Source organism: Anomaloglossus baeobatrachus, chromosome 4 (assembly GCF_048569485.1).
Source record: "Anomaloglossus baeobatrachus isolate aAnoBae1 chromosome 4, aAnoBae1.hap1, whole genome shotgun sequence".
Taxonomy (NCBI): Eukaryota; Metazoa; Chordata; class Amphibia; order Anura; family Aromobatidae; genus Anomaloglossus; species Anomaloglossus baeobatrachus.
In genome coordinates, this window is record NC_134356.1 from 532,968,488 (window position 1) to 533,035,116 (window position 66,629).

Genomic DNA, 66,629 nt, shown 5'->3' on the forward strand with positions numbered 1-66,629 from the left:
TGATTGACAGTTCTGGCTTTACAGGAGCCAGAGGAGTGCAGAGATAGATGAAAAACAAGAACCATGTTTTTTCAAAAATAAAGTCCTAGCAAGGATTTTCAGCATTTTCGAAGCAAGGCTTAAGTATAAGCCTTATCCTAAAAATAAGCCCTAGTCATGGATCAATAATGAAATGTGCATGCAGCTAAAAATGTTAAAGAATACGCAGGACACTTCATTATAGAAAGTAGATATCCCCAAAAGGAAGACAAAAAGACCCCAAATCATAACACACACACACAGCGAGACCAATCGCTTCTGGCCGGCAGAGAATCTTGGGATGCAGTGCAGTGGAATACATATAGGACCTGCAGTGGAATGTATCAATGCGTTCCGTTGTATTGCAATCCGTATCGTTGGATGTGGTGTGTGATCTGATGTGTGTGAGCTTATCGGCCAGAAGAATCCAAGGACTGCATGGAATATACCTGCTGGGAGAGTCTGCCAAAGTCTTCTCCTGGAAAGGAGGAGGCAGGTGGGAGTTTTTTTTTCTTTTTTTGGGGGAGGGGGGGGAATAAACATACCCCCAATTGTGTTTCCCCAAGAATAAGAGCTACCCAAAAATAAGCCCTAGCACTTTTTTCAAGGGAAAAAAAAAAACATATCAGTGTCTTAGTTTTGGAAAAACGCAGGAGTGTTTGGCTCCACCAGGGTGGTCTCGGCAGTTATTTGTGTTGACAGACTTCCTTTTCCAACTTCACACGTCTGACTTTCACAGTCTCTGTACAAACTACAAAGCCCAGACCAGATGCAGGTCACTGGACCTGAACTCAACAGCCTCTTTGTTTGCCTATGGAGCTGTTTTTTGGTCTAGAGACAGGCAGCCAGTAATGTAATTTACAGTGTTTGTATTGGTGTGCTGCAATGGTGGCAATTTACTTTCATAGTTATCTGCATAGTTAATTTTTGAATGCACAAATAAGACCATATATTCATAGGGAACAAACTGACTAATACAACTATAAATTAAACAATCTTTATTTCATTATATTCAGTTCCATTAAATCCAAAAAGTAACAAAAAACGTTTTGATTGCAGTGAACCGCCATACATCGTATCATAGAAAGAAAATAACAAAATGCAAGAAAAAGTCACTGGTTTTAAGATAAAGTATGTGTATAGAAAATTGCATTGCAAGTTGCAAATCGCATTTCTAGATGTGACGGCGCCCTGTTGTGTAAAGCTGCAGTCAGTTCTTGGCCATTAGCTGGACCTTAAACACAAAGTGTTGGCAACCTTGGGCTGACTAACAGAAAACTACTACTATCAGGCCTGGTCAAGAGCCATCTGTGCAGTCAGACAAACATTTTAGGGCAGCATTTAAAGTTGTAAAATAAATCCACCATGAATGTTTCACCAATATTAGGAGCAAGCCAAACTAACTGAAGAATACAGTGAAATCTCTACGATGTGCACACACCATCTCTTCCCTGCTTATTAAGGCAAGTGTTTGGGGACGAGGACGCAACACAAGCAGATTGGTAAGATCATCGACAGTCAAAAGTTTTAAAAAATTGTTGATAAAAATATCCACAGATATTTTGGGAGCTGGATTAGAAAAAGTTGGTGTACATTCCTCGAGCAGGTTAATAGGTGATGAAAAAAAGATCATTTATCGCTGTGTTGACTTGTGTAGACCACGAAGTCAGCACTTCAACAGAAACTATATTCTGTAGATATATGGCTTGCTCCAAAAGGCTTCTGTTCCTTTATGTTCATATTTGATTGTAAAAAGTTTGTTTTCCTGATTAGTTCTTACAAAAAAACATTGTGCATGCAATATAAATGTTAAAGGCGAAAGTACAAGATACGGCTGCACATAGTATATGTTGTGAAGCCAAAGAACTAGAAGTGAGTCCTTCACATCAAGGGAGCTTTGATGGGGTCATATGACTAGTAAAAGCCAAGTTGATTGGTCAGAGCGCTAGAACGGCTCAGTATTTTAGGAATGGTAACCGCAATAAATGCTGCCCTATTGAAAAAGGATTGTGATTCGAGTCAACCAGCAAACAAAGGAAAAAGTGTACTTTACAGTTAGAACTTTTCTAGGACTTTTTGTACCCAATGTACCCACACGGACAGAATTGTGGGCCAAATGGATACCTGAGAAACAGATCACTAGCAATGACTGACCACATTCTGCTATGTTACTGGTTTCCGCTGACTTTTCAGCTAAGCTTAGCATAAAATGGGCCGATTTTCCTATGAAAGCACTGGATACAATGCACGTAAAGTCCAACAATTGTGCTTTCACACACAATACATCAAGAGACAAAACTCGAAGCAAAAGGCTAAGAACATTTTGAGGAGCTTAAGAAAGTAGTACAGACATTTGTTGGGGAAGGAATCGCATATTTAGCGGCAGTGTTGCAATTAGATGCATCAGTCAATGGCGCCAGGACCTGAAAGACCTGACAAAACCCATTGAAAAGAATCTTTACAACCCATTTTAAAACACCGAACATTAAAAAAATGTCTCCCAAAACCGAGATAAACAGAAGATAAAACAAACAACATGATATAATGTAAGAAGATAACTGGCAACACATTTTGTCACTATTGTATATTGTAACGTATACACTACGTGACATAGGGTGGCACCTATTTCAGAAACAAAAAAAACCTTTGTTACTAAGGCGGAGTTCACATCTGCATTGGAGGCTTTGTTTGTAGATGGCGTCATATTTAATGACAGAATGAAGAGTTGTGTCGAGCTATTTTTCCCACCGTAATGGACATAAGTTTATGGGGTCTCTTGGGTGTGGGTGGGTCAATCATGTGAATGGAGGTGGCATGCTATCATTTTCAGTTTTGTGTCAGATATGACAATGCAGGTGTGAACTCAAGCGACTGCCGGTTTCACAAATCTCACAATCACGGTCTAAGTAAGGACCGGACATAGGCATATGTGGAGGCGGACGACTTTGCACCAGTAAACTCCAGATCGGTCCAGATATTGTTTCCTGTGCGTGGAGTGTGAAAACAGCCTTAGAGCAGAAAATGATCACGGAAAGTGGACCTTTCGCCAGATGTTTCATGTTGAACTGGAAACATGATGCAATAATGGCTTCAGAGTGGAATAAAACACTTTTTGGGGGGGGGGGGGGGGGTTTAAGAATTAGCCTATTTTTTGCAACAGTATTAGCAATTAAAGTATTAAGCACCTAAAGAGGAAAACAAAGTTAAGTCCAAGGTGTTGCCAGAGACTTTTCACTGGGGGAGTGTACATCTGCCTTTATAATGCAGCCCAATCAAAAGCAGGCAGCAACAAAAAGCACAAGCCCCACGCTAGGTTAGAGCAGGTGTGAGTTGTAATGACAAACAGCTCTGATCTCTTGGTCTAACCTCCTGCATGATTAGAACACTAAGGGTACCGTCTCACTAAGGGTGAGCAAAGCACTTTGCTTAGTTACCCGATATTTACCCTGGCTGTGTGCAGGGAGCCAGCGCTAAGCGGTGTACGCTGGTAACCAAGGTAAATATCGGGTAACCAAGCAAAGCGCTTTGCTTAGTTACCCGATATTTACCTTGGTTACCAGCGTACACAGTCGGTGCTCGTTGGTCTCCCACAGTCAAACACACCGATGTGTGCTGCACAGCGGGAGACCAACGAGCAAAAAGTGAACCAGAACAGTGTGTAACAATCAGCAATTTCACAGCAGGGGCCAGGTCGCTGCTTAGTATCTCACACACAGCGAGATCGCTGATGAGGTTACTGGTACATCGCAAAACCCGTGACTCAGCGAGATCGCTAGCGAGATCGCTGCTATGTGAGAAGTAACCCTAACACCTTTCAGCTAATGTCCCTGTGGGGAAATGGGCAGCAGAGATGGGTTTCACTTACCTGACAAACCCTTCTGTCAGCTCTCCTCCTCTCATAGGACTGTCAGCTCTGGTGTACTGCCCCTTCATCCCACACTGCCTGTCTATAGATGCGTCACTAATCACAGTGTCAGACACTGCAATGATCCGGCTGTCAACTCACTACCACTGGAGCTGCTGCAACCGCCTGACTTACTGTATCCTTCCCCATTACCTTGTTAACTATAATCCTGCAAAGGCAGTGCAGGCTGTCTACATGTCACACAGGAGTAGCCCAGAACACACTGCTCCTGTGTGAGCTGTAATGACAGCCTGCCCCGATCTCACTGCAGCGATTACGCTTTGCTTGAGCATAGCAGACATGAGTGTGCATACATTTCACAAACTGAAAAACCTTCTCTAAGCGATGGTGGGGGGTATGTTCTCTCTTTTGTGTGTTGCTGCCTGCTTATGATTATCAGCATCATAGAGAGGGGAAGAAGTACAAGCCCCTAGTGAAACTGGTACAAAAATAAGAAATGTCAGTCAAAGTGGGTGTTAACGCAATATGTGCCAAATACTTTAATTTCTCCACAACAGAGAAATAAAGACAAAAAACAAAAACACCCACACATTTTATTCCACTCTTCAGCCACTCTTACATTGTTTGTCCAGCTCAACATGAAACATTTGGCGAGTGGTCTTCTTTAATTGTAGAATGCTAGTAACACTAGCTTTGACCAAAATTTCCTATAATGAGAGCACAAAACCAAAAAAGTAACATCCTAGAGGTAAATGTTAATACGAAAAGGCAAAACAAAGGTTGTTATTTCTGATATTTGTGGAATATATACAACATTCTAGCCATGTTATTATTCACATTTCAGAAAGCATTGGAAGACCCCGCACAACTCTTACTCCACGCAGTCATTGCCCAATGCTTTGCACAAAACATGATGGCAATAAATCAGCAACAAACATTCCAAAGAGGAAAAAAAAAAAAAAAAAAAAAACAAACTTTACAAATAGGAAATCTGATACAGAACAGCTCAGATCGTAGTTCGATATCACCAACATACGGTGGCGGCAGCCATTATATGGAATCAACATGGATTTGCTAAACACCAATGACATCACTTTGGCATGAGAAACATAATGCAATGATTTTATCTGAGAAAATAAGTACCTCCACTCCAGTAGTATTTGCTAGCAGACTGATGACCAACTAGAGTATACATGTTATAACTAGATCGTACGTGACCTGGCGATATACTCATCATATGCACACCTACATTGATAACTATTGTCATCTACTATTTTCTGAGCATCTATCAACCAAACAAAGCGGCCTCCAAGGAGGTACATGGGCAACCGGGAGCTTCCTATCAGAGTGGCTCAATGACAGAGCTATTTATCCAGAAGGGGAACATATTGCGAAAAGGCCCCTCAGCAAGACTAGAACTAGGATAGAAGCACAAGCCAGGCATATTAAGCAGTTACGGTGGATTTTGCTGAAATTCCATACAAAATCATACAAAATGCTTTAAAATGCCCAAAGAACAAGGCAATGCTGGTGTTTCTGTGGATGCAATGTTAGAAAGAAACCAGCATACATCTGGAGCAGAGGCTGGACCTCCCAGACCTTCGTATGTCTGCGTCATCAGGTTCGGCCATTGTGACGCGTAGCATTTATACTGTAATTTCCTCGACTTCTGTGATCGGTACTTACCCAGCTGTAACATGAAACACTTTGGTGTGTGGCAGTAGTTATATCCCTGAGTGTTACACAAAAAACAAAAAAAACTTGCATGCAAAATAATGACAAATTGGTACTGCACAATATTAAGGCCAAAAAAGTGACTGAGCGCCAAAATTTAGGGTAGTGCACAACAAACGAGGATACATATGACAAACTCAGCATCACGAAGACAATAACTCAGTATAGACCTTACCTGAAGAAAACCACACAAGGTGTACGCTCATTATAGTAGGCCCATCACAAGCGGGTCCTTTTATGTTTGCAATGTTCTGGATGCTCAGAAGATAAAAATTATTTTAAAATGCTTTTATAACAATATAAAATAAAAATGTGCCCTGCAGCTCGTGTTCTGATGCTCAACCGGTCCCCACTTCCCAGTACCATCACAACACACCAGAAATGGCTGGAAATACCCAGGTCACTGCTGCCGTTTCATTTTTCACCCATTTCCAGTGTCCTCAGTAAGCTCTGCCATGGACATGTACACAGATTTGGAAAGAAAAAATGAGAGCCTCTTTATAGATGGGATCAGCAAGTAAAGATCTGACGGGCCCAGGATATACAACAGGAGCTGCAGGGGCAATAGGGAATGTGGGTATTACATGTTGGTACTTTGTCCCCCTCATGCACATTGTTCTGGTCATTGTAGCATTATATATACACAAGGTAGAAGCATGGCTTTTGTTCTTCTTATATTGTCAGTCTCCAAAGCAGACTGTATAGCAAGAATGAAATCAAAATGAGATTTAAGGCAAAACTAAACAATAATAAATGGTATGTCCCACTGCACATTACTACAATGTTCTACTTACTGCCGTCTACATCAAAGGTGCAGACACAACTTTCGTACAAACCCTCCTCCCCCCCACCAAGACACATATTAAAGTGCTAATTTAAAAGGGAGCAAAGTGCACAATCTTAGAAGGGGGGGGGGTTTCAATGGCTAATAGAGAATTTGTCTTTCAATCCTGGTATTAAAGGGGTATTCCAATCTCCAAGATCCTATCCCAATATATAGTAGGCGTAATAATATCAGAAAATACCTCCAATTAGAAATGTTATATAGTTCTAATATAGCCACATCTCTTACCTCATGTGCATGGCATTGCAGTTTGGGTATCCATGTTATGACCACTCGTATAGTGACAGTTGGTTGGTCATAACCATGGATACCTAAGCCGCAATGCCCTGCACATGAGGTAAGAGAGCCATGGTTATAATCAGGATAACTATGCTACATTTCTAATTGGGGGTATTTGCTAATATTATTACTATACCTACTACATATTAGGATCTTGGAGATGGTAATAACCCTTTAATCTAAAATTACTGCTTGTAACATGAAATCAAAATCAGACATGTTAAATAACACAAACCAGCAAAGTGCTAATTGTCTTCATATCCCTCTATAGTTTGCGATGGTAGCATTGGCATTTATCATACTGGAGCTTCCAGCTCACAATGTGCTAGGGAGAAACTTAAGTGCTTTTTTCAGTGCCCAGATTCAGAAACAACTGTAGCAGCCTTACTAACCAAGCGCCGTGCTCTTTAGATACATAACTATCGGTAAGAAACAATCTGGCTAGATGTTCACTTCCGAAAAGATGTAAGAAGCCTACGACATAGAAAAAACAGCATCTTCTACATTCAACAAATAACATAGAAGAAGATCCACATATTGGACTGATCCCTTACAGAGCTGATGGGAGATTTCTTGGAACTCTGTAGACTAAAACATTAAGAAAATATACCACAAATATGTACAGAAATTATCTACTATACATTGATAGCGGAGGATCAAGGCATAGAAAACACAAATATGGGAAGAAGATCTCAGTTTCCAAGCCCTGTGAGTAAAGACCCTGTTTTCCTGTAAAGTGCTGATCAGAGAGGAAAGACTGCAAAGAAGTTCTCACATCATGTACTGCAACTTATACCAAATGATGGCCCTCAGCTAGAGCTTTGAGGAGTTCATTTATGGCCAGCTGAAGCCTTGTAGGATCCTGTACAGCTGCTGAAACAGGGGCCAACTGCTTTATGGTTTGGATTTTTACGGAGCAGTTCACAAAGCTAAACATGGTCCCTTTAAATAAGATGTCAATAGTTTGTTGAAATCTAAGTTCAAAACTTTGATAAAAATAAAACTAATCATAACCAAAAGTGCAGTCTGAAAGATTGAAGAACCCAAGGAGGACAAGTGGGATTTTACTACACTACACAATACCCTTACTTGTCCCCTCGATTCAATGCTTAAAGCGCTCTGCCAGCGAGTAAGAGAAATGGCAAAGCGACGCTCATGAGACCGCACACATCACTCCAGCCGGACTTGGCCAAGATGTAATGTCCTTCAGGGTTTGGTGTAAATTCAGCCTTTTGCCAAAAGCTGCAGCATCCATGCCCAAAGGTTTCATTCACCTAGGTGACTTATAAAAGGGAAAACCAGGGTCACCCGAGAGTGTGAAGGACACCCACATTGCTTACTTGTGCAAGTGGAGAAAACTGAATGGCGTTCAATAACTCTCATACCGACGCTGAATTTTCACATTTTGCCAAGGGACAAATATGAATGGAGCAAATTCTGCATAACAATGATGTGGAGAATGATGATTTTCAGAGTTGTTAAAGGCCACAAATCAGTTTAGCAGGCTAGGTCCAAGGGCCACCACGTCTGTGGCCACGCTGCAGGAACTAGGATTTCCCCATATTGGAATGACGGGAACACAAGAAATTATCCTATGAAAAGATCCTGGTGAAATTACACATTACATAATTTCCCCTCCATATTGTAATATAATTATGTCACCAATTTGAATTCTAGCGGTAACTAGACCCCGGGTGAGAGTTACCCATGTCTGTACACCAGTGTTCATTACAACATTGGTTTTGTCACTTTTTTAAAACTCTGAGCAGGGTTAGCAAGAGAGGCATGGACAACCAAGGCCCTACACATTTACTGGGATTTGTGCTAAACACTTATAGCGTTAAATAGTTGGTGTAGATTTTACTTTGCAAATGTGTGGGGTTACGTGTTCTTTTATTTTTTAAAGGGCTACTTATTTTAAGACTATTTACGTCCAGATAAAATCTTCCCTAAAGTGCACAATTACTTACCATACATAATATAATCAGACAGTAATTCTAGATATAATCCAGAAGACAGCTTGTCATCAGTGAGCCAGACATTGTATGCGTCAATTATTCATAGGTCTCTATTACCCCCCCTCTCCCCAAAAAAAGCCTAATTGAGCGATATGTGGCAGTAACTGCTGTATAGGATGGTACGGTTGAGTACACTATTCTACACAAAGGCAGCCAGTCGCGATGAGCGAACTGATTCACAGGAGCCTGGTCCAGTGGCCATGTCAGTATTCTGTGGATTTCGGATGGGAGCCCTGCATACCCCCTCTTACTCGCCCATATTCCCAGCGCCACTTTATTACTTAAAGGCTACATGTGACATCATTGTTGCGGCCTGATGCACGCATGACATCACACAACGCCTAGTAATCAGAAAAGATGCAGAGGCTATCAGTAGATAGTAGGTGGTTCACAGGACTCCCATCCGGCAGCTTCAGAATACTGATGTGGCCACTAGACCTCGGTCCTGGCTCTTCAATATGCTCATCTCTAGTATCCAGCAAAATGAGCAGATAATGTAAGGAATGTTATTTTTTCCTACCTGAGAGCCTATGGGTGACTGATGCCACCATATACTTATATAGTAGCATTCATTGGAGGTATATGTCAGGAAATCCTCCCTACATACACCTTTTCATACAATACAAAGCCAGTGTGAATGCACCCTAACAGAGCGTTTCTAAATACAATAGAAAAGTATGTGCCTCTATAAACAACAGACTCCATCGGTCTGGTAAGATTAGTTGGCCCCATAATGTGTCCAGTCTAGCTTCATAGCGCACATACTGTACATACAAGTGATAATAAACTAATGACTCACATAGATGTCAACTTGACTTCCAAAAATTGGAATGTATGTTTAGCCTTGAGAATCTCAATTCAGATGGTGTATCTGTGGTAGACAAATATCTACTTTAGCTACTATTTGACAAGATATTGATAGAAATACAATGGCCTTGCTGTACCAAACAGCAATAAATATAATATAATATATATATACTACATAAAGCACTGCAGCAACTATCCAGAATGGGAATGCAGGAGCTCTGTAGGCTTACAGTGGAGTCACGGCCTCTTCCCTTGTAGTTTTACTGCAAAGATAATCTGGGTAGACCCATGTAATGACGGACAGTCGCAAAAAAAAAAAAAAAAAAATACAGTAACTGTTAGTAAGGAATTATAAATGCATAAAAAACGATGGATCTGTAGACCAGTCTTTGGGATGATGACTGAAGTGCTCAGTTTAACTAGTTTCCGGCTGTGCTGGTTCCTTGTCGGAGCACTTGGATTTATTTTTCTCCCACTGACAGATGGCATTGGAGTACTGCACCAGAAGTTTATCCATCCAAGTCAGGGGCTCTGGGAAGAGTACTGCACCTTCAAAGAAGCCAAGATGTCCCCCGTGAAGAGGCAAAACGACCATGACTGTTTCCTTATTGGCTAAAAAGTAAATCAGGCACAAAGAATAAAAAAACAGGACGTTAATTGAACAAATACAGATTAGATGGAAACTATATCAAAACTAAAAAAAAAAAAAAAAAAGCTACTTTTATATACATTCTCCATTAATGTGATCACTGCAACAAGTTACTTACTTGCCAGAGTTTTTGGAATTGACAGCAGGCTTTCATGGACTAGAGGATCATCCGTTGAGTTAACCAACATGAGTGGCACTTGAATCTAGAGATTTACATAGACGAAGATCAGTCATGCAAAAAAATAAATGATCTCCCTTAACCCCAATCTCAGACAAACGCAATAATATGTGAAGGCAAACAACATACATTGTGCAGATACCGGACACAGCTTTCTTCTTCATAGTACTCCTTAAGAGACTTATAGCCATGGAACCTTCTGAAAGAAGAAAAACGAGAGATAATGAAATCACGTCAGGGACAGCAAAACCTACTTCAGCTCCACAACTCACAACCACATACAAAAGACAATTATCCTCCCAGGATTGATATGTACTGAGAACCAGATTTATAACATGTCTATGTGGCATATACAAAATGTATCGCTATAAGAGAGGAGCAAATTGATTTGCAGGACCCTGGTCCAGCAGCCAGGTCAGTAGCCCTGAGAACCAGCCTTCCACTCCACCCCCGGCTGTTTGTTAGCCAGCCTGGCGAGACGCATACAAGAGGTGGCATCAGGTCAGTTAATCAAAGGAGAAGACACATAGGAGGCAGTCCGCAGCTCCAATCCAGCAGCCATTGAATACCGACCTGGTTGCTGGACATGGGTCCTGAAAATCAATTTGATCATCTCGAACTACTATTATTGCTAATTTCATATCATAAGTTTTCATTGGAGGCAAGTATAGTGGTAGCTTGGATTAAGAGTAACCTGGTTTGAGAGCGTTTTGCAAGACAAGTAAAGATTTTTTACAAATTTGAAACTTTAAGGCTATGTTCACACACTGCGTTTTTTACCTGCGTTTTTGGTCCGTTTTTGCTGCAGAAATTTCTTGAGAAATTCTTGTAACCTTTCTGCAGACATTCCCCAGCCAAACCTATGGCAAAAAAAATTAGCTGTGCGCACACTGCGTTTTTTTCTTAAGAAAATCTACTGAAAAAATTTTCTTAAGAAAAAGAATGAGCATGTCACTTCTTTTCTGCAGCTAACTGCGTTTTTTGCCATAGATATTTGGCACAATAACGCAGGGAGCAACCAACGGTAAAAACGCACCGAAAACGCACCGAAAACGCACCGAAAACGCACCGAAAACGCGGCAAAAACGCAGGTGCGTTTTTGGTGCGTTTTTTAACACAGGTGCACTAATCCTTCACTCTTAAGAAATTTCTTAAGAAAAATCATTTTTCTAGTGTGAACATAGCCTAAGAGCAATGATTTGTAAGAAGAGCAAATCCTCACCGTGCACACTTCCGGTTCTGTCCTTTCACTGCGCTCTGACCTGGTCTGGAGGTAACTTTCTATACATATGTACTGTATACAGTGCACCATTGTACAGTACAGTATATACTATATAACATGTTTATCAATTTGCATTTGTGGATATAATATTGTACTTTCTGCTAACTAATACAGCACATTGCTTGTACTGTACCTCCCGCACACCAACAATTCTATTGTAAGCTACTGTACAGTTTAATTTGCTTTATATGTTCTTTACAGTATGTTGTATTAGTGTACGGTAATATTTTTTATCAATACAGGACATATTACTGTAATAAGTTTGTATAAATAAAAGTAAATATTTTTGGATTGTGGAACAAATTGTCTGCGTTTCAATTATTTTCTATAGGAAAATTCATTTTGATATAAGGCTATGTGCACACGTTGCGTTTTTTTCAGTGCAGAAAAAACGCACCCTCTGACAGAGGGGACAATTGTAAACAATGAGTTTTGGAAAAAACATATCGAAAACGCATGCGTTTTTCATGCGTTTTCTTCAGGTGTCTTTTTGACCACATGATCCAGTGACACGGCGTCTAGTACACAGTGCCAGCCTTCCTGCAGAGATAGTGTTGTCCACGGGAGAACGCAGCTTCCCATGCCCACGATTTGGGTTCAGGCTGCTGTGGACTTTAGCTCTATTCTACGTGCAGAGAACACTCTTGTCTCTGCAGCATAAATTGACATGCTGAGGCTCGGGAAGCTGCACCACAGGTTGTTTTATGCTGCGGAGAAAATAAGCACAGTGGGCACAGGATTTCTAAAATTCCTTCCACTGTGCTTCTACTGCACAACGCAGCGTTATGGACGCAGGGAAAACACTGCGCCCAAAACGCTGCAAACCCTGATTGTGGGCACACAGCCAAAAATGCGTCAATGCATGTCAAACATATATATAACGTCCCACCCCCCTGAATATGCTAAGCTGGCGCCCTTTAGTGCCTTTCATTTGGCACTAAAGGGTGCGTAGCCTTGTATTTAGCCCCAAAAAAAAAAAAAATTAAAATAAATGACGTGGGGTCCCCCCTATTTTTGATAGCCAGTTAGGGTAAAGCAGACAGCTGTAGCCTGCAAACCACAGCTGACAGCTTCATCTTGTCTGGTGATCAATTTGGCGGGCTCCCCAAGCTGTTTTTTCTTTATTTATAAATAAATTAAAAAAAAACAAAAACAAAACAAAAACGTGGGGTCCCCCCAAATTAGATCACCAGCCAAGGTGAAGCTGACAGCTGGGGTCTGGTATTCTCAGGATGGGAAGAGCCATGGTTATTGGACTCTTCCCAGCCTAAAAATAGCAGGCCGCAGCCGCCCCAGAATTGGCGCATCCATTAGATGCACCAATCCTGGCACTTCGCCCCAACTCATCCCGTTGCCCTGATGCGGTGGCAAACGGGGTAATATATGGGGTTGATACCAGATGTGTAATGTCACCTGGCATCAAGCCCAGCAATTAGTGATGTCATGGTGTCTATCAGATACCCGACATAACTAATTGACAGTAATAGCAAAAAAAAATTAACAAAAAAAAAATTTTATTTGAAAAAACACTGCCCAAAATATTCCCTCTTTCACCAATTTATTGAAAAGAAACAAATCGGGTCCCAGTAATCCATTTTTGACCTCCCACGACTCTGGACCTTCTAGAATATGGGGGGCACGCTCAGGGAACGTGTCCCTTATTTTCTAGGAGTGCAGACCCTCCATTTGGGGAGAGTGGGTGAAAAGAATATGCACCCACTCTCCCCGGGTCACAGCTGCAGACTGCGAGCAGCAGCCAGCGTTTCTGAAGGCAGGAAGGTGAGCTGTCAGCTGCTCTGCACGTGTGACTGGCGTGCACTGTGAAGGAGGAGGGGGCCGCGCGGGGGGGGGGGGAATCAGCGCTGCGACAGGTACGGGGGTTACCGGGGCACACCGGGGGGGGGGGGGAATGACCTGGCAGGGCCTGGGGAGCAGTTTTCTGTCGCATGTGTTATGGCACATGCGACAGAAACAGAGGAATAGGGTATGGCCGGTGCGCTGCTGTGTGCGCGGCCATCTTGGATTTTGGGGAGGGGGTTGGGTGTCGGGGCGGGCACTTTGGCGACACCGGCTTTCCTGAACTTTGCCAGGAAGTGAGGTCAACAGGAAACCTCTTGACCTCACTTCCAGGTAAAAATGCCTGTGTTCTGTATGCCGATGAAGCATGCGGACCGCAACAAAAATGCAGCGAACTGCGGTGTAGCTGCGTTCTGACCCACATCATTGATTTCAATGGGTGGAGAACGCAGCTACAATGCACAAAAGAAGTGACATGCTGCTTTTTTATCCGCCCGATTTTTGGCATCCAAAACGCTGCGTTTAGAAACGCAGCGTGTGCATTGATTTTTCGGCTTTCTCATAGACTTTGCTGGGGAAGCAGGATGCATGCAATTTGGCACTGAAATGCTGCGGTTCTAAATGCAGCGTTTCCGTGGAAAAAAACGCAACGTGTGCACATAGCCTTAGAGTAACTTGGTTTAAGAGCGCACTCCCGCCGAACCAATTATGCTCATAATCCAAGGTTCCACTGTATTGTATATACATAGTATACCACTGCTGAATAAGTGCATAGTGGCATATGTCACTCATACGGTGGTGTATTCCGGTCAGTCACCATCCAGACTGAGAAGGAGACAGGTTCAGCGAACAAAGATATATGCGGCTGATGTCTTCTTGCAGCGGCACTATTAACCAAACAGTAAAAAGAAAAGAAAAAGCTCTGTTTTGAGCACAGACCTGTAGCTGTATCTGCCCTTACAGGAGGACAGTGTATTAACCACCCCTTGGTGACCGATCCAAATTCTCATTTTATGTGGCAACAGTTCTCCAACGCTTCAATATAGTAGAGTGATTGAGATTTTTTTTTTTTCGTGACACAGTATACTTTAGGTTAATGGTAAATTTAGGTCGATGTGTTTTGTAAAAATATGACAAATTTAACAAAATGTTCTAAAATGTTGCAATTTCCAAACTTTGATTGATCATCCCTTTACTCCAGATAGTCACACCACAGAAAAAAAAAGGTAACCAATAGCATTTACCGCATGTCCGCTTTACGTCAGTGCCATTTCTTAAAGGCTCTTTTATGTTGTTAGGATGTTAGAAAAGTTTAAAAATGTAGCAGCGATTTTTCATTTTTTCAAAGAAATAAAAACAAAACAAAAAAAACCAAAAACATTTTTAGGGACCTATTTAGTTTTGAGGTGAAGTGACTGTAGGGTATATATATATATTTGGAAAACCCCCAACAGCGCCCTCAACATATTCAAAACTGCTGTCAGCAAGATTATTAGCCCTTCGGGTGATTGTCAGGAATTAATAAAAAGTGACATGACAGGAAAGTTCTCCCTGTGTCTTCCTGGGTTTCTTCCGGGTTTTTCGGTTTCCTTCCACACTCCAAACACATACTGATAGGGAATTTAGATTGTAAGCCCCAATGGGAACAGTGATGCTGATGTACAGTATGTTAAGTGCTGTGGAATTAGTGGCGCTATATAAGTGAAAATTATTAGTTTACCACTTAAACGTTGACACCTTCTGAACAGGTCAATATAGCTGAAAGACCCATTATTTGGCCGTGAATTACCACATGAACCTTCAGGACCACACCGTCATAATCTCAGGGTGCCGATGGGAATAAAGAGGGAGCCCCACCACACTATGTTCAGTATCCAAGGGGTTAAACGGCTATGGTCTGTGTCAACGCCGATCATGACTAATGCAGTAGGGTGTCAGCTGTAGTGTACAGCCGGAAGCATTTTCACCTGTAAGGGGATGCTATTCACTTATATTTCAGATCAGTAAAAATGCATAGGTGGACACTAAGGCGTTAAAAAGACAGTAACGCACGAGTAGCACATTACCATACTCGATATTTACCCTAGAAAGCATTTTAGTGTTACTAATTGAACCCAGACAAGCATGGTTTATAGAACACTACCTGTCGATTAATATTCACAAACAAAACTAAAAAGAAATTGTGACCTGACATTACCATTGGCCACAAATCAAAGAAATGGTTCCAGAGACACTGAATAGCATCCCGTGCTTACCTCATTACAGTGTCATCGATCTGCATGAGAGACGTGGCCGTATACAGGCGACTGAGCACCGAATCCTCAAATACTTTATTCATTCGGGTATCGGTAAACAGCGCATGTCTACAAGGAAAGAACACGAGAACCCGTCACACCACAACTCTGTACACAATCCCAGGCCGCATCACATGCAGAAGGAATATTCAATGATACAGCACAATGAAGCAGCCATGCCTTACAGGGAATTTGTGAGCGTCTTACAGTGGATGGGATTTATAGACTCTCTTTACTCCGTGTAATGTAAAATCTGTAACAAGTCAATTTCTCCTGCGGATATGCTGAGCTTTATGTGCAGGTTTTTCCCATAGACTTGCATTAGGTAAAAAAAAAAAACCACACATCAAAAATGCATTTAATGTGAATCCAAGTATAACAAAGGATTGTCAAAGCCCAATACCAAAAAGTGTCAAAGAAAGCAGCTTTATTTAACCCCTCCCCCTTCTGGTGGTGTTCAATTTTCGTGTTTTCCTCCCTTTCTTCCAAGAGCCATAACGTTTTAAATTTTTTAATCAGTATAGCCTTATGAGGGCTTGTCTTTACTTGTTTTACTTTTAAATAAAACCATTAAATCTACCATTTAGTTACTGAAAAAAGGAAAAAAAAAAAAGTGTGGTAAAATTGAAATAAAAAGTGCAATTTCACAATTATTTTCTGGATTGTTTATTTACCTTGTTGTTCTCTATTTGGTAACATTAAACTGTCAGGATGATTCTCCATGTCAGTACGAGAGTGTAGGTACCAAACACATACATACATACATACATACATAATTTTATATTTTTTTACTTTTAGCGCCATTTTTCGAGAACGATAAAGTTTTCATCTTTTGGGATCTGGGGCTGTGTGGCCGCTTTTCTTTTGTGCCCTGAGATTATGTTTTTACAGATACCATCTTTGAGTAGATATAAATGTTTTGATCGCCTCTTATTATTTTATTGCAATATTGTGGCTGCTAAACTCCCCCCCATAATTCTGAAGTTTTTCAATTTTTTTCGGTACGCCGTTCATCAATCAGCTTATTTTATATTTTGATAGATTGGACATTTCTGAAAGCAGATTTTAAAAAAATGACAGACATGTAAATGGGCCCTTAGCTACAAGTTGCAGAAAAGCTATGAAGGCCACTACTTGTGCAGTGGTCACATGATGCAGAATTTGCTCTGCACACCACTGGTTACTTGAGACTGTCAAGTGTGAAGTGTCAAAGTCAGCACAAACCAACCTCTTATGATCTAGAGTGAGAAAAGCCTTCATCCTGCACCATTTCATAAGAAGCGTGTGAAGGGCTCTAAAGCCTGCTTTACACACTTCAATAGATCTTTCAATCCGTCGTCGGGGTCAAGTTGTAAGTGACGCACATCCGGCATCGTTCGTGATGTATTTGCGTGTGAAACCTACATGCGATCGATATTGAACGAAAATACGGTGATCGCATACACGTCGTTTATTCCTCATACATTGGACGTTTGGTAGTACAAAACTAGTGAATTGTAACGTGTGACATCCCTCATACGATTGTGATGTCTGATGCTATGTGCGCAGGTGTGCGCTCTGCACCGCAGCTTAACAAAGGTCTGCTTCAGAGCGCAGCTGAAAAGCTGCGTTCTGAAGCGCCTCACAATGTCTGTCATTCACTAATCTCTGTCAGTCCGTCACTATCTCTGTCCCTCACTCTCTGTCCATGTCAGTCTATCCCTCTTACCCCCTCTCTCATATACTCACCGTTCCCCGATCCCCGGCGCTGCACGGCATTCACACTGCTCCGGCGGCTTTTACTGTTTTGAAAAAGCCGGCCGCCCATTAAACAATCTCCTATTCCCTGCTTTCCCCGCCCACCGGCGCCTATGATTGGTTACAGTGAGACACGCCCCCACGCTGAGTGACAGGTGTCACACTGCAGCCAATCACAGCAGCCGGTGGGCGTGTCTATACTGTGTAGTGAAATAAATAATTAAATAATTAAAAAAAACGGCGTGCGGTCCCCCCCAATTTTAAAACCAGCCAGATAAAGCCATACGGCTGAAGGCTGGTATTCTCAGGATGGGGAGCTCCACGTTATGGGGAGCCCCCCAGCCTAACAATATCAGCCAACAGCCGCCCAGAATTGCCGCATACATTATATGCGACAGTTCTGGGACTGTACCCGGCTCTTCCCGATTTGCCCTGGTGCGTTGGCAAATCGGGGTAATAAGGAGTTATTGGCAGCCCATAGCTGCCAATAAGTCCTAGATTAATCATGTCAGGCGTCTATGAGACACCTTCCATGATTAATCTGTAAGTTACAGTAAATAAACACACACACCCGAAAAAATCCTTTATTAGAAATAAAACACACAAACACATTCCCTGGTTCACCACTTTAATCAGCCCCAAAAAGCCCTCCTTGTCCGGCGTACTCCACAGTCCTCCAGCGTCGCATCCAGCGCTGCTGCATGGAGGTGACCGGAGCTGCAGCAGACACAGCCGCTCCGGTCACCTCCACGCAGCTAATGAAGACAGCCGCGCTATCGGCTGACCTGTCAGTGAGGTTACCCGCTGTCACTGGATCCAGCGGTGGCCGCGGGTAACCACAGTGACAGCTCAGCTGATCGCGCTACTCACCTCAGTTGCTGACTGGAGCTGACCGGAGCGGCGGTGAGTAGCGCGATCAGCTGAGCTGTCACTGAGGTTACCCGCGGCCACCGCTGCATCCACCGCTGGATCCAGTGACAGCGGGTAACCTCACTGACAGCTCAGCCGATAGCGCGGCTGTCTTCATTAGCTGCGTGGAGGTGACCGGAGCGGCTGTGTCTGCTGCAGCTCCGGTCACCTCCATGCAGCAGCGCTGGATGCGACGCTGGAGGACTGTGGAGTACGCCGGACAAGGAGGGCTTTTTGGGGCTGATTAAAGTGGTGAACCAGGGAATGTGTTTGTGTGTTTTATTTCTAATAAAGGATTTTTTCGGGCGTGTGTGTTTATTTACTGTAATTTACAGATTAATCATGGAAGGTATCTCGGGGAGACGCCTGACATGATTAATCTAGGACTTATTGGCAGCTATGGGCTGCCAATAACTCCTTATTACCACGATTTGCCAACGCACCAGGGCAAATCGGGAAGAGCCGGGTACAGTCCCAGAACTGTCGCATATAATGTATGCGGCAATTCTGGGCGGCTGTTGGCTGATATTGTTAGGCTGGGGGGCTCCCCATAACGTGGAGCTCCCCATCCTGAGAATACCAGCCCTCAGCCGTATGGCTTTATCTGGCTGGTTTTAAAATTGGGGGGAACCGCACGCCGTTTTTTTTAATTATTTAATTATTTATTTCACTACACAGTATAGACACGCCCACCGGCTGCTGTGATTGGGTGCAGTGCGACACCTGTCACTCAGCGTGGGGGCGTGTCTCACTGTAACCAATCATAGGCGCCGGTAGGCAGGGTAAGCAGGGAATAGGAGATTGTTTAATGGGCGGCCGGCTTTTTCAAAACAGTAAAAGCCGCCGGAGCAGTGTGAATGCCGTGCAGCGCCGGGGATTGGGGATCGGTGAGTATATGAGAGAGGGCTGCTAACTTCAGTCACTCAGGAGATTAGCGGTCACCGGTGAGTCTTCACTGGTGACCGCTAATCAGGACGCGACACAGACAGAGCCGCAGCATGACAATGAAGTCGGGTGAAGTTCACCCGAGTTCATTCTGACAGTGCGGCTCTGTCTGTGTCTGCTGTCAACTACCATTCACCGCTGCTACATGGCTGTCTGTGTCTGCTGTTAGCAGCCATGTAGCAGAGCTGAATGGCAGATGACATAGTAAAAACGCATCCCTACACATTACACACGCTTGTCAAGACAATAAATAAAAAAAAAAAAAAGGGTGCCCAATGCATACGTCACAGAACACATGATCTAAAGGATCGCACACAAAATTGACCAATTTAACATAGGCTACTAACGCACGTGTGACAGCAAATGAACGACCTATGTGCAATCTCATTAGATCGCATATGCAACCTGGGCGTGTCACATCGCATACGAGATCGCATACCTAATTGTAAGGTGTAAAGCTGGCTTTAGTCAAGCTCTAAAGAGTTTAATAAGTAAATTACTCAATTTTTTTTTATTTCTTCTAAAGAAAAATCTAAAGCAATGCAGCACAATGTGGGCACGGGTTTGCTCTTCTATCTTCCAAAGGGCACAAAAAGCTCTGCGAACCTTCGTCTTTGTACTCAGGTCACTATGTGGCTCGTGTTCAGCTGACACCTCCACGCATATTGCTCTTTGCAGGGATAACAAGATTTCTTCTTGTGTCATATAAAAATGCATGTCAAATAACTAAAATATTGTAGAAAATCAGTCAATTGGAATTGCAAGAAAGTAAGCATCAAATTAGCAAATGAAGTGCTCCAAGTTCCCTCAGCTGCTTAATTCAATGCATATTTTTAATTGCAATACTGTCAAATAAATGTATAGAGATTTTATAGTGGGTTTAATGATGAATCAGATGGCATAAGACAGATATCTGATGTAGTCAATGAATTTCTATCCATCTACCTTGGCTGGCTATGATTGCTCAATAACCGATCAGAAACAAAATTCCACATGAGCGCAACAATGGTAAGTCGATGTAGTACAGCACAGATCTGTACATAGATGTCTGTCCTGTGCCAGTCACTGCACTGGTGGCCTAGCTGCTATAGAACACCAGCTATAGCACTAGTTGTCTGGAATGCACCACCCTGGACTGGATCATTCCCAGTGTCCACTGTTTGAACTTACCTTTTGTGTCACCTCCATTTCCTTATAGATTGTAAAGCTCTTGTTGAACTATGTGTTATTCTATGAATGTCCGATATGGTCTGTACACAGAGTTCCAAATTATAATGTAAATTAGATCTAAAGCCCGCTTTACACGCTGCAATGTATCTTACAATGTGTCGGCGGGGTCACGTCGTAAGTGACACACATCCGGCACTGTAAGGTACATTGCAGGGTGTGACAGGTATGTGCGATTGCGATTGAACGAAAATCCGTTCATCACATACACATCGTACCTGTCTCTAGAATTGCACGTCAGATTGTTCATCGTACCCGGGGTAGCACACATTGAAGTGTGTGACACCCCGGGAACGATGAACAGATCTTACCAACGTCCTGCAGCTCCCGGCCCACAATGCGGAAGGAAGGAGGTGGGCGGGATGTTTACGTCCCGTTCAGCTCCGCCCCTCCGCTTCTATTGGCCGGCTGCCGAGTGACGTCGATGTGACGCCGAACGTCCCTCCCACTCCAGGAAGTGGACGTTCGCCGCCCACAGTGAAGTCGTATGGACGGGTAAGTACGTGTGACGGGGGTTAATAGTTCGTGCGGCACGTTCAACAAATTGAACGTGCTGCACACACGATGGGGGCGTTGCAAATCGCATACGCTTTCGTATGCTGGATCGTATGGTGTAAAGCAGGCTTAGGCTAAGTTCACACTTCCGTTGTTTTGCATCAGTCACAATTCGTCGCCTAGAGGAATTACGGTATCCTGCAAAATATTTTGCAGGAATCCTGTTTTTCCCCATAGACTTCTATTAGTGACGGATTGCGACTGATGATGCTGCGTTGCATCCGCTGCGTCGCGGTCAGTCGTTTTTTAACTGACCGCCGGGCGGGAGCAACGCAGCCTGTAACGTTTTTTGAGCAGCGCGATCCGTAAGATTTTGCTGCGCATGCTCTCTCTGGCTCCCTACCCCCGTAACCAGGATAAACATCAGGTAACCAAGCAATATGCTTTGGTTAGTTACCCGATATTTACAGTGGTTACGGGTGCAGGGAGCCCGCGTTAAGCGGTGTATGCTGGTAACCAAGATAAATATCGGGTAACCAAGCAAAAAGTGCTTTGCTTTTAGTTACCCGATATTTACCCTGGATACAATGTGCAAGGAGCCGACACTTCATCACTCTGCTCCGCCCCCTCCCGCCCTCCGCATGTGTGTATACACACACACACACACACACACACACACACACACACACACACGTCCCCAGCCCTGCAGTCCCCGCAGCACTGACGTCCTCAGCTCCACGGCCCCGCTCCTCCCTCTCCCGCACTCCGTATGTACACACGCATGTAGACACACACACACACTCACCTGTCCCCAGCCATGCAGACCGTGGCACTGACGTCCTCAGCTCCGCCCCCCGAACTCCGCCCCCCCGCACACAACGGAGTCCGACAATGAAATTCTTTTCTTTGTCATCCGTTGTACAACGCATTAGTCACATGCGTCAAGCAAGGCATGCGACTGATGCAAAACAACGGAAATGTGAACTTAGCCTTAAGTGTCAAAGATTTAATTTTTTGTTTTTCAATAAACACATGGATGGTATTGGGTTTCAGGGCTCTTTGGGCCACTAAAATCAATCTCAAACACCTGTGATAATTAGTTTGCCAGGTGAGCCCAATTAAAAGGAAAGCTACTTAAGAATGATGTTCCACGGGAAAGAAAAAGGATCTCTCTGCAGCCGAAAAGCGTCAAATAGTGCAATTCTTTGGACAAGGTATGAAAACATTAGATATTTCATGAAAATGTAAGCGTGATCATTGTACTGTGAAGACATTTGTGACCGATACACAATACAGATGGGTTTATGCAGATAAAGGCATAGTGAGGAAGGTTTTTGCCCTTCAAAATCATTGGATTAAGAGGGCAGCTGCTAAAATACCATTTCAAAGCAGCAAACAGATATTTGAAGCTGCTGGTGCCTCTGGAGTCCTGCAAACTTCAAGGTGTAGGTTCCCCCAGAGACTGCAGTTATGCATAAACCTACTGTTCGGCCACCCCTAAATAGTGCTCACAAGCAAAAATGGTTATAGGGGGGCCAGTCACACTTGAAGACTAATTTTAAGTCTTGTTTACTGATGAGTGTTGCACAACCCTGGATGGTCCAGATGAATATGAGTAGTGGATGGTTGTTGGATGGCCACCAAGTCACAACAAAGCTGTGATCCAAGCAAAGAGGTGGCAGTCATGTTTTGGGACAGAATCATGGGGAACGGCGAAAAGCCGGATATGTGTACCCGGCCTAATAGCAGACTAATGACATGGATAACTGAAATAATGTCCGGTGGACTGATGAAACAAAGATAAACTTATCTGGTTCAGATGGTGTCAAGTGTGCGAAAGCAGCAACAAGATGAGGAGTACAAAGACAAGGGTGTATTGCCTACAGTCAAGCATGGTCTTGGGAACGTAATGGTTTGGGGCTGCACGAGTGCTGCCAGCTGTGGGGAGCTACAGTTTATTGAAGGAACCATTAATGCAAACATGTTCTGTGAGATAATGAAGCAAAGCAGGATTCCTTCCCTTGGGAAACTGGGCCGCAGGGCAGTATTACAACACAACACAAACACACCTCCAAGACAACCACTGCCTTTCTAAAGGAACTGAGGATAAAGGTGCTGGACTGGCCAAGCATGTCTCCAGAACTAAACCCTATTGAGCATCTGTGGGGCATCCTTTAACGGAAGATGGAGAAGCACAAGGTTTCTAACATCCGCCATCTCTGTGATGTTATCAGAGAATGGAAGAGGATTGCAGCGGCTTCTGTGAAGCTCTAGTGAACTCTATGCCCAGTGCTTGAAAATAATGGTGGCCACAAAGATTGACTATTTGGGCACAATTTGATCAGTCACAAAAATGTACTCACTTTTACTTCCAGCGGTATACATTAATTGCAGTATTGAGTTATTTAGACTAGAGGGCACATTAAATTTACACTGTTATACAAGCTGTACACTGACTACTTTACAAATCTGTTAAAGTGTCAGATCGTCAGTGTTGTGCCATGAAAAGATATAAATTATTTACAAAACTTTAAGGGGTGTACTCACTTTTGTGATATACTGTGTGTATGAGGATTAGCTGCACGTACAGATAGAAGTGTATATGGGGATTGGATTTCAGCCATAGGATTACCGCAGTGTTAAAATCCTCTATGCCAGGCCCCTTCCTTTGCAACATTTACAGTGCCTACAAGTAGTATTCAACCCCCTGCAGATTTAGCAGGTTTACACATTCGGAATTAACTTGGCATTGTGACATTTGGACTGTAGATCAGCCTGGAAGTGTGAAATGCACTGCAGCAAAAAAGAATGTTATTTCTTTTTTTATTTTTTTTTTTTTAAATTGTGAAAAGTTTGTTCAGAGGGTCATTTATTATTCAACCCCTCAAACCACAAGAATTCTGTTTGGTTCCCCTAAAGTATTTCAGGCACAAAGAACAATGAGCTTCACATGTTTGGATTAAATTATCTCTTTTTCCAGCCTTTTCTGACTAATTAAGATCCTCCCCAAACTTGTGAACAGCACTCATACTTGGTCAACATGGGAAAGACAAAAAGGAGCATTCCAAGACCATCAGAGACAAGATCGTGGAGGGTCAAAAGGCTGGCAAGGGGTACAAAACCCTTTCCAAGGAGTTGGGCCTACCTGTCTCCACTGTTGGGAGCATCATCCGGAAGTGGAAGGCTTATGGAACTACTGTTAGCCTTCCACGGCCTGGACAGCCTTTGAAAGTTTCCACCCGTGCCGAGGCCAGGCTTGTCCGAAGAGTCAAGGCTAACCCAAGGACAACAAGGAAGGAGCTCCAGGAAGATCTCATGGCAGTGGGGACATTGGTTTCAGTCAATACCATAAGTAACGTACTCCACCGCAATGGTCTCCGTTCCAGACGAGCCCGTAAGGTACCTTTACTTTCAAAGCGTCATGTCAAGGCTCGTCTACAGTTTGCTCATGATCACTTGTAGGACTCTGAGACAGACTGGTTCAAGGTTCTCTGGTCTGATGAGACCAAGATCGAGATCTTTGGTGCCAACCACACACGTGACGTTTGGAGACTGGATGGCACTGCATATGACCCCAAGAATACCATTCCTACAGTCAAGCATGGTGGTGGCAGCATCATGCTGTGGGGCTGTTTCTCAGCCAAGGGGCCTGGCCATCTGGTCCGCATCCATGGGAAGATGGATAGCACGGCCTACCTGGAGATTTTGGCCAAGAACCTCCGCTCCTCCATCAAGGATCTTAAGATGGGTCGTCATTTCATCTTCCAACAAGACAACGACCCAAAGCACACAGCCAAGAAAACCAAGGCCTGGTTCAAGAGGGAAAAAAATCAAGGTATTGCAGTGGCCTAGTCAGTCTCCTGACGTTAACCCAATTGAAAACTTGTGGAAGGAGCTCAAGATTAAAGTCCACATGAGACACCCAAAGAACCTAGATAACTTGGAGAAGATCTGCATGGAGGAGTGGGCCAAGATAACTCCAGAGACCTGTGCCGGCCTGATCAGATCTTATAAAAGATGATTATTAGCTGAAATTGCAAACAAGGGTTATTCCACAAAATATTAAACCTAGGGGTTGAATAATAATTGACCCACACTTTTATGCTGAAAATTTATTAAAATTTAACTGAGCAACATAACTTGTTGGTTTGTAAGATTTATGCATCTGTTAATAAATCCTGCTCTTGTTTGAAGTTTGCAGGCTCTAACTTATTTGCATCTTATGAAACCTGCTAAATCTGCAGGGGGCTGAATACTACTTGTAGGCACTGTAATTTTGCTACAAATCCTGAAAACTAAAGAAATTGACCCAATACAGGTTCAAATAGCGAGCTGGTGAGTGTGAGTGCAAATACTGTATACTCTTCCTGTATGGGAGCTGTGGCGGCATGCGATTTACATAAGTCACGGTTCCCTGGCAAGCTTAGTAAATGTAATACCTGTGAGACAGAATGATTTTCTTCATGTTGTCGGCCATGAGGAAGTTGTAAAACCGTCGACATTGATCCCATTGTAGAAAGGTCTCCTGAGCGCTGTAAGAAAATCCCAACAATCAATGGACTGTTATAAGAAAGGGAAAGACCAAGGGGCACACGGGGCACAATAGCCACATAAACTGCTAAAAGAAAACATTGTAATTAAAGTTAAACCAAGGTTCACTGCATTAACAAATGCACGAGGAGGCAATTCTGCAGAAAAAGGTATAACTTATAGACTAAGGTGATTTCATTGCTTCTGTCATTCTGAAAAAACATGACAAATTGCTGTATGGTTCTTGCACCGCCACGTAGAGACACCATGCTAATCACTGCACACAATATCAGCACAGTCACAATCATTAGGACTGCACTTTGTAACTTGCTTTTTTGCAAATTTATATCAAGAGAACATATAGAACGTGTGGTTCATTACCTAAAATATACAGATTACTAAATGAGTACATGAAAGGTCCGTCCCTCCCTGCACAAACCACTAGGGGGAGCAGGCGAGGCACAAGGTTCAAGGATATGAGTGCAATTGCAATGCCCAGGCCTAATTCATACATGCAGGCAAAAACGTGAATAATATTAGAGTTGGGCGAGTACCTAACTATTCGTACTCACTATACTCATAACGAGTACTGTCCAATACTCGAGTATTCATTCCAAATAGCGTGTGTAATGCAAGTCAATGGGGAAAACTCGCAAAGTAAGAAGTAACCCGAATGCCGCACTATTCTTGCGAGTAGCGAATAGCACGGGATTCCGGTTACTCGTTACATTGCGTGTTTTCCCCATTGACTTGCATTGCACATGCTATTTGGAACGAATATGCGAGTATTAGACAGTACTCGTTGAGTATAGCGAATACGAATAGTTAGGTACTCGCTCAACTCTAGTGCATATGAAAAGTACTTGGGCGGATGAGGCGCAAATGGTAATGATAGGTACTAGTCAATGATGGGCGAGCGTGCACGCCACTGCCTGATCGAGCATCAAGGTGCTCGGGTATTCGTGGTGCTCGGCATGAGTGCTCAGATGTTTCATCCGTGAACACAGAGGACGGGCTTGTTTCACTGCACGATGTGTGCAGGCACACCAGAGGGAACCACTTGCAGTGGCTCACTGGGGGTTAAAACAACGTTCTCCGATTTAGTGTAAAAAACAAAACAAAATAAAAACAAACACATTTTCCCTTCCCCCAGAAATACTCTGTATATGGCTGGCTGGATGTTGGCGGAGAGCCAAACTGCCCAATCACTGGCTTCCATTATACTCGGTACTCACATTGAGCACTTTCAGAGCGTCTGGTCTGCTCCGATCGAGTAACGAGGACCCGAGCGTTCTAGTACTCACCCATCACTAGTAATGATCAGTAGAGGTAAAATAATGACCCACATTTACCAGAATATCCTCCTCTGACCCTGCTGATTCACATTATAACCCCTATTGTTTCATTCACATCAGAAAGGCACTGCTCATTTTCTAACTCTCCATAGAGAGCTGAAGGCTAGGATCTGAAAGCTTGCCATGGATATGTCCATTTTTTCATTTACTAGGCTGTAAACAACTTACTGATGCCATCAGATTTCATGATGTTTTAATTGAATAGAAAAACATGGCTGCTTTCTTACAGAAAGAGCGCCTCCTCTGGGTTGCATTTTGTACTGAAGCTCGGATGCACTAAATTGAATGGGGCTGAGCTATAATAGCAAACAAACTGTGTGGTGCTGCTTTCAGAAGACTGACGCCATGTTTTTTTTCCTAATTCTGGGCAACCTTTTTGCTTTGATGCCCCCCTCCACCCACTCGGGGTTCAGCTGGTCAGGTCTATTTGGCTGTTTGGTGAATATCTTCCTTGCAGCCTTCTGTTGAGCTGTCCCCATTCATATCAAAGGGAACCTGCGAATAACACCATCTCTAAGATAGAGGTATTGCAGGATTCTGAAAAGATGCCTATTACAGGGTCATCCTCTGCACCAAAATTTGGCCTTTATTGATATGCAAGTAAAGTGACGTGCAAGAGTGCCCTTGCCGTCTTGTGAATCGAATATACACAAAAGCCAAATTTCCGTGCAAGTCTCGGTGGCTAGCCCTGGCCTATCCCACACTATCTCTGCATGCTCAGGGGTAGTATTCCTGACAGTCAGCCCAGACCAGGTTGTTTGGCTTGGCCCACTGTAACTTGTACGGCCAGCAATGGGGCATGTGAACCATAGGTTTTGGAGAAGAGGTAGGCTGTGCAGTACTGTCTCCAACTGGTGGGCAGCTTTTGCTGTAGCTGAAAGGTTATATGCAAATGTCACTTTGTGCTTCTTTTCTACACATAAAATAGCATGTTTCGGAAGGAAAAAAGCAGCTGACAAAACACTTTGCCATTGCACATTTTTTCATGTTTTTTTTTTTGTAGTCATGGTTATCGCGGGGGTTCAGGCGCTGTACCCCCGCGATCACTGTCGGCTCTCCAGCTGATGCTACAGCCAGGACCCGGCTCTACTGCCCAGAGCAGTGTCCGCGCAGCTCCCAGTAGTTTAACCCCCTGAACGCTGCGATCAATGCTATTGCAGCATTCAAGAGGCCGGGAGAGGAATAGCTTACCTCTCCCTGGCAATTGGGTCCCTGTAATGCGACCAGAGGGACTCACTTGCTGCCATGGTAACCCTGGGTCATCACCATGACGACCCCGGGTTACTGAGCGACAGATTGCCTCACACACCATCCTGGATGCATGGTGTGTGAGGCAAAGTGCTGCAGTATATTCCCTTGGAATGATAAAGCATTGCAGGAGATTAAAGAAACGCAGGAAATAAATGCAAAAACAATTGACATGCTGTTGCTTTTTTCAGCAACTGAATCAGCAAAAAAAAAAAAAAAAGCAGCAGCATGGATACAGCAAGTCAGGAATCTCATACATTTTGCTGGGATGCATTTTTCCTTGCAGCATTGATTAAAAGCTGCAATGAAAAAAGCATGGAAAGACACAAAAAAATGCAACGTGTGCACATAGTTTAACTGACTCACTTATTGTTGGCTCTCCAGACAAAGCACCATTTAATCAGTAAAAGCAACTTTGGATAGTAAAGAATAGTTTACTGTTCTGATTGTGGGACGTATTTGTGCTTCCCGTTGCAGCATCTGACCGTCTCGATTTGAGTACTAAGCACCCGAGCGTGGCAGTGCTCTATCACTATAATTTATCAATTTCTGTAAACAACATAGAGTATGCTGCATTACCAGCACCCAATGTAGATTACTTACCGGGAGGCGCTGTACCCCTGGCACACACTCACACAGCACAAGACTCGCTCCTGATTAGCCGCTGCTTCACCCAGGTATTTACAGACAATATTTCCTCCAAGGCTAAATCCTACAACGATCAGCCTGGTCTGTGGAAAGGTCTTCCTGATGTAGTTCACCATGGCACCAAATTCCCAAGTGCAGCCTGCAGGAAAAAGAAAAAGGCAAGATGAACAATGCCAACCTGGTCTAACCGTCCAGCTGTCACTGAAGAAAGAATAGATCCCCTGTGGAATCAATCTAAATGATGAGGTAGAATTATACATTTGTACCTAAGGCACATCTGCATGAGCCAGAGAATACTGCCAAAGCCAGAAGCAATGGTGCAATTGTTTACGAGTTATGACTGATAAGCAACTAATTTGTTACAGTTCAGACATTGATCAGGCAAGTTGGATTTTTTTGGCTGCGAAGCACTCGCTGAATTCATCAGTGGAAAAAAAAAAAAAAAAAAACAACATGTGGCCAGAAAATGTTTTTTGTTTTTTTTCCCCGTCAAAGAACGACAGCTCATAGGCCCATATTTATTGTGAATAGAGGCCTTAAGATTGGTTATGCTGACACCAAACTTTAGCAACATTTTTCACCAAAAGGTTTTGGCAGCTCCTACGTCCCGCAGAAAAACATGCAGAGTATGGATACTAAGAGGTGGCTAACTACCTTATGGCCAGCCTTAGGAAAAGTGGACCAAACGAATCCTACTTCCACCATCAGACGCTGAAGTGCTGACAGTCCGCATAACACATATAGAAGAATAGTACAAGCTGCGGTTGAGAGTTCAAATTTACTGAATGAGAACTTTGAGAGAAATGATGCCAAAATGTTAATTAGGCTAAAGAATATCTTGCGATTTTGCTGTTGGCCATCAAAATGGGACCACCTGGATTTTGGCCTTTATGTATCCTTGATGTAATACACAAAGTTTCCCTAGACTCCTGATGTTCTGGTATTTATCGTCTGCCTGAAGCCTCTGAATTTACAATTTGTAGTGCAGATGTTAATAACAGGGATTGAGGGTCAGCAACATTAACCCAAAGCAAAAGGCCAAACACATTTTCTTAGTTCTGGGTCAGCGCTTTCCGCCCTAGGAAAAAAGGCTGCGCTAAATAAATGAACCAAGTATGGAAGCCATAAATAAATTGAAGTCAGTCTCACACAATCCCTGCCATCAACAGTCCACAGAGATGTAAGAGGTTAATTCATCTCTACAATGTCCTTCACAATCATGATTAGAGAAGTACAAATACCCATGTAGTATAGTAAACCCTGACCAAACTGCATCATACAAACCTTTCATATAGGGATTCCCTAATGGAGAACAATACAATTAAATCCGTACTCCTATCGTAGTCCTAACCTAGTGTGATATACAACAGACTGCTATATTAGTTATATAGAACAAGCGTATGCAGGACTTGGATTCTCCCTGCTTAGGAGTACGGTGGATGGTCCTATTTAGTGACTGAAAGCTATCTGTATGTACTCTTCTACAACGCAGGCTTTCAGTCATTAAAAGGGGTTTTCCCCACAAAATGCTTTTTGCTTTTTTTTTTTTTTTTAAATCAATAGATCATGGAATAAAAAGCTCCACAAATGGATTTTGAATCCCTGGCAATTTTCCTTTTTTCCTTCCCTTCTTCCAAGAGCCACAACTTTTTTATTTTTCTGTCAACATAGCCATATGAAGTGAAAAGGGAGGGGGGATTGGTGATGTCAAACATTACACTACTGCTCCTATAGAAGTGGATGGAGCAGGGGGATGGGGGGTGTCACACATTACACTACTGCTCTCAGACGTGGATGTAGTGTGGTCACATGTATCTAATCCCATCGTGTCAACGTGGTATTTGGCATTGACCAAACTTTATTGTTATACTTATGTGCAGATTACATACGGTTTTGATGAGGCACCAATGCCTCAGTCTTCACCGCAGTGTCTTCGATAAAATGGCACTGGAGTTTGCGATTCGCGCATGCGGACTCCAGCGCCATTTAAAATGAAGATATAATTACTTTGACAATGTGTCTCCAACAGCATTGGTGGTACGGTGAGATATTCAAATAAATAAAGAAAAGGGGGCACATCATAGAGGATGCTTCAGGAGGACGTTATAGAGAACCCAACCCACAAAGGCCCATCTCCGATGCATCCGTCAAAGTGCAGTGCATTTCCGCAACTTTGATTAAAGATATTTCTGCAATCAAGCCTCCCATCTTTCTACAACAGCTATGCCTGGATTCAGCATCTTAATTCCAGTATGGCACTGCCTTTTAGTGGATATTGCAAAATCCTGGTGGTTGGTCCTCTTTAAGGAAGCCTCAGCCTTTTTGTGCAGGGGATCCTTAAGCACCTCCATATCCCCAAAGGGTAAAGGGAATCTTTTGGATGTTTTGGATGCCTTTGAGATAGATGCAGCTAATTTTGGGGCTTTATCCCAAGATGCTGTGGAGGACTCATTAAAAGGATATCGCCTCTTAACTGATGAAGGAAAGGAACTGCTCTTTTCAGGTTTCTTCCATTCTCTCCTGACAAAGGCTTAGATCTTTTCATTCACAGGCAAAGTCTGAAGCTCCCCTTGTTTTAGGCCCCAATCCTGGACAGATTTTTAGGCTACTTCACAACTATTGAGGATCTGCCTTTACTAATATATCCGTATCTTTTACTGGAAAGCAGTGTTGCCGTCCTGTTCCACTATCCAATGATGAAGTAGAAGAAGATGATTATGAAGACACATTCGCTTTGACTTGTCGAATTCATCCGGTTGTGGGACTGATCGCCTACACTTTCTAACTTTCCTACCCCTTTCTTGCTCCCCATGAGATAGGGACTTTAGGCAATTCATTACCACCTTAATAATGGATCTTAATTCTGAAGTGAAGTTAGGGGTTTCTTCAGTGTGTTCAATACACAACTGAAAGTCTATTATGCCAGTAACTGGGCAATCCCTGTGATTAGACTTCATTTTAAAATCCTTGAAAATAAAAAATGACAAGGGAAGCCTTATTATAACATGAACTTTTACAAAGATAGCTTCCAAGTGGTAAGTTATCAAGGGATACTGAATTCTGAGGAGGAATCATATCACCAGACAAATCTCCTCTGTAGGCTGTGAATTCATCCATTCTACGAAGATCCATCTTACTGGAGCTGTGGAATTGCTGACTGGTACTACTGTCACTCCTGGCAGCACGTTTTCTACCACAGTGATTACCAAGGCCGCTGCCACGCCGCCGCTAATGTTGCTGCTGCTACCCATGCTCCTGCTGGGGCTCACACTGCTGTTGCTCCATTACTGATGGAGGTATTGCCAGATCAAAGAACTCACAATGGTGACTGTCTAACCTAATATTAAATGCAAGATCTGCAAGACACAGCACATCCCATCTTTTCAGTTCCTACCCTAGAAGAAGTCAACTCTCGTTGACAAATGTCAAATGTCACTTGCACACTTGTCATCAGGGCGCACTGTAGTAGCAGGCTGACCACACAGAATGGCACTACTTCTTGAGCTCACACTCCAGTTGCGTACCCTTGGAACCCACTACGGTGCTTCCAAAACCCCTATACTCGCCACATTTGGGAGAGAGCTGTTAACCAAATCGACTAGCCACGTATGGGTTAATCTTCTCATCTTCATCTGTACCACCCGATATCTAAACAAAGGTCTCCACGTCAAGGACAGGAAACTGATGAATGAGAGAGGTACAGCCATGACCTCGATGGTGTGGTCATGGGTGAGGGAAAAAATAAGATCCAATTTACAGTCAAAGATTTGAGAAGAACTAACATGTGAAGAGACTAGGAAACCATTATAGTCCAGTGCTGCCATATTCCATAACTGCAACCTCCCTGGAGAGCCCAGATGTCCAAAGTGTTTGGTGTTCAGAGACATAGCCAAGGTAAGGCAGGCTGACCACCACTGAACCAGAGACATAAGCTCTCAAAGAGCGAGCGGAGCAGCAGTGCACATCATCGATCACCACTGGATTGAGCTGGAGCTCTTCAGAGCCCTGGTTTTTGAGATGGCTGGGGGCCCCAGCAGTCAGCCCTAAAGTCACTCCAAACCCAAGGATAGGGGGATAATAGGTATTCTCAAAATTGAAAAGTGAAGTCTAATATTAGACTCCTACTTCCTGGTATGTAGAAATCACTCTTTAGTAGTCTTATTGTTACAGGCAGGAAACAATGACCGATAACACCTCTAAATACAGCAGGTAATGCAGTATCTAGCATTCACACTGGTGATGTCACTTACAGCTCATTTTCCATTACCAACACTATGACCTTTGTCCAGACTATAGTATGACTAGAAGTTAATCAGTCAGATCTGGCCTATTGCACCCTATGGTCCATGTGATTACTGTAAAACATAGATCTCTAAATGCAGTTTACAGCCTCTCAGGCAAGATGCCTTCTACATGCGATATGGTCCCTGTAGGTGATGCAGCATGACAGATTCATGTGACCCATTAGATAACTGCTGTGCTAATGCTTTAGAGACTTTGTGGTTTTAGAAAAACCCATAAGACCTTCTTAGGACTATTGAAGTTTCATATTATTTGTATTCTCTATGCTGACGTGGGGGAGATGTCAGAGGGAAGGGTTTAGAGATGAGGCCTGCAAACGTTTTACACATTATTTTCCATATATGGGTATTTTGAAGTAATGTAGGACAATCCCCTAAACGAGATGTATCTTAAAGAGGTGGTCCACTACACAGCATAGTCGCCACACATCGATGTAAAGCTCATAAAGAAGGCTTTTCTCAAATACCTTGTGTAGTCAATTGTGCCTCTGAGTGGAGCTATTGCGGTGCTATTGCGGTCTGCTCATCCCCATCACGTGGCCTCTGGCTGTGTGACCTCTGAGTACATTAAAAATTTTAAACAAAACTGGTCATCAGGTTTCTTCAGTATAAACTAAAGCCTGCTTTACACATTGCAATTTCGCATACGATATCGTATGCGATTTGCAACGCCCCCATCGTATGTGTGACACGTTCAATTTGTTGAACGTGCCGCACAAATGATTAACCCCCATCACACGTACTAACCCGTCCATACGACCTCGATGTGGGCGGCGAACGTCCACTTCCTGGAGTGGGAGGGACGTTCGGCGTCACATCGACGTCACGCGGCAGCCGGCCAATAGAAGCGGAGGGGCGGAGCTGAGCGGGACGTAAACATCCCGCCCACCTCTTTCCTTCCACATTGCCGGCTGGAGCCGCATGACGCAGGTAAGATCTGTTCAATGTTCCCAGGGTGTCACACACTGCGATGTGTGCTGTCTCGGGAACATTGAACAACCCGACATGCAATTCGTCAGGATTCAATGACGTGTATGCGATGAACGTTTTAACGTTCAATCGCACGTACCGGTCACACACTACAATGTACCTTACGATGCAGGATGTGCGCCACTTACGACGTGACCCCGCCGACACATCGTAAGATATATTGTATCGTGTAAAGCGGGCTTAAGGCCAACTGACTGTATGACATGTCATCCATAAGAACCAGGGCAGGACGGCGGCGATTACGGGGTGAGAGGAGGCACAGAGCAAGACCAGCATCAACGAATGGACTATAGGACTGGACTGTGCTGTATAGGGGGATTTATTTATAGAAGTTATTTTTTGGGATATGCAGAAGGCGGTTGGGGGGCTTATATACAGATTGCTAGACTACTGTAAAAAGAGTCGGTGAAAGGTGTTGGCTTAAGTTTACACTGGAGAAACCTGATGACCATTGTCACAGGGATCTTCTTCGATATCGCACAATCAACAGAGAGAGATGATTGAACAATCCAAAGAATATTTATTCCATGAAATCCAAAATGGAATCAGTCACAATCCTCCAGCAGTCCTTGTCCAGGGAAATCGGGGTTTCTCAACGGCTCTCTGGGGTGCTACCTGTAGCTGCAGCTTCTCCACCAGAGTATCAGTCTTTTTCCTTGTCCCTTGAAGTTCTCAGACAGACTCAATCTCCCAGGTAAGCAGAGTGTTTGGTGGATCCCAGGCCCCCCTACCCCAGACTTAAGGACAAAAGCCTGCAGGGGAATATTAACCTAACTTAACATGTCAACGTACACAGAATGCCCAGGCTGCCCACATAGATAACATATGCGCTGCGTCGTACTCCTTCCAATGTGAATTCCATATACTCCAACAGGGGTATCTATGGTGCAGGGGTCAGCGGTACACTCCAGTCAAGGTGGTTGTACCTCTTCCTCAGGCGGGATGGAATGCACCAAACGAGGTGGAGGTGCGTGGGGGTCACTCAGAGTCCTTGCGGGACAACTGAATTGCAGGTGCCCAGGCTACCTGCACCCTTAACAATTCCTCTCCGATTTCCCCAGGGTGTGGTCGGAATTGTTGGGGCCCAGAATTGTGAGCCGTGGTTGTCATCGGCCTGCGGCTGTGTGGAGATGCAGATATAACCGAAGAGGGCCGGGGAGCAGGAGCAGGCTGTGGCTTAATGTCCAGAAGCCTCCTCCATTGCAGTTGGATAGTAAGGGCCTCATCAGCCAGGGCTGCAGCTCTACCTAAGGTGTGCGGCGTGCGCTCTCTGACCCATTCCTGAATTTTTGAGGGACACTTGTAAAGAAATTGTGCGTTAAGAAATACCTGTATAACATCTTCCACAGTGAAGGTGTTTTCCGTTTCCAGCCATCTCCGACATGCCTGGGATATCTTATGGGCATACATCCAAAACGATCCCCCCGTGGTGCATGGGAGGTCTCAGGACTGTGCCCTATGTAAGTCTGGGGTGATAGCATGGTATTCCAGGATAGACAGTTTAACAATGTTGTAATCCTGGTTCTGCTGCGAGTCAATTGTGCAATAAGCCTCTGCCAGGCTTCCGTTCAGGAGTCCCACTAACAAACACATCCAGCCAGAGTGGGGCACCTGCATCATGGCACAGTACTGCTCAAAGTCCTTGAAGAAACCCTCCACATCTCCGGAAGCCTCATCAAATGGTTTGAAGTCCGCCCAGGTAATCCGCACAGGCTCATGGTTGGTTGGGTTTACACTCCAACTCATATTACTCCTTCTGCCGGACTCCATTGCTTCTGGTCTCCTCTGTGCTCTGTGAGAAGACTCCTCCTTAAAACCAGAGATGCACCTGGGCCCAGAACCGCCATCTCTTCTTCGAACCACACCAACCACTGGCTTTTTGGGGCAAGGATCCCTGTGTCTCCAGCGCTTTTCTGTCTGGCAAGCAACCACCAGTAGATCAATTAAGGCCTCTTTAGTCAGTCCCTGGCAGCTCTCCTTAGCCAGATCTCTGGCTCTGTCCTGTTGACTGGATACGGTCCAGTTTCTGTACTCACTCTGTGGGTGGTCTCCATTAGGTTGTGCTCTGTTGATCTCACCGCTGCCACCAGTTGTCATGGGGTCCTTCTCAGATATTACACAATCAACAGAGCGAGAGATGATTGAACAATCCAAACAATATTTATTCCATGCAATCCAGAATGTCCATCAAATAATCTACCACCCAGAGAGTAAAATAGTCCTGTAATTGCATAAATGTCCCGGGGAATCAGTCACAATCTTCCAGCAGTCCTTTTCCAGGGAAATCAGGGTTTCTCAACGGCTCTCTGGGGTGCAGCTTCTCCACCTGAGGATCAATTTTCTTCCTTGTCCTTTGAAGATCCCAGACAGTCTCAATCTCCCAGGTAAACAGAGTTTGGTGGATCCCAGGCCCCCCTCCCCCAGACGTAGGGAAAAAAGCCTGGCATGGGGTACTTAACCTAGCTTAACAGGACAATGTACACAGAATGGATAGAGCTCCATGCCTAAAATACGAACCTACACAAAATTATACACAACCCCCCCCCCCATATTACACTACCACAAACATTGAATCAATTTTTCCTGCTACCCATGAAACGTTACCCATGTTATTGTCTGCAACACAACCCCAAAGCATGATTGATCCCCCCCATGCTTAATGATTGGCGATATGTTCTTTTCCTGAAATTCTATGACTTTTGTCTCCACACATACATCATTGTGGCCAAAGACTTCTATTTTAACCTCATCGGTTCACAGGACTTGTTTCCAAAATGAATCAGGTTTATTTAGATGTTGTTTTGCATACTTCTGCTGCTGAATTTTATGGTGAGAACGCAGTAGAGGTTTTTTCTGATGACTCTTCAATGAAGATCATATTTGTGCAGGTGTCTCTGAACAGTAGAATAATTTACAACTTGAGAGTCTGCTAAATCTTCCGGAAGGTCTTTTGCAGTCAGACAGGGGACTCTGATTTGCCTTTCTATAAATCCTACGAGCAGTTCTCACAGAAAATTTGCTTGGTCTTCTAAACCTTATACTGACCTTCACAGTTCCTGTCAACTGCCATTTCTTAATTATATTTTGAACTGAGGAAACGGCAACTTGAAGACGCTTTGCTATCTTCTTATAGCCTTCTATTTTGTGCACCTCCACCATTTTCAGCTGCTTAGAAGAACTTATTGCTACTGTTTTTCGGTGCAGGGTTAGAGGATGCTGTTTTTTTTTTTTATAAAGATGTGAAATGTGCATCACGTGGCCTTTCCTAACAATGATAGTGGACAAGCCATAACCCTATAGGGTGCTTTACACGCTGCGACATCGCTAGCGATGTCGTGCGCGATAGCACCCGCACCCATCGTTCGTGCGACATTTGGTGATGGCTGCCGCAGTGAGCATTATCGCTACGGCAGAGTCACACGCACATATCTTTTCAGTGACGTCGCTGTGACCGTCACACAATTCCTCCTTCAAGGGGGAGGTGCGATCGGCGTCATAGCGACGTCACTGCGGCGTCACTAAGCGGCCGCCTAATAGAAGAGGAGGGGCGGAGATGAGCGGCTGGAACATGCCGCCCACCTCCTTCCTTCCTCATTGCCGGTGGACACAGGTAAGGAGATGTTCGTCGTTCCTGCGGCGTCACACATAGCGATGTGTGATGCCGCAGGAACGACGAACAACATCGTACCTGCAGTAGCAACGATATTATGAAAAGGAGCGACGTGTCAACGATTGACGCTTTTGCGATCGTTGCTCCTTGGTGTCACATGCTGCGATGTCGCTAACGGCGCCGAATGTGCGTCATAACCGACGTGACCCCGACGATATATCGTTAGCGATGTTGCCGGGTGTAAAGCACCCTTAACAGGCTAATTAAGGTCTGAAACCTTGGTCAAAGTTATCTAAGCTCACAAATCTCCAAAAGGTGTCAACATTTTTGCATCTGACCATTTTCCTTTCTTGTAATATTTAAAATATGAAAATTATTTTTTGCCTAAAATACGAAAGAAATGTGTCATCTTTAACTTTATGCCTTTTAGAGATCATTTCATTTTCATCTTTAACTATTCACAATAACAGTGATTTTGAGCAGGTAAGTAGAGATTTTCTGAGACAGGATCCCTTTAATGTCAAATAAATTAATAAAGCAGAGCTGTAATTCTAGAAAAAAAAAAAAAATCTAATAGATAGATATAGAGAGAGAGAGAGAGAGAGAGAGAGATCTATCTATATATCTATAATACAATACCATGTGGGTACCATTATGTTTTAAAGCTTTGTGAGTTTTGTTATTTTGGGGGAAAAGTCAATGTATCACAAATCATAAAATAAACCAATCAAACCGTGTAACACTACTAATCTACAAATAGATACAAGTCCACTGATATAGAAAGCATAGAAAATAGTGTGTGGTGAGAAGTAACAGCTGAAGCATTTTCTCAGTGTGGCAAAGGTTTAATTTAAGCTTAAGTGTAGATACAATGGGTATATAGAGAGCTGGTCCTAAGCCTTCAGAGGAAAATATGCTGAGAGCGGATTACTGGCGCTCCGGGCATCAGTATTGGCTTTATATGCGGTGAGCACAAATGCAAATCTTCAAAATCCTGAAAAGAACTTCTAAGACGAACACAGGAGATTAGGACACACTTTTATTTTACTTGCCAAACTTGGGCCATGGCCTCAAAAAGATTTACCAGTAATGGGAAAAAATAAACCTCATCTGATGTCAGGTGCTTGTAAATTGTAGCGGTTCAGTACAGCTTTTTTGCCCCTCTAATATATAGGGAATCTATTCATTTTGCCATTACGTCAGCTTAGTCTGATTATCAGAAAATCCTGTACGGAAGTGAAAGTATAAAGCAAACTTGTTTGATGTACTAAGGGGTACTTCACACACAGCGAGATCGCTGCTGAGATCGCTAGATCGCTGCTGAGTCACGGTTTTGGTGACGCAGCAGTGACCTCATTAGCGATCTCGCTGTGTGTGACACTGAGCAGCGATCTGGCCCCTGCTGTGAGATCGCTGCTCGTTACACACAGCCCTGGTTCGTTTTTTTATTGTTGTTCTCCCGCTGTGACGCACAGATCGCTGTGTGACAGCGAGAGAGCGACGAAATGAAGCGAGCAGAGAGCAGGAGCCAGCATCTGGCAGCTGCGGTAAGCTGTAACCAGGGTAAACAACGGGTAACCAAGGTGGTTACCCGATATTTACCTTCGTTACCAGCCTCCGCCGCTCTCACGCTGCCTGTGCTGCCGGCTCCTGCTCTCTGCACATGTAGCTGCAGTACACATTGGGTAATTAACCCGATGTGTACTGTAGCTAGGAGAGCAAGGAGCCAGCGCTAAGCAGTGTGCGCGGCTCCCTGCTCTCTGCACATGTAGCGACGTTATGATCGCTGCTGCGTCGTTGTGTTTGACAGCTAAGCAGCGATCATAACAGCGACATATAAGGTCGCTGTTGCGTCACAGAAAATGGTGACGTAACAGTGATGTCGTTGTTGCTGTCGCTATGTGTGAACCCAGCTTAAGACTGAAATCTGTCTGATGTTTGCAGGTCAAGCTGACAGATATCAAGAAGCGCCGTCAGAGGCAAAGACGCACAGTTCAGGGACAGCTCTGACTGCTTAATGTCATTAACAGGCTACGGATTGCCATAAATCTTTGGTGTTGCACATCTTACTACGCGTATACAGTGCCTTGCGAAAGTATTCGGCCCCCTTGAACTTTTCAACCTTTTCCCACATTTCAGGCTTCAAACATAAAGATAAAAAGTTTTATGTTATGGTGAAGAATCAACAACAAGTGGGGCACAATTGTGAAGTTGAATGAAATTTCTTGCTTATTTTAAACTTTTTTGAAAAATAATAAACTGAAAATTGGGGCGTGCAATATTATTCATCCCCTTTAAGTTAATACGTTGTAGCGCCACCTTTTGCTGCGATTACAGCTGCAGTCGCTTGGCGTATGTGTATCAGTTTTGCACATCGAGAGACTGAAATTCTTGCCCATCCTTTCTTTGCAAATAGCTGGAGCTGAGTGAGGTTGGATGGAGAGCGTTTGTGAACAGCAGTTTTCAGCTCTTTCCACAGATTCTCGATTGGATTCAGGTCTGGACTGTGACTTGGCTATTCTAACACCTGGATACGTTTATTTGTGAACCATTCCATTGTAGATTTTGCTTTATGTTTGGGATCATTGTCTTGTTGGAAGACAAATCTCCGTTCCAGTCTCAGGTCTTTTGAAGACTCCAACAGGTTTTCTTCAAGAATGGTCCTGTATTTGGCTCCATCCATCTCCCCATCAATTTTAACCATCTACCCTGTCCCTGCTGAAGAAAAGCAGGCCCAAACCATGATGCTGCCACCACCATGTTTAACAGTGGGGATGGTGTGTTCAGGGTGATGAGCTGTGTTGCTTTTACACCAAACATATCGTTTGGCATTGTGCCCATATAGTTCGATTTTGGTTTAATCTGACCAGAGCACCTTCTTCCACATGTTTGGTGTGTCTCCCCCAGGTGGCTTGTGGCAAACTTTAAACAGCATTTTTTATGTATATCTTTGAGAAATGGCTTTCTCCTTGCCACTCTTCCATAAAGGCCAGATTTGTGCAGTGTACGACTGATTGTTGTCCTATGGACATACTCTTCCACCTCAGCTGTAGATTTCTGCAGTTCATCCAGAGTGATCATGGGCCTCTTAGCTGCATCTCTGATCAGTCTTCTCCTTGTTTGAGATTAAAGTTTGGATGGACGGCCGGGTCTTGGTAGATTTGCAGTGGTATGATACTCCTTCCATTTCAATATGATCGCTTGCACAGTGCTCCTTGGAATGTTTAAAGTTTTGGAAATCTTTTTGTAACCAAATCCAGCTTTAAACTTCTCCACAACAGTATCAGAGACCTGCCTGTTGTGTTCCTTGGTATTCATGATCCTATCTGTGCTTTAAAACAGAACACTGAGACTATCACAGAGCAGGTGCATTTATACAGAGACTCGATTACACACAGGTGGCTTATATTTATCATCATCAGTCATTTAGGACAACGTTGGATCATTCAAAGATCTTCAATGAACTTCTGGAGTGAGTTTGCTGCAGTGAAAGTAAAGGGGATGAATAATATTGCTTGCCCCACTTTTCAGCTATTTATTTTTTAAAAAAGTTTAAAATAAGCAATACATTTCATTCAACTTCACAATTGTTTCCCACTTGTTGTTGATTCTTCACCATAACATTAACATTTTTATCTTTAATATTTGAAGCCTGAAATGTGGGAAAAAGTTGAAAATTTCAAGGGGGCCGAATACTTTCACAAGGCACTGTATGAGGCTGTCAAGTTCGGGTCAGAAGATGAGTCCATGCTCTATGGTCTGTACTTGGACAATGGGCTGATCGCAACAGTTCAACAAACGCCGATTGGCAACATGCAAATACATTGGAAGTCGTTTAACCCCTTCCCAAGTGGATGATTTTTCGTTGTGTTTTTTTTTTTGCACTTTCTCACTTTACTTTTTACCGTTTTTCTTCCAAAAGTCATAACCTTTATATTTTTCCGCCCGCTTGGTTGTATAAATGATTTGTTTTTTGCAGAACAAGTTATACTTTTAAAGGGCACCATTCATTTTACTAATCTGTGTACTGGAATATGGGGAAAAAAATGTTTAAAGTATGGAGAAGTTACCAAAAAATAAGCCACAAGAACCTGCAATTTCACAATTATTTTTTGAGTTTTGTTTCAACAGTATTTTTTATACGGTAAAATTAACTTGTCAACTTGATTCTCCAGATCAGAAGAGATTACAGTGACCCCAAACTAGGCAAATTAATTTCATAATTTGCACTTTTAAAGGACGCAGCGATACCACATACATTTTTTATTATTTTTAATGGGAAGGAAAGGTGTAAAGGAGGGGCAATTCAAATTTAAAAAAAAAAAAATAAAAATGTATTAGTCCACATGGAGCACGTGAACCTTTGATCTTCCGATTGCAAGTATATTGCAGTATATAGTGAAAGTAAAGGTCTATTAATTGCAGCCACAGGCTGGTTAACATGGCAGCACTTGTGACCGGTGTAGGAGCCTTTAGATCTCTGGCCGCAAAAGCAACCCATCAGGACTTCACAATCACATCTTGGTGGGCCAATGGGCTCGTGGACCGATGGCCCCCCGTACTAGGTTCTGTAAAGGCCACTGTCAGAAATTGACAGAGGTATTTAAAAAGGCAATCTGTCGACAGATTTTTGTTACATAATCTGAGAGCAGCACAACATTGAAAGAGACCCTGATTCCAGCAATGTATCACATACTGTACCGATTGCTGCAGTTTACTGATAGAGGGAATTCTCACAAGACAAGTAAATCTGCTGCCATGTAATCTTATTCATATTCCTGAGCTCTGTATAACCCCGCCCACACCACTGATTGGCAGCTTTCTGTGAACACCACATGGGCAGAAAGCCTGACTGACAGTAAGCAGCCCACTAAGTGATATCACTGGAATCAGGGTCTCTGCCCGTACATTATACTGCTCTCAGATGGGATAAAAAAAAAAAAAAAAAAAAAGAAAAAGTGAATCTAAAAGAAGCAGGCAGAGCTCAACTACACTCACTGCAGTAAGAGGCAGATGGCTGAGTAATAGCCGATGTGTCAGGAACAATGCGGCTCTGTCCCTGAGCTTTCATCAAAAAACAGACATCCGACATAAGCTGTAATAGTTTCCTATTTATTTGGGTCCTTCAACCCCTGATAAACCCCAAAGGAGGGGAGGAAACGCATCGGGATTTGTTGAATACCGTAAGGGTAATGTCTTAGCGTGGTAATAATTCCTAATGGATCTCTACGGAGCTACCAACAAATGCCAAGTGTCCCTATCTAGGGCCATTTGTTTATTCTACCTATTATCGTCTTAATGAATTCTTGATTTTGTCCTCCCATGAGGATTGATTTGCTTATGATTGTGTAAACCTATATCAAATATCAGCGGGTTGACTTATTGAGGTTTTTACCTAGCGGAGTGTTACATTGTTTGCTTGTTTACACGCACTAGCACTTTATGAGGTTTTTAGTGGAGGGTACAGTACCTAGCGGTAGGTTAGGGGTTTAATAGGGCTAGCCGAAGAGGAACGGAGGCACCATACAAATTAGGGTGTTAAAACCTCCGTTGTTAGGTAGCGGAAAGTCTAGGGCTAGGCCCATGATCATGTTGGACTATCTATACCCCAATCCTCACAGGTCACCCGGATCCCTACCCTACCATAGCTGTCTCCACTAAGTTACCCTTTGTGTACACTTTACACAGCACCTTTTTGTTTGGATTTGTTTGCTTGGGATTTTAGCATATTAATAAGTTTATTGATTTTAGAGGGGCTTGTCATTGGTTTACATATTTATGCCTCTAATATTCTTATCTGGTCAGTGGTCTTTTGTTACATTTTAGCACATCCTCTGGTTGTGCCAAAACTTTGCGACTTTTCAAAGCTTTAACGAATCGGGCACTAAATTTCACAAAACTAAAGGTTTAGAATGATTTTTTAAATTTTACTGTTCAGGGATTGTATAAAGTCTGCAATGCAGAAGACTCGACCTAATGCAGCATAAGGCACAGGCTAGGGACGGAGAGTAAAGGGTGCTTTACACACTGCGACATCGCTAACGATATATCGTCGGGGTCACGGTGTTTGTGACGCACATCCGGCGTAGTTAGGGACATCGCAGCGTGTAACACCTATGTGCGACCTTAAACGATCGCAAGAGGCAAAAATCGTTGGTCGTTCATTTACCAAAAATTGTTGTCTGGTCAGTAGCGAGGTTGTTTGTCGTACCTGCGGCCGCCCGCAATGAGGAAGGAAGGAGGTGGGCGGGATGTTCGTTCTGCTCATCTCCGCCCCTCCGCTTCTATTGGACGGCTGCCGTGTGACAACGCTGTGACGCCGCACGAACCACCCCCTTAGAAAGGAGGTGGATCGCCGGCCAGAGCACCGTCGCAGGAAATGTAAGTCCGTGTGACGGGTGTAAGCGATGTTGTGCACCACGGGCAGCGATTTGCCTGGGACGCACAACAGACGGGGGCGGGTACGCTTGCTAGCGAGAGCGCAGCGTGTAAAGCACCCTTAAGGCTGCGTTCACACATCAGTTTTTGGCCATCAGGCGCAATCCGGCAAAAACATGAAAAAACAGATCCAGCATCTGTTACCGCCGGATCAGTTTTTTCTCCCATAGACTTTCATTAGAGCTGGATGGCTTCCAGTTTTTGCCGAATCTGGCAAAATTTACTTGTCCGGCGGCCGGATAAAACGTTGAAGTGAACGTTTTTATGTCCGGCAAAAAAAAAAAACCGGATCGCACCGGATCCGGCGCCGTACAGCGTGTTTTATAATGGAAGCCCATGGATGTTGGATCAGTCGCCATAGGTCATATGCCAGAATCCGGCGCCGGTTTCCGCTTTTTTGAACTGAGCATGCTCAGTATCAGAATTGATCCATCAAGGAATTGATGGAAAAAAACTGATGCAACTGATCAATTTTTTCGACGAATCCGTTGCATTAGTTTTTTCGCTGTATTGTGCCCGACGGCAAAAAAACTGATGTGTGAACTGTACCTTGGTCTCAGATCAGACAGTAAGGAGAGAAAATCTGTAGACATTTTGGGATCGAGTCATTATTAAATTTGTGTCTTTTTTTTAATCAAAATTTTTGGTGTTCTGCGTCTTTTTCACTTTGGACTTTTTTTAAATCTGTTTTATATGTTCTCACTGTTGGCTTTTTTTCCCCACCAATGTGGACAGGATATAGGGTTTCCATATGTTTTTGTCCGAGTCACTCAAAGTTTACGTGCACCATAAGTTTTTGAGTATTTTTGCACCATCTTGCAAAACATGTGCCTTTTTGCTTTAAAAAGCCACACAAAAACAACAACCTGTTAAAAAGATAGTTTTTGATTTTGGGCAAAATTACTGAACCATATGTGCCATTTTTATGAATTTCGCACAAAAAAAATACATTAACAAATATCATAGGACAGAAGAAATGACTTCAAATAAACCGTAAATGATAAATCATGCAAATAATAGTCAAATAGTACATACCATAGGTGAACATGCGTGGGGACGTTAGCTCTATGTTTGGCAAGGCCCCAAGGTGATTCAACACAGCACATCTGTAGCCATTTTTTTGGGCATAGTCCACAAATGTCCGAATATACTGCTTTTCACTGTGATTGGCTATTCCTGGACATATGACCATGGTAACACTCTCTGTTGGAATGAAGAATATGAATGATGGATTAAGTCATGTGCACAACTTTCAGCTAGCCACCCCGATCACCAGATGACCACTGCAGGTTTCAGCTTCTGGGACCCTTAGCAATTATCAGGAGAAGAAGTTACGTGGCACCATAAATGTGGTGGCTACAACCAAGTGTACAGTATAAGCTGGTGAGAACGGTTGTCAACTAGTGCCATGCTGCGTCCCAATAGACGGAGAGGACAACTCCTGCAAAAGGGAGGTCCTGAGGAGGGGAGACACCTTAGTCTATGATTTCTATATGCCCCTAAAGGGTAATATGTTCTGTATATGGCTAGTAATAGCGCTTTAATAGAATTGTCACTATTTCCTGATTACAATCTATGAATTCAGCCGACAGTCCTCCAGCATTTTCAGTAGGACTAAAAAAATAGACTGTAGATTTTACATTTTTGCCCCATCAATGGCAAAAAGCGGTTGTAGGGTTTGTTTCCGCACAAAAACTGGTGACATACTACCAAGATATGTCATAAAGCGCTAACTGGCAAGGGTTAGCTTATCACATATCCACACTTGGCTTTGTCCAAAGGATGGATTCAAGCCCGGCCCATTATAGTCAATGGTCAACCATCGATAAGACAGAAGGTAAAGCGCATCCGTAGCAATCAAAGACGTTCAAAGCATGACAATCGGACAATGACACCTCAAGACATCCTGGTTACAAGGCAGCTTCCAATTTCTAGAAACTGAAAGATTTTATTTGCGTAATCTGTTTTACTGGGATTTGTTCACGTTAGGAAATGATGTCAGTGCAATAGAATAAACACAATATGGAGACACAGACATCAGTAGAAAGCAGAAATACACAGTACTGCAGCCCAGGTTAGAAATGAGCGTCTTCTGTAATGGCCTCCTTAGTGACAGATTTACTGGCAGAGGTTTTCTGTACATTCTGACACATCTGGTCACTGCTTTTATTTTCCAAAGTTCCTCTGAAAAATGACAGCTGAAATCTGTGGATAAATGTCACCAATTTACCTACCTCCAGTGCAATGTTCAGCGAGAGGCTCGAAGAGGTCAAACGTTGCGGTGGCTCCGTCAGGCATTGTTAGATACTTGCGCAATCCATACGGATTCGGAGAGCTGACTCGCCCCATCTTTCCATAAAGTGCAGTTTGGATATGTCCACTTTTCCCCCATATTAACGGGGGAATGTACCTAAGAGGATATAAAATGACTGATATAAAAATGGCACTAGCCATCTCATTACCAACAATGCTTTACTTCAGACAGATAACAGCAGTAATGCTTCAAGGATGGCACAAACAGCATTAGGAAAACTGTGGCACAACAAGTGCCTGACGGATCACTCACTCTTTGGTCAGCAAGGGACATGACTTTAATAAGAAGTGGTTCAACGTGGAGTCTTGGAAAATGAGATCTGGAGGAGCAGTCGGACTTTTTAAGTTTAGGCAGCGTACAATAACATAAAGGGCAGCGGCAACAGCAGCCAGCTTCATGCCATCAAAGACGGCGGGCATCTCGGGGGTTTCCAACATCATACTCATCTTGACTACAAGGAAAAGAGACATAACAGTTCAGTGTAAGAACGTTCCTTTACAATGTTGAGCTACAGACATGAGATATCTAAGGAAAACGAAATCTAACCAACACTTTTATTAAAGTAACCAACGCCAATAGTTTCCACAGAGAAATGAAAATGGTGAAATTTGTCACAGTGACATCTTCACTTTCAACACAGGAACACTGAGAAATTGCAGGTTCCTCTACTCGTCAGCACCATGAAGAGGCCAAAATCCCTTTGCCTGTCTAGGTAGTTAACACCCAGAGCTCAAGACACAATATTTTCATACAGTCCAATACCAGCAAACACTCCTGCCCCATCTTATGTCCAAAAGTAGGCGTTTAGCCTCAATATTCAAAAGGTGGCTTCAGGCTCAAAGTATTAATGGCCTATCCTTATGCTTGCTAAGTGTATACCCATCAAACAGCTTGAGTCACCTCTCTCCCCCCTCATAAGATATTGATTGCCTATTGTTGGGGTGGGCCATCAAAATTCTGAACATGGAAAACACTTTTTAAAGGGATTTGTTTCAGAAAGACACCTCTAGAGTACAATAAATCAAAAAACATAAAACACACAATCTCACCGGATTTGCAAGATCTCCTGCAGTGAGAATTAAGTTTCACACAGTGATGAGGTCAATCTATTCTGAAAGAGAAGAAACAGACACAATTTGTAGACCAGCAGACTGTCAGGTATAGGCGTCATCTGCCACATGGCGTGACATCCTATGGTGGATCTATCACTTTACATATGGTTTTTTCTTTATTTCAATTGGATAGAGGGTTTTTTTGTGAGGGTCAATCAACGGTATCAATGCCTTTGTCATACAGTAATTGCCTACACACTCTGGCCAGATGAGGGGGTGGTATTGTCCCTATACCAGGAGAACCCCAGGGCCAACAACTATAGCATAAGGCCTCGGAAAAGCTCTGAGGACTTCATACTGGTACATGTAGCGGAAGACTTTGTGACCCTCCATGTATATACTTCACCAAACCATCACTGACCCCACCGACAAAATGGTCATGTTAAATGTTGTTGCAGACAGCAAAACAAATAAATACCCCACCACAGCATTTCCAGACTAGTTCACATCTGTGACACATGATGAACCTGCTTTCGTCTGTGAGCCGAACGAGTTGCCAAAGGTGGATCTGCCAATCCTGGTGCCGAGCACCAAGGTGCTACAAGCACGGGTCCCACTAAAGGGCATCAGGCTGTCAGGCCACCGTCATGGAGTCTTATGTCAGACACATGCAGTAGCTCGATGGAGGTCATGCTGTATGTAGATCTCTGCTAGAGATACTCCAATTTCATGCCAGTTGTAGCTGCTGGGTTGATGCCCTTCTACGGCTCAGTCCAGTTCCTGAAATTTGCTCCATGCTTTCGAGACGATGCTTGGAGAAATATCAAACCATGATGTGACAGCACATATGGATGGATGACCTGTGCTAACTGAATGGGCAGCAAGTATCGCCTCATTCTACTAGTAGTAACAAGGGCACTTACAAGACACAGAACTAGAGGAAAATCAGCCAGAAAAGATAAAGCAGCGAGTGTCTTTGGACACAACCTGTAAAATCATTCCCTTTTGTGTCATTGTCTAGCTACTGCCTCTCCCATTTGTTTGCAGCATGGCGTGCGGAGCGAGCTGTCAAAGTGCCGGAGAGTGATTATAACCGCCACTCACTGTATAGTATGTGATGACTGTAAACACTCAGTGCACGGCCACCATGATCGTAATCTCATGGCTCCCAGGAAGATACACGTTAATTTCCTTCCGGTGGCCATGCTTTTAGTAATGTGGCCAGGCAGCATTTTAAATGACATGTATTCCCAGATTAACCCTATAGATGCAGGTAAATAGTGTCTTTTTTTTTTTTTTGCACACAAAAGGTTTACTTTAACAGTTTCCTTAATTTTTCAAATAATGTAATTATGATTACATTTAGTTTAGCAAAAACTAAATGCAATCCATGTACATAGCTCCAAAGCGTTCTCTCACCCGGGTTTCTCCGTCCCGAGTCTACCAAGGCCTTATGCCAGTGGCACAGCAAGAAGCTGTACAGTGCAAGGTTTCCGCTGTATGGTGGTCCATGAGGTGGCCAGTCGATGGGGTCCATCCTAGGGTTATCCTTTCCAAGCAGCAAAGTAGATGCTGTATTACTGTTCAATTTAACTCAGAATATACAGAGATGTAATACGCGAATGTGACTGAGCCCTTATGTAGCAATATCTCCCCCATTCCCATATTGCTTTATATCAAGGCAGTTTATCCTTCTAGAGGAAAATGTGAATGAGACACAACGCCAACATGAACATTATTAATGATAATCAATAACACTGACAGGAGCTCGGGGAGGGTCTGAGGAAGACTTTCTACTTCTTATTTATGTCTTGACATTTTAATTAAATCTATAAATCTCTGTTTATTAGTCGATGTCTGGACAAAACTAAGGGCAGTAGGAAACCACAACATAAACGAGTGATACAGTACACTCCAGCTGTAACGGAGAAACCCATCCATATGTATAAGGCGAGACGAGATCTCGGCTCCTAGCACCTTGTGATACCAAGAGATACCGCGCTCCGGTTACACAGCACAGATAAGACTGCACTATCCCAGCTTGTAAGGTGTATATGTATAGAAAAGTATGCTTACAAGTCGGAGTAGTAAAATCTCACCTGTTTTTGCCCCAAAGTCAGTTATTCACAATTCCTGACATTCAATTGTATCCCAGATTTCTCTTAGGTCAGTTAGGGTCTCTAGTATTCTACCAGAATAATACCAAAGCCAATGGTTTATTTCTGGTTTTATATCTTCCATCATGTTCTCAGTGGCTCAGAAGTGTCCATATCTGTGATTAGCGTTCGGTAATTGTCCAACGCAGGTCACACATTTTGGGGAGCCTTCCACAAGCTTCTCAACACGAGCTGCTAGAATTCTGACCCTTTCCTCCTAACAGAACTGGTGTAATGGGATCTTGTTTGCAGCCTCCTTGGTCGCTCACACTTTTTCTATGAGGTTGGGGTTTAGAGATATCCACACCTTACCCTTCAACTTGGTTGTCCTTACACCATTGTGTCACAGCTTCGAAAGTATGCTTAGGGTCATTGTCCATTGGGAATTCCCATATACGCCCTAGATCCAGCTAACTTCTTGCCTTATGCCTTGCGATGTCGCCTCAATATCTCCACATTATTTCCCTTCCATATTGTGCCATCTATTTAGTCACATGCACTGGTCCCTCTGACATCCCCTGCACAACCTGATGCTGCCACCCACCTACTTCATGAGTGGGGTAGTATATTTTGGTTTACAATAATCCTCATTTTCCAAAAAGTGGTATCTTTCCCTTCATGTGCTGTTGCAAGCTCTATCCTGGCTTTTCTTTGGCGGTTTTGGAGCAGTGCCTTCTTCCTTGCTGAGCAGCCTTTCAGGTGACGAGATAAGGCCATTTTTACATCAATGCTATTGTACCCATTTCCTCTACTTTTTTCACAAAGACTTTTGCTGTTGTTCTTGGAGTCATTTGTATTTTCTCTATTCTAGACGACAGAACACGTCTCCTTCCTGAACAGTGTGATGGTTGCGTGCTCCCATGGTGCTTAAACTTGTAGATTACCGTCTGAACAGATGAACGAGGAACCTTCAGGCATTTGTAAATTGTTCCCAGAGATGTACCAGACTGTGGACGTTCATTAGTATTTGTCTAATGTCTTAGCCAATATGTTTTGATTTCTCTAGTGGCTGAGAACATCTCATGAGGGAAAAAACTTACCCGTCACTACCATTAAAAGGATATTAGGAAATCAAATCACCTTGTGAGGGAGGGGTAAGGGTCAGCAAGACCCCCACTGATTCTGTGAATGAATGGGCAGCACAACTGCAACTCCTTCAATATTTACCTATCATACTCGTAAGTGATCCGGGCCACCTGGGTGTGCAGGGAATTGCACAGACTCATTCTCTACGCCCCACTAACGTCGACCAAACCAGCTATATCAGTGGGCTCGACCAACATCCTACTATGTATGTATGTATGTATGGGGGCCTCTCAACTCTTGCACCTCCACCCCAGCAGGAGTGGCCAGGAAAAAGTAGGATTTTTGTGTACTCACCGTAAAATCTCTTTCTCTGAGTCTTCATTGGGGGACACAGGACCATGGGTTATGCTGCTGTCACTAGGAGGCTGACACTAAGTAAACATAAAAAAGTTAGCTCCTCCCTAGCAGCATACACCCCGAGCCGGAGGCGGGCTCAGATCAGTTGGTGCACAAGCAGTAGGAGGAGTACCAGAATCACCATACATAAACACAAGTTGTAACTAAAACAATGCAGCCGTGCAAACAAGAGGTCTATGAACATAAGACCACTGAAAAAATAGCAGGCAAATGCAATTGAATCAACCAAAAAAACCAAGCAGGGTGGGTGCTGTGTCCCCCAATGAAGACTCAGAGAAAGAGATTTTACGGTGAGTACACAAAAATCCTACTTTCTCTATCGTTTCATTGGGGGACACAGGACCATGGGACGTCCAAAAGCAGTCCCTGGGTGGGAATACCGAAAAACCCGCAGAGGCAGACAACAACAACCTCCCTCGGCGGGCTTGCACTATAATTGAATGCTGCCACCCTATTACAGGTGCGCAACTGCTGCCTGCAAGACCTTTCTCCCAAAAATAGCATCTGCCGATGCTTGGGTGTGAACGTGGTAGAACCTAGTAAAGGTGTGCAGGCTAGACCAGGTGGCGGCCTTGCAGACCTGGTCGGCCGACGCCTGATGCCTAATCGCCCAAGAGGCGCCCACTGCGCGGGTAGAGTGCGCCTTTACCCCCCGCGGCGGAGACTTGTCCCGAATCCGGTAGGCCTCTGATATGGCGGACCGGATCCATCTGGCAATTGTGGCCTTGGATGCCGATTCACCCTTCTTGGGACCAGAAGGGAGAACAAACAGACCATCTGACTTACGGAACGGCGCGGTCCTGGAGACATAAATTCTAAGTGCACGCACTAGGTCCAGGGTGTGCAAGGACCTCTCCAAGCTGTGAGAGGGGCCAGGACAGAAGGATGGAAGGATGATTTCCTCGTTAAGATGGAACGGGGAGACCACCTTTGGGAGAAAAGCGGGATCTGGCCGGAGAACCGCTTTGTCCTGGTGAAAAATCAAAAAGGGGGAACGACAAGAGAGAGCTGCCAGCTCTGACGTCCTGCGAATAGAAGTGATGGCAACAAGAAACACCACCTTCCAAGACAGGTGAGACAGGGAAGATTCTCGCAAGGGCTCGAATGGGGAGCCCTGAAGTGACCCTAGGACTAGATTAAAGGTCCCACGGTTCTAGAGGCCGACGGTACGGCGGTGCCAGGTGGGCTACTCCCTGGATGAAGGTCTTAACCTGTGAACGAGCGGCCAGTGGCTTCTGAAACAGGATTGATAACGCCGATATCTGGCCCTTTAGTGTTGCGAGCGAGAGACCCGCATCTAGGCCTGACTGCAAGAATGCCAACAGGGAAGGAAGGGAGAAGGCGAGAGGAGAAGAAATATTCTGCTCTTCACACCACCTGAAGAAAACTTTCCACGTGCGGTGGTAAATCTTTGATGAAGATGGCTTCCTGGCCCTAATCATTGTCTGAATCACTCTTGAGGAAAAACCAGCCTTAGCTAGAACCCAGGATTCAATGGCCAGGCCGTCAAATTTAGGACCTGTGAGTTCTGATGGAAGAGAGGCCCCTGCTGCAGGAGATCTGGACGGTCTGGAAGGCGCCACGGAGCGTCTGCGAGGAGCTGAGTTAGTTCCGCGAACCATGCTCGCCTTGGCCAGTCCGGAGCCACTAGGATGACCGGTATCCCTTCCGCCTTGATCTTCTTGAGGACCCTCGGAATTAGAGGGAGCGGAGGGAAGATGTACGGGAGACTGAACTGGCTCCATGACAGGGTGAGGGTGTCGACTCCTAAAGCCAAGCGGTCGCGGCACCGCGCTACAAAGTGCGGAACTTGACGGTTGAACCGGGAGGCCATTAGGTCCACGTCCGGAACTCCCCATCTGTCGCAGATCTGGTTGAAGACTTCCCGGTTGAGGGACCATTCTCCGGAGGCGAGGCCTTCCCTGCTGAGGAAGTCCGCCGCCCAATTGTCCACGCCTGGGATGTGTACCGCTGAGATCAGGGAGTGATGACACTCGGCCCAGTGCAATATCTTCTTGACTTCTCGCATCGCCCCGACACTTCTTGTGCCGCCTTGGTGGTTGATGTACGCCACCGCCGTCGCATTGTCCGACTGGATCCTGACCGGGCAACCCTGTACTAGGTGCCGAAACTGCTGCAAGGCTAGCCGGATGGCTCTTATCTCCAAAATGTTGATCTGGAGACAACTCTCTCTCGGTGACCATCGGCCCTGCGCTGTGTGATGTCGAAACACTGCTCCCCAGCCCTGGAGACTGGCGTCGGTGGTCACTATCTTCCAGTGGAGCGGGAGGAAAGACCTCCCTGATGCGAGGTTGCGCTGATTGAGCCACCAACGGAGGGAGTTGCGGGTCTCCGGCGAAAGATGAAACCTGCGGTCCAGAGAAAAGGGAGATCTGTCCCACTTCTTCAGCAAGGCCAGCTGGAGTGGCCGGAGATGGAACTGTGCAAAGGGTACCGCTTCCATCGCCGCCACCATACGACCGAGGACTCGCATGCCGAACCTGATGGACACTTGGCGCTGACGCCGAAGAGCGCGGAGTCCTCGTTGTAGGGAGGAGATCTTCTCCTGTGTGAGGAAAACTCGCCCTTGGATGGTATCGAATACCATGCCTAAAAAGGTGATCCGACGGGCCGGGATCAGAGAGGACTTCTTCCGATTTATCAGCCACCCTAACCGTGAAAGGGTGTCGATCGTGACCTGAACCCCGAGACGACAGTCCTCGAAAGAAGAGCCCTTTATCAACATATCGTCCAAGTACGGGATGACCATGACACCCCTGGCATGCAGGACGGACATGGCAGCAGCCATGATCTTCGTAAAGACCCTGGGTGCGGATGCGAGGCCGAAGGGAAGAGCTGTGAACTGGAAGTGATCTTCCGCTATCGCAAAACGGAGGAACTGTTGGTGAGAGGTGGCTATCGGGACGTGAAGATAGGCGTCTCGAATATCCAGCGATGCCAGGAATTCGCCTACCTCCATGGACGCGATGACGGACCGGAGTGACTCCATTCGAAACGGCCGAGGTCTCACCGACCTGTTCAGAAGCTTTAGGTCGAGGACGGGACGAACAGAGCCGTCCTTTTTGGGGACCACGAAAAGGTTGGAATAGAACCCCTTGAAACGCTCTGCGGGAGGGACTGGTACCACGACTCCGGTTCGGAGGAGGGAGTCTATGGAGTGAAAGAACGCGCGAGCCCGCGCGGTAGACTCGGGAGGGCGAGATAGGAAAAAACGTCTCGGTGGCTTTGCCTCGAATTCTATTTTGTAGCCTGATGTGATGATCTCTCTGACCCAGGCATCGGCGGTCAGGGGGATCCACACATGCTGAAAACGAGACAGGCGCCCTCCCACAAGTCTGGCGCTGTTGCGCGCCGACCGCGAGTCACTTGGAGGAACGACGGCGGTAACCAGAAGAGGATCTCGTGGACTGGCGGGGGCGTGAACGCCAGGCGGGATTGGTCTTGAATGACGGGGTCTTCCTGTCCCTCGGAGGAGAGCGGCTTTTCCGCGGCTGGGGATTGGAGCTGAAGCTGCGAAAGGACCGGAAACGAGCGGTGGAGCGCCGATTCTGGAAGCGCTTGGGGCGCAATTGGGGGAGAGATGTACTCTTTCCTCCCGTTGCATCGGAGATCAGCTGGTCCAGCCTATCTCCGAAGAGACGCTCCCCTAGGAAGGGCAGGGAAGTTAGTGACTTCTTAGAGGCCGCATCCGCGTTCCAGGAGCGGAGCCAAAGGGCTCGACGGATGGCCACATTGTTGCTGGCGGCCTGGGTCGCGCAACTTGCAGACGCCAGGGCTGCATTGAGCAAGTACTCACCCGCGAGGGAAATCTGCGAGGCGATGGGAACCAGGTCCGGATTGGTAGGAATGGCGCGGAGACCGCCGCGTAGCGTGTCCGCCCAGGACATCAGGGCCTTCGCCACCCAAACCGAGGCGAAGGCCGGAGAGAGGGATGAGCCCGCTGCCTCGAAGGCGGAACGGGCCAACCTGTCAATAGTACGGTCCGTAGGATCTTTGAGAGACGTACCGTTAGTGAGTGGAAGGACTGTGTGAGAAGACAGGCGGGAGACTGGGGGGTCAACCACAGGGGAACCTGCCCAATCCTTTCTAAGACCCTCAGGAAAGGGATAATGCAAATCGATGGACTTACCGCTGGTAAATACCCTGTCCGGCTGTTGCCTGTGGCTGCGCAGTAACTCAGCGAATTCTGGATGTCCGCTGAATGTGTTCTGGGCCCGCTTCACCCGCTTAAAGGAGACCTGGGTGCTCTGGGAGGAGACTGGGTCCACCTGTACCTTCAAGGTCTGGTTTACTGCTTCTATCAGGCTATTTACCATGTGCCGAATATCGGCCGCCTGCTCTGAGTCCTGTAGGGGTACCGCATCGGAATCATCCTCGGAGCAGTCAGAAGCCTCCCTGGAGGACTGACGGTCTGGACCTGGGGATGAAGGTGAAACCTGGGAAGAGTCTGAGGACGAGACCCGGCGGGTCCGTTTCTGAGCAGCAGAGGAGGACCCTGCAACGGGGCTCACCTGCTCCGGGGGCAATTGCGCCGGGTCTGCGGGAATCTGGGCGAGCGTCGGCAGCAGGCGTAGAGCTTGCGCGATGGTCCGAGAAGCCTCAGAGAGGGAATCTACGGACTGGGACAGGGACGCTAGCCAGTCGGGGGGGGGCGGGACGCAGGGCCCTGCAGCATATGGCGCTGTGGCGTCTGCGGTATCAGAAGCGTCGGCCGCGGAGTCCTGCGGAGGCTGCGCGTCTGTAGAACAGACGGAGCATAGTGGGGCGTCCTGACCCTGGGAAAATTTGGAGCTGCAGGAGGAGCATGCAAAAAATAGTGCAAAGGGGGCCTGCTTGGATTGGGTGGGCTTAGCCTTAGGCATGGTGCACACAGGTACTCTCCCTGGTGGCTGCTAGGAAGGAGACAGGAGAGGGTTAACTCGTCCCTAAACTCAGAGAATGCTACCTAGTGAGGGCTACTCCTTAGGAGCAGAGCTTACCCAGGTCCTGCGTGCTGCCCACCAGTCCAGAAGTGGAGTCCAGGAATGAGCTGGCCAGAAAACTCAGAACGCCGGCGTGCTGCAGCCTCAGGGGACCAGAGGCAGGCTAAAATGGAGAGGGGACGCTGGAGGAGGCTGGGGGAGGAGCAGGATTCCGGCGCGAAAAGTCTGGAGGATTCACAGCCCCCACCATCTGCCAGGAGGCAGAGCAGTGGGAGGTACAGAGGGAGACGACCGGCGGCCAATAGCATGCAGCGGGGGCGTGGCTAGGACGCAGGAGCGACTAGGCCGAAGCCGGGGACTAAATTTATGGAGGGGGCCGGGGGAAAGAGCAGGGAAGTCGGATCCTACCTGCAATCGGCGGCGCCGGCTCAGCGATGGATGCGGTGCAGGCAGAGCTCCCTGGCCCTGCCTGTGAACAGCGCTGCTCGTCCAGGAAGGCTCCGGGGGAGAGCGTGCTGAAGGCAGGGTAGTAGGCATCATGATGGGGGTAGACAGCCCCCTATCAGGAGAAGGCAGCGTGACAGGGCCCCATCTATCACAAACGCTGCTGAGGTTCCATCCCTGCTGTATTCCCCTGTACGCCCTTTGGGGTGATACCTCAGGGCGAATCAGGGGTGCCCACAAAACAACCTGCCCACACGCGCACCCCCGGGAGTGGTACCACGGGGACGGGCGGGGGAGAGGGCCCCGAAGTCTCAAGCCCCTGCGACCCTGGGGAGCGGTACCCACGGGGCTGCGGAGAATGAGTGAAGCGAATACCTGCAGAGAAGAAGACGACAGGTATGAGAGCGATGAGCGGCGCCGAAATAAAATAAAAAAGCGCAAAAACATACATGGCTGAGGGGGGCCGAGACGGCCCACATCAGCCTCCTACGACACTAAGCTAAAAACTGATCTGAGCCCGCCTCCGGCTCGGGGTGTATGCTGCTAGGGAGGAGCTAACTTTTTTATGTTTACTTAGTGTCAGCCTCCTAGTGACAGCAGCATAACCCATGGTCCTGTGTCCCCCAATGAAACGATAGAGAAATAAGGATCTGGCATATCCGATTTTGGACTAGTTTTGTTTTGGGGAGTCTGGCAGTGGCCCCATGCACACTGGAGTCAAGAGGGACAGCTACCAGCCAAGCGATAATCCAACAGTTATCTGTTGGTATGGGGCCCCTACATGGTGCTGTGCCCTATTTTTATCACAGTAGGTGACCACAGCTCAGATGTGCAGAGAAAGATTGGAGGAGCTGAAGTGGTGTCAGGATTGCTGGGATGCTAGAGATCGGCCCTCGAGACATCATAAAGTGAGGACATATTCTGGCACTGTTAGACAACATTCACCAGCAGCTTCTTTTTGCCAACTCATTTGATAGGAGCATGAGGTAGTGGCAGAGACCCCGATCCTAGCGTTGTCACTTCGGCTAAGTTCACACTTCCGTTGTTTTGCATCAGTCACAATCCGTCGCCTTGAGGAATTACGGTATGATGCAATATATTTTGCAGGAATCTGTTTTTTCCTCATAGGCTTCTATTAGCGACGGCTTGTGACTGATGGCCCTGCGTTGCATCCGCCGCGTGACGGATCAGTCGTTTACTGACTGACAGTCATGCGGTAGGAACGCTGACTAACATCTTTTGTGTGCAGCAGATTGTGTTTTTACTGTGAGCATGCGCACAGTAAAAAAACATGAGGACTGTAAATTCAGTTCCAGTTCCAGCAGCCGGCTTTTGTGGAGCCCGGCTTTTGTGAACGATCAGCTGATCGCCGGCTTTTGTGAACGATCAGCTGATCGCCCTGCAGCCGGCTTTTGTGAAGGATCAGCTGATCGTTCACAATAACCGGCCGCCAAACAGTAAAGAAAAAAAAACAAAAAACACAACGAATCGTTTTTTTGCAGCATCAGTCACATCAGTTGTGCCACTATCTGCAACGCATCCGTTGCATCAGTCACACAACTGATTGTGACTACTGCAAAACAACGGAAGAGTGAACTTAGCCTTGCTCAACTACTTGCTGCACTTTTTTTGAGAAAAAAAAAAAAAAAGACACTTATTTGCTACAGATCAAGCAGTTCTCTGAATGTTGAGCACTATAACTTTGCCCACACCACTGATTTACAGCTTTCTGTGACCACTGTACATAGACAGAAAGCTGCCAATCAACGGTGGGGTTATACAGAGCTCATGAATATGGAGGGAAACATGGCAGCAGGTTTACTAGTCTTCTACTAAATCGCCAGATGATAAATATGATGATTTTATAAAAAGCAAGCAGCCCAGTAAGTGACATTGCTGGAATCAGGATTTCTCTCTCTACTTTGTGCTGCTTTCAGATTAGTTGGCAAAACCTTGTGAGAGATTCCCTTTAATAAATAATCTGTGTATTCTTTCATGGCTCCCATTAATGAAACACTACAATTTTTGTGGTCTTTTACCTTGCAGAAGCGTCCTCGTGCCTATAACACGCTGCGCTTACATAATCCATATAGTTACATGTCAGGTCTGCTCCCAGTACTATTAGGGCATCAGTGAGTGACCCAAATGTAAAGAGATGCTACTAATCTATGCACTGATTACATTACATTCATTAACACTGAGCAAAATAATGGAGAGAATAAAGCCAACATTCTTCGCAATAGTTGTGATCAGTACAGCACTCATAGCTTGCCATAGAAATGGTTTTTGTACAGGGAGTACGTGGTATTTACACAGACAACTAATGACAGTTGTGCAGATATGAAAACAATTTAGCTATAAATATGATATACACAGGTTAGGCTAAGTTCACATTTCCGTTGATTTGTATCAGTCACATGCGTCGCTTGACGCATGTGACTGATGCGCTGTTCAACGCTGTACAACGGATGACAAAGAACAGAATTCTTTGTCGGATTCCGTTGTGTGCGGGAGGCGGAGTTCTGGGGCAGAGCCGAGCGGGGGGCGGGGCCAGGCGCTGAGGATGTCAGTGGAAGTGCTGCGGTCTGCATGGCTGGGGACAGGTGAGTGTATGTATGTATGTATGTATGTATGTATGTATGTATGTATGTATGTGTGTGCACATGCAAAGTGCGGGAGGGGGCGGAGCCGAGCGGGGGGCGGGGCCAGGCGCTGAGGATGTCAGTGGAAGTGCTGCGGTCTGCATGGCTGGGGACAGGTGAGTGTATGTGTGAGTGAGTGTGTGTGTGCATGTATGTATGTATGTGTGTGTGCACATGCAAAGTGCGGGAGGGGGCGGAGCCGAGCAGGGGGCGGGGCCAGACGAGGGTGTCAGTGCTTGTCTGCATGGCTGGGGACAGGTGTGTGTGTGTGTGTGTGTGTGTACATACATGTGCGGAGTGCGGGAGGGGGCGGGGCAGAGCGGGGAGGTGTCGGCCTCCCTGCACACGTAACCAGCCTAAATATCGGGTAACAGCAAAGCACCCGATGTTTACCTTGGTTACCCGATATTTACCTTGGTTACGGGCCTACACCGCTTAGCGCTGGCTCCTTGCACCGTAACCAGGGTAAATATCGGGTAACCAACCAAAGCTGGTGACGTGTGCAGGGAGCCAGAGAGCATGCGCAGCGAAATCCGACGGATCTCGCTGCTCAAAAAACGTTACATGCTGCGTTCCCCCCGCCCGGCGGTCAGTCGTTCCACGACTGATCAGTCGGGCGGAGGGTGCAACGCAGCATCATCAGTCACAATCCGCTGCTCATACAAGTCTATGGGAGCAGCGGAATCCGCTAAACGGATTCCGCTGTTTACAAGAGCAGCGGATTGTGACTGATAGATTTTAGCGGAAATGTGAACTTAGCCTTACATAAACGTTTTATATAGGAGGTGGGAAAATGCTGCATAGAACTTTTTCACAGACTATAATTATATGTGACATAATAGTTTTATGTCAGTTTAAAGGGGTTGTCCAGTCTAAATCCATAAAGTTGCAGTCACTGTATTTATCACTATGTGACACTAGACTTGGGAATCCTCACATCACTCGCACTGTGGGGATTCGCCGGTCAGAGCCAGGAACGGTTGTCACGTGGCTGTGAATCTAGCCAGATTCTGAGTAGATGTGCGCAGCCTTGCTCAATGCAAGTGTACTCAATGAGGCCGCATCCTTCTAGTTAGGATTCTGGAAGGAGTGCACATATTGCATACGTGTGGCTACAGTTACTGGCTCAGATACCGGTTACTCCTCACAGTGCACAGTGTGTACGATGTAAGGATTCACAAGTCTAGTGTCACATAAAGCGATACATAGAATGACTGCAGATTTGTGGATTTAGAGCGAACAACCCCTTTAAGGCTACATTTATATGAATGTATTAATGTATTGTACGCACGAACTTAATAAATGGACCTGTATTGGGTCCGTGGCTCCTGACCCAAACTAAACAGCTCTATATATGCTCATGATGCTGTCAGTTCTGGTCATGTGAGCTGTGGTCAGTTCAAGCCTTTTGGTTCAAACATGGACATTTGTGTGCACGTAGCCTTAAAATGACAGACCATAATGCTCTGAAATACTTAGTATTCCAAAATATTATATGAGCAATAAAAAAAAAAAAAGTTAACTCATTCAATAAAGCTTTATTAAAGGGAACCAATCACCAGGATTTTCGTATATAACCTAAAGCCAGTGCTATACTGGCACTATCAGGCTGATTCTATACATACCTGTAGTGGTCAGCTCGGATGTTTAGGTTTGGAAATCCAAGAAAGTAAAGTTTATAAAATCGGCAGCTTCTTGAGTGACAGTTACAATGGAGCAGATTATATAATCATAGTCATCTCCTCCCTCTGTTAGAATTAGCATAAGTATTATACAAACAATTCACTGTCTGTTGCAGGACCTGTGTGAGGTCATACCCATGTGACCAGAAGGGGCGGGGCCTCAGCCAACAAAGCTGGATACCAGGTCACATGGGTATGACATCACACAGGTCCTGCAACAGACAAAGTGAATCGTTTGTATCATACTTATGCTAATTCTAACATTTGGAGGGGATAACTCTAAATATACTACTATCTGCTCTTAACTGTCACTCAACAAGCAGCTAAATTTTATAAACTTCACTTTCTTGGATTTCAAAACCTAAACATCCGAGCTTACCAATACAGGTATGTATAGAATCAGCCTGATAGTGCCAGTATAGCACTGGGTTTAGGTTAGGTACCATAGTTTGTGCTCATTGTGGCAAAGCCGTCTTGGCAAAAACTAGCACCCCACTCATGTCAGATATGTAAAACAGGACTGCCACAGAAACACCATCACATGTCTCAATGCTGGCAGGAAACTAGCCAGGTCTTTCACCGGGAAGGAACAACCACAGGAAGGGCAGTCTCCAGTCAAGGAAACCACCTATGCCAAAACATGGTATCCATCCACAGACAGCTGTTTCGGGGTATTTGCCCCTCATCAGTGTGGAGTAGGAAACTGGCTAGTGGGAGCATTGCCTAGTAAAAGACTACATAAGCAAGGATGATTGACCTAAGGGAGATCAACATCCAGCACCACGGAGACATCATCACGTGTTTCTCAACGCAGTGATTCTAGAACAAGGCCCCCTGGGAAAAAAATGCAAAACAGGACTGCCACGGAAACACCATCACATGTCTCAACGCTGGCAGGAAACTAGCCAAGTCTTTCAGATATGTGACAGGCTGTTAAGATTTCAGTGTAATGTCAGCTTGCTTTTCTTAATTTCAATATACAAATGTCGTCTATTTCTACGTGTACCGGGCACTGGCCGTAGCTTGTAGGATCCTTCTGTTCTGTACTCGGAGTTGACTACATTTTTCAGTACAATGAACTAAAAGATGCGCTGCTGGAGGCCATCTGAGGAGATGACAGAGGGGCACGGCATATGGTGGGCACATTGAAGCCTTTAGCTATATTCATAGAGAAAGGCAAACATTTTTGTTTTTGGTCTTTAAATGTGTAGAGGCGTCTAGTACTAAAAAGGGACAGATAAGAGAGGAGGCTGCAGTTATAAGATAGCTGTGACGGGATACTTCTCGTCAACAGTCTACAAGGAAGGTACACGAATGTCTGACCTATGTTTGTGGAAAAAAATGACAAGACAAGGAGCTCGATTCCTGAGGGAGACGTCACAAGGCTGTGATCCCAGTGACAAGGAGGCAGTAAGCATACACTTATGTAACACTGATTAGACGCATCATGAGGACAGGCCTTGTGTGACAGGTAAACTGCTAAAAATAGAGGAGAGGGCCTGAGGACACACAGACAGGGCAGAACCAAAAATCACACTACAAAGCCTGATAAACCGACAATTTCTGCCGCCCCACACTGGAGAGAGACCCCCTGAAAAAGAGGAGATGTTGGATGTTGGCTTTTGTAGGAGGCATATTAAAGGCAGAGTCAACACATGGCGGATTTTTGCAATGCCAGAATTTAGAGGAAATCCGCATGTACATCCTTTTGGCATCTGAGTTGTTTGCAATGCACGGAGGGATATCCAATCTGAGCTGAGCCCATCTCTTGTCCAAGAAATAAGAGAAATCAAGAGGAGAAAATAAAGGTTGATTCACCATCGACCCTGAAATTTCATCCCACGCCCCAAGTGCATCATACAAGAGGGCAACGACATTCGGATCCCATAGAAAATCGTCTTAATAAAATGCCCCGTGATAGAATAAAGGTCCACAATCCTGCAGACAACCGCTGGCAGCCCACCATGGCCGTCACTCACTGGCTGATCACGTGCTACTTTCCCTTAATGTGCGTTCTGTCATTTTTCTGCAGGATGATGGGAGGGGGTGGCCCTGGGGAGTGGCACGCATGACTCACATACATAAAACTAACATTGCCGTGTAGGATGTGGGCCAAGAATTAACTGTTTATTCACCATGCAACATTAAAAGGACTAAGAAAAACAGTAAATAAGGATATATAATATATACCTCTGGTGTCCTAAAACACTATAACTGTGTGGAAAGCAGATCCACTGTATCTATATACAGACGTAACACAAGCGGGGTATGTGGACCCCTAAAGGTGTCACATGGTTATACAAGTGGGATCCATTAAAAGGAAATCTTTCAACAGAATTTGACCCCCAAAAGTATTTATAGGTTCAGATAGCTTAGTTAGAATTTATATGCAAATGAGGCTGAAGAGCTATTTGTAGATCTGAAACCTCTGTCACTCCAGCTCTATTTGCCGCCTGTTCCTTCCTGACTTACAGCACCTATGCTGTGTGACTTCAGGCAAAGGAGCTATTAGTAGTGATGGGCGAATAGTAACTATCCATGTTCAGATTATTTGTAATGAATCCCAAAGTACTCTGCCGGTATTCATCACAACTAATGAACCTAATGCAAGTCAATGGGGAACCCGAGCATCTTTCTGGGAAATCTTGCATCAGGTTTGTGATGAATACCAGAATAGTACTTTGCGATTCATTATAGTTGCTATTGGCTTATCACTAGGCGTCAGTCAAGCAGGAAGAGGCAGCGCTGTAATGAGAACAGAGCTGGAGTGACAGAGGCTTCAGTGCTCTTCAGCCTCATTTGCATATCTATTCAAATGCTGATTTCTCAAAAATGGAGGAACGGGCTGGCCATGGAAAGGTATTGCTGGACTTGTCTTTGAAAGAGCTACATGCACATATAAATAGTTTGGGGGCGAAATCCTGCGGAGATTCCCTTTAAAGATCAACAACTGAGAACGAAGAATATGTTATCATTAGGGCAAATCGTATGTGCCATTTCAAACACGGCTCACCAAGCCTTTCAAGTCACTTGGTGCAAATCAATTCGCAGGACCAAGTCCATCAGCCCCATCATCAGTAATCTGTGGAGCTGGACAGTTCCCATGACAGCGCTCACTCATCTCCCAGCATCCGCAGCTCGTCTTTTGATTAGCAGGCCTGGTGCAACATCACAGGTGAGAAGCCCCAGACCATTTAATCAAAAGAGGAGCCACCATCAGGTAAGAGACCATTCTCAGGGGTCCGGTCCAGCAGCCACAGATTAAATACATATATGTTTTGTGTAGTAAGACAGGCACATCACCGAAGAGGTAGGCGACTGGCTGGAGCAGTTGTGGGGTCATACAGTACATCATAGCTTCGGTAAAAGACAAGCAGGGACCCCAGGAGTGCTGTCAGTGCTGGAGCTGTGAGGGGACATTTGTGCTTCATAACATTAGTTGGGCTTAAGGGTACTTTACATGCTGCGACATCGCTAGCGATCTCATTAGCGATGTGAAATTCTAGATCGCAAGTCCGATCTTTCGAGATCGCACATGCGTAAAATAACCTATGTGCGACCTCGAAAGATCGCACTTGCAATCTAGAATTTCACATCGCTAAAGAGATCGCTAGCGATGTCGTAGCATGTAAAGTACCCTTTAGCCTAGCTTTTTTTAGCCCCTTCTTGATATATGGCAAATGGTTGCATCATATGTCAGGTCCCTGTTTTTTCTTGAAGGCCTCGCTCAGACGGCTGAGAGTCACGGATGTGTTCTCTGTTTTTTATGGACAGCAGACGTATCCTTTATTAATAATCTCTGGAAATGTTCACCTGTGGATCAAAGGGTCTCCAAAAAGAAACAAAATCATGGAGATATGGCCTTTTTTTATGATAAAAAAAAAAAAAAAAATCAAAATTCCCCCTGCATGTCTATGGGTCTGCGAGAATGGCAGAGACGGGCGGCATCAGTATATAGGGTGTGCTGCCCATACACACTGATGGCAAACACCGACCAAACCGATGACAATCATCCGATCCAAAATACAGATGAACAGGACTTTACAGAGGAGAAAAATCACTGATGTCTGAATGACGCCTAAGCCGGGCGGAAAGAAAAAAAGAAATCACTTCTTTGAAGCAGCTCCTTATCAGATCTGCTCCAAATTACACACCGTCCAACGCCACAAAAAGCAGCGTTTCAAGAAGAGGTCTCCGCCTCAAAAAAACTCAAAATACCTGCAGAAAGTTTCTGGAGTCAGAGCAGAGCGCTGATCCAAGTCGCTGAGAGGAGCCGCATACCGGCGGCTCAGAGGAGCCGCATACCGGCGGCTCAGAGGAGCCGCATACCGGCGGCTCAGAGGAGCCGCATACCGGCGGCTCAGAGGAGCCGCATACCGGCGGCTCAGAGGAGCCGCATACCGGCGGCTCAGAGGAGCCGCATACCGGCGGCTCAGAGGAACCGCATACCGGCGGCTCAGAGGAACCGCATACCGGCGGCTCAGAGGAACCGCATACCGGCGGCTCAGAGGAACCGCATACCGGCGGCTCAGAGGAACCGCATACCGGCGGCTCAGAGGAACCGCATACCGGTCACTGTACTATACTAGTCGCTGTAATATACCGAACATCAGTGTCGACTGACATCCAGCAGCCTATGGAGGGCAGACATCCTACGGCATATCGGTCACTTCAATATGCCAGATACCAGTGTCGACTGGCTTCCTACGGCAGCCAACATCATACTGCTGCATATAAGTCACGGTAATATGCAGTACACCAGTCAACCAGCGTCCGGCTCCCTACAGTGACCGGCTTCAAACATCCCACATCATATGGCGGCCGACATCCTACCGGATACCGGTGGCTGGGAGACCGGATACCGGTGGCTGGGAGACCGGATACCGGTGGCTGGGAGACCGGATACCGGTGGCTGGGAGACCGGATACCGGTGGCTGGGAGACCGGATACCGGTGGCTGGGAGACCGGATACCGGTGGCTGGGAGACCGGATACCGGTGGCTGTGATACTGGGCACTACGATACCGATCGCTGTGGTATTGGATACCGGTCGCTGTGATACCGGATATCGGTCGCTGTGATACCGGTCTCTGTGATACCGGATATCGGTCGCTGTGATACCGGTCTCTGTGATACCGGATATCGGTCGCTGTGATACCGGTCGCTGTGATACCGGATATCGGTCGCTGTGATACCGGATATCGGTCGCTGTGATACCGGTCGCTGTGATACCGGATATCGGTCGCTGTGATACCGGTCGCTGTGATACCGGATATCGGTCGCTGTGATACCGGATATCGGTCGCTGTGATACCGGATATCGGTCGCTGTGATACCGGATATCGGTCGCTGTGATACCGGATATCGGTCGCTGTGATACCGGATATCGGTCGCTGTGATACCGGATATCGGTCGCTGTGATACCGGATATCGGTCGCTGTGATACCGGATATCGGTCGCTGTGATACCGGATAGCGGTCGCTGTGATACCGGATATCGGTCGCTGTGATACCGGATAGCGGTCGCTGTGATACCGGATATCGGTCGCTGTGATACCAGATATCGGTCGCTGTGATACCGGATATCGGTCGCTGTGATACTGGTCGCTGTGATACCGGATATCGGTCGCTGTGATACCGGTCGCTGTGATACCGGATATCGGTCGCTGTGATACCGGATATCGGTCGCTGTGATACCGGATATCGGTCGCTGTGATACCGGATATCGGTCGCTGTGATACCGGATATCGGTCGCTGT

General features: G+C 45.3%; 1 protein-coding gene across 1 annotated transcript; it reads right to left on the reverse strand.

Annotated features, from left to right (window-relative positions):
- Window positions 1-1,001: 1,001 nt before the first annotated feature.
- Window positions 1,002-47,629, reverse strand: ABHD2 (abhydrolase domain containing 2, acylglycerol lipase). Its single transcript, XM_075345942.1, has 10 exons — window positions 47,562-47,629; window positions 46,765-46,963; window positions 46,433-46,608; window positions 45,234-45,401; window positions 28,815-28,998; window positions 25,518-25,610; window positions 15,727-15,834; window positions 10,522-10,591; window positions 10,333-10,417; window positions 1,002-10,177 (listed from the first exon to the last, which is right to left on the reverse strand). The coding sequence occupies exons 2-10, from the start codon at window positions 46,956-46,958 to the stop codon at window positions 9,981-9,983; spliced, it is 1,275 nt and encodes a 424-aa protein (XP_075202057.1). The 5' UTR covers window positions 46,959-46,963; window positions 47,562-47,629; the 3' UTR covers window positions 1,002-9,980.
- Window positions 47,630-66,629: the final 19,000 nt, after the last annotated feature.

What these genes read in the sequence shown, in the direction of transcription:
- ABHD2 (XM_075345942.1), bottom strand. Translation starts at nt 46,958, where the DNA reads ATGAGTATGATGTTGGAAACCCCCGAGATGCCCGCCGTCTTTGATGGC. An exon ending in CCCACGCATGTTCACCTATG is followed by an intron (nt 28,999 to 45,233) that starts GTATGTACTATT and finishes TTTTTCCTGCAG; the next exon opens with GCTGCACTTGGGAATTTGGT. An exon ending in ATCGATGACACTGTAATGAG is followed by an intron (nt 10,592 to 15,726) that starts GTAAGCACGGGA and finishes TTCTTCTTTCAG; the next exon opens with AAGGTTCCATGGCTATAAGT.